Source organism: Malus domestica, chromosome 13, assembly GCF_042453785.1.
Source record: "Malus domestica chromosome 13, GDT2T_hap1".
NCBI classification, from domain to species: Eukaryota; Viridiplantae; Streptophyta; class Magnoliopsida; order Rosales; family Rosaceae; genus Malus; species Malus domestica.
This window is the reverse complement of record NC_091673.1, coordinates 14542850-14612779: the sequence shown is the minus strand read 5'-3', so window position 1 is coordinate 14612779 and position 69930 is coordinate 14542850. Positions and strand designations below refer to the sequence as shown.

Genomic DNA, 69930 nt, shown 5'->3' with positions numbered 1-69930 from the left:
ACTTAGGAGTTAAATAAGGAGGAAAATTACAAAAGCAAAATATGACGTTCACTCTTTCCTCTCCATTTCCACAGATTAAACGTGCTCCCCAAGCTCATTTTCCGCCATCCTTGTTTATAAATCCATCCCCTCATCCTTTTCTACGGCTTCAATTCTATCATCTACTTCTGCAATACAATCATATTTGATCGAAAATCGAGACCGGGAGAGGAGGAGAATCGGAATTGAGGGCCACGAGTGTTTCCGCCATCTAGAGGAGCTAATCTCGCCTAATCTTCTACGTTTGAAAAACTAGAGAGAGAGAGGGAGAGAGAGAGAGAGAGAGCAACATGGTTGAGCATAATAACTCAGGAGAAGGTGAAGGAAGCATTCATTTGCAGATTGACGAGCTTCTTCATCCCCGCCTCAACGAAACAAGCAGCACCACGATCAACACAGTGTTCGAGCCTCAGAACAGCATTGAGAAGACAGACAGCAGCGCTACAGCTTCCGTTGGTCCTCCAACTGCACAGCCAGTCCCAGCACCAGAGAAAAAGCTGACCCTTTTCGCGCTCCGTCTAGCAGTGCTCGAAAAGACAGCAACCGGCCTAGGAACCCTCGGTTTCATCTGGGCAACGGTGGTTCTGCTAGGCGGTTTCGCCATTGTATTAGACAAGACCGACTTCTGGTTCATCACGATCATTTTGCTGATAGAAGGGACAAGAATTTTCAGCAGGAGCCATGAGCTGGAGTGGCAGCACCAGGCCACGTGGTCCATAACCGATGCTGGTATCAACAGCTTTCGTGAACTGCGAATCAGCTCAAGTGCCGTGATCCACAGCATCAGAGCATTTTTCAGGCCTGTGCAGAAACTTGCAGTCAGGAAACAAAGTCAACGCAGCAGAGACATTACGAGGACTAATGGAAGTTCAGAGTCGTCGCGAAACTCTGATCTTCAGAGGAAGATAGTCCGGACTTGGACTAGCTCGGAAGTCCCTCTCCTGCCTTACGCGCAATGGATTTTTCGCGCAAAGCATATAAGTAAGCTGCTCTACTGGCTCCAGCTCCTGTCCGCCTCATCATGCGTGGCTCTTTCGCTGGTGAAGCTCGTGAAGCACAACTATGGAGAGGTCGCAAAGGGGGACACTGACAAGAGGAACAGGCAGTCTGCTCTTATTATATTTTATTCGTTAGCATTGGCAGAAGCTCTGTTGTTTCTTATGGAGAAAGCTTACGGTGAGATTATGATAAGCTATTGTAAATTGTTGGAGGAGGTGAACGAGGAGTGTGATTTGGGGCCTTCGGGGTTGGTTTCGGTTAGGAGGTTTTTTTATGATGCGTATTCGAGGTGTGTTGATGGAAGCATTTTTGATGGCTTGAAGATGGATATGGTTACTTTTGGAATAGACTTGTTGGGTTCGAATTCCCCTGATGAGAAGCTCATTGGAGCGAGAATTCTTCGACAGTTTTCAATGAACCATCGGTATTCAGATGATACATTGCAGAAGATCGGTCTAAATATTGCTGTGATTGAAAGATTGGTTGAGATTTTGAATTGGACAGATCAAGAGGAGGAGGAGATCAGAAGGTCAGCAGCACAGATTTTGTCAAAACTCGCTGGCAAAAATCAGAACTCCATTCGGGTAGCTGGAGTTCCCGGCGCAATGGAATCAATCTCATCTCTGCTCCAAACCTGCAGGAGCTCAAGTGGTGCAGCTGACGAGATCAGTGAAAACAGGATCATTTCTGACCACCCAAACTACGGATTCTTGACATTCAACCATTTGGGATTACTTATTTTGAAGAAACTTGCGCGTGTTCACGACAACTGTGGGAAGATTGGAAACACAAGAGGCCTCCTGCCCAAGATCATAGACTTTACGCATGCTGACGAGAGGCTTCTAAAAGAAGTGACTGATATGCCACACGATCAAATACTGACGCTGAAACGATCACTCCAGTTGGTGAAGAGGCTTGCAAGCACAACCGGAAACACAGGAAAGAACCTAAGGAGAAATCTTTCGGAGATAGTTTTCACAATCAGCAATATTAGAGATATTTTGAGATATGGAGAGAAGCATCCAATGCTGCAACAATTGGGAATTGAAATCTTAACGAGTTTGGCGCTGGAAGCAGATGCAACTGAGAGAGTAGGTGGAACAGGTGGAGTTCTTAAGGAGTTGTTCAGCATTTTCTTCAACAAGGGAATGCTGGAGAATAATAAACAGGTGAGGACCAAAGCTGGAGAAGCGCTGGCTATGCTGGTGTTGGAGAGCAAGAATAATTGTCTGCGGATATTAAAATTGGGAGTACTGGAAAACCTCGTTGAAGCTCTTGAGGTTCAATTGCTTCGTGTAAATGCTGCTAGGATTCTTAGGAATCTGTGCACCTACAACGGCTCAAACTGTTTCCACCAGCTGAAGGGAATTACAAATGCAGCACCTACAGTAAGTTCTTCCTTGCCACATTACCTACCTCTACTTTTATTCGGCATTAACATATGTTAAGTACGAGTAATGTTTTCTTGCCAAAGAATCTGATATATATATGTTTGACAAATCAACTATAACATGTGACTAGAGTCGCTGTAGGTTTTTTTTCTGCACTAGAGACTCATTTCTTATGCATTTGGCTTCGATTGCAGGTGCTTCGAGCAATCACTTCAGACGAACACAAACTGCAGGAAGCAATGGTAGGACTAGCAGCACCGGTTCTTACATTCTTGTCTCCCGAAGAATCAAACCTCATGTTTAAGAAAGCCGGAATCACTGAGGGAGAAGTGGCAAATGAAATAGTCCAGATTCTGAAGAAGTACAGGCATCCACCGATCAAAGTTCCAAGAATAAGGAGGTTTTCCATAGAGCTGGCAATTTGTATGATGAGAGACAAACCGGAAAACGTCCGAGTTTTCAGGGATTTGGGGATGGAAAAGGAGCTGGATTTTGTGCTAGAGACAACCGCAGAACTCGAAAGCTTCAACATTTTCTCTGGTACCGTAGGAATAAGCCGGCACAGCACGACGATCCATTCGCTGGTAGAGACTGCCTTGGGGTTGCTAGCTGAAGGGTCAAATGATGCAGCATAATGCAGTATTCATCAAATTCATTACTTATGTTTGCCCTTAAATTCATCAAATTCACTTAAACACATATTTGAACTCCGTTAATTTTTTGGAGAAAGTTCTTGTACTGTAAATTAAACCGTAAACACGATACACAAATTATCACCATTCAAATTTCTACTTAACCGGAGGAAGTTGTTGCCTTTTGTCACGACATTATCAATAGCATTCACCCTTACACCTGAAGTCCTGAGTCCGTTCACCAACCATAACTTGTTCAAAATTATACGTGGTACATGTGAAAGGAAGATATTGACCGATAATTTGCACATCAGAACACCGAGAAAAACAAAACAATATATTCATTTGTGTTGTGGACACTGAATAAGAACCCAGAACCAGAAGAAACCTTTTTTTTTATGTTACAACTAAAATCAATACAATTTTCACAGCAATCTTTCTTTTCTTTTCCGTTTTCCGGTTCGGGTTTTCCTTTTCCAGACGAGCATTTTACAAATCATGAACCCTGATATTTTAGTTACAAACAAATGCAATCATATTGTCTACGGACAAAACGAAAAAAAATAAGGAAAAGAGTCATCTATCGACTGTGGTTGTTTCTAAAGAAGTTAAAATCCCAACGCCGTATCAAACCATCCATGACATTGCTTGCAGGATTTTTTACCACCGTTACTGTGGCTGTCGTTTTGGCTGACAAGTCACCATCTGATGTTCTTTGGATGCTTTCTGATGTATCGCTTTGGCTAGATGCCCCAGCGCTCCCATCCATTATGGATAGAGGCGTTTGTGATGCAGGTTCTGTTGTTGGAACCCTTGTAGGAGTTTGATCTTCAGGTCTCGAATCGTGGGATTTACTTACTGAAGTAGAAATAGATTCTGTTTTCGAGGATCCCAAGTGCCCAACTGAAGTGGAAGTAGATTCTGTCTCCAACAGCTCTCGCTTCTCTGCAGTAGATGCATCATCAGGCTGGTCATCTTTTTGCGACAAATTTAAAGAATCAGGGGTATCCCAGGGCGGTTGTTCATCTGCCTGAGGGCCTCTCATTTCTAAGTCTTTTAGTGATAACATCACTGCTTCCATTAACATCTGGTAATTTGGACGAGTTAAACGTTAATTCAAATTCAGCAGTCATTCAAAAAGGTCCTGAATCCAGAACTCATCTAGATCAACTATATAACTCACCCTTTCTTCCTCATCGACATCACTTGGAAAACCTTCCAGGTCATCAAGCTGGTATTCTACATACTGATCATCGTCCATCGTGGTTGGAACATGGGGCCCACAAGGACTGCCATTAGCAAATTCAAAGCTAATCATATCAGAAGATGATGGGCCATTATCAGTTTGTCCATCCTGCACCACCATATATAATCAAGACATTTAACTCTGTTATGTTTATAGTTAACAGATAGAACCAGACATGATGACTTCGAACTACTCTGGCACCAATGCACCATAAAATTTGTGAGCCACAACATGTACCAATCTGTCACAAGTATCAGCTACAGCGGCACAAAGGTTTTTTTTTATTAATTTGAGTGATTATTTCAGAATACTGATCAAGTGACCAGGCATATGTCATGTTACTGCATCATGTTAATTACGAGGAAGAAAATTTGGGATTTGGAAGCAGTTTCATAAGAGAAAATGCAAAATACCTTGGATTCGGATTGGCCATCGGTAGATGAAATGCCAGAAGGAACCTGAGGAAAAATCATAGAAGATAAAAAGAAAAAAAATATAGTTAATCCACCTGCAGAACAGTAAACATCATTCAAAATGCTTTATTCTGGATCGTTTTTCATTTGTGCAAACAAATTAAGAATGAACTAATTACTAACCTCCATCCGACTCATGGGTCTTCTTGAACGGAGTTGTCTAATGGCATCCTGTTGGCCGCTGCTAGGTGGTGCTTCTGCAGGTAAAAGTAATCAATAGGAGATTAGCCAAATAAAGAGCCTGTGCACTTGAGAAGTTAAAGAGAAAATAAGGCACTTTAATCACCTGTAGCAGCAGTTGAACATCCGTGATCATAATCAGCTGTGTGCACACTTCTCCAACTACCCTGCAGGTACAGCAGTCAACATTTGAGAAGGGCTGTGAACGCTAAATCTAGCAATTCTTATACAATAGAAACTTACAGCCAAATGAATCACAGTTTTTTTTACCTTACCAAAGGTCTCGTGTAAAGTGTCAAAAAATGTTTCCACAACCTCATCCTCCGGGGGTTGCAAAACATTGTGGAAAAAGATGTTTATAGAATCAAAGTAGAATTGAGGTCGTGGAGAATTGTGATCTCCCTCAAATTTGATGATGTTTTTGTCTCCCTGCAAAGTTCTCATTTACATAAGGATATTTGGAAGACAGAATGATGAAAACCAAGGGAGAGTAGAAGCAGGAGGCATCTCCTTTTATTATTGGGGAGGAGAATCTAACTTGGGAGCTCTTCTACAATTGGATATGAAATACCACTAGACTAAGTGCTAGCTGGTTTGTGTAATGATACCAAACTCATTAGACGTCACAGAAAATTGAGAGTTCTAATTTGTTTCAACTCCATGTAAACACTGTGTGAGACACTACACGCACCCAAACATTGTACGAGACACAGATTCACCCATAAGATGCATGCCAGAATGTATATCATGCCAAAATTATAGTAATCACATTATGGATATTTACCATATACGCCTCAAATATACGATCTGAATGATGGGGTTGTATGAAATCATCATCAATGGCATGCCCAAACAAAGCTGGAACAAAGCAAGAGCTTGCCACCTAATAAAAAAATATAGTCAACCAGAAATTAAGAGAATGAAATATCGTGACAAAGAACATAAATTTGTGTTTTCTATTCCAATGTGTTTTGTCCTAGATTCAAAAACATTCATAGATAAGGTACCTTAATGGTGTTCAGGTTCATTATGTCAAATTTTGCCTTTTTCTGGATAGCTCTCCGCATGTATTGGATTGCAAACTTCACCTAAGTAAGCAAAAAAAAAGGTCAAGGTCAGAGGTTATAACAGTCATGACTCAGTATGCGGCTACAACTGATAAACAACAAAACTTCATTGCCCAATATAGGCGAGAACTGATAGCGACCATCAGAAAGGCTTTAATTAAAAGCAATCTATTCCCCAATATGCACCAAAATTCAGTTGCAACATCCCAGACAATTAGACATAGGATCTACTTACAGTGAACTTAGGCAAACGAATTTTGTAAGTGTCCACCAATTCCATCATCAAATCAACCAAATCAGAGAATGGACTGTCAAGAACCATTCCTGCTATTGAAGGATCCTCAGCTCCATACAAAAGACTGCCAAATATGTATATGGTTAAAAGCAGATACGCTAACCCTCAAGTAATAACAAAGATCCAAGTATTGATGCAGAGCGTACATCTGGTTTCATATGGTTCATTTACTAAAATATCTTATCACCACCTTGCACACCATAATCTCTTCACTTGTTGTTTAACCTAATGGACTCTTCAATTGTTGTTATTATGGTCGTCAATGTTACCCGTATTTTATTATACAATCAGTTGAGGAGGACAATGGCCACATGCAAACACTTAGGGGAATATTACATATAATACAAGCAAAAGTACAGATTGATTAGATAGTTTCAAAACCACAGGTGCCATGTGAGGCTTTGCAGCCATCAAGTTACGAGCTCATGAAATGGTCATAACTCTAGCCACCATACCAAGAACCAGAAGAAATGATGAACTAATTACTGGCCATAAAAATCTTCCAGAAACATCGATACGCCTTTTTTGTGTTTCAAAATTTATTCAACCTTCAATACAATTAACTGAAAGATCTCCTACATCTACATTCATATATGCACGTTTACAATTAAGCAATAAGTGAATGAGCAAAACCTAGTAACAGCACCCATTGAACGGCCCCACAAACCAATCAAAGATACATTTCCATCTGCTCGCAAATAATCAACCACAGTCTTCAGGTCGTCCTTCTGAAAAATAGTTAGAAAGTCAGGTGCCAATTCCCTTGATTCAGAATGGTAACTACATGCATAAATAAGGAGAAACACAGAAAATTTCATAAAGAAGTTAGCATTCATCTTCACAAAGACGGTTTTGACAAACCAAGAAAACGTATGGAGCACCCTCAACGATATATTAACTACAATTTTGGATACTCAATGGACCAATTCTTAAATTAGTCTCTCTTCTATGTGGGCTCATTATTACACCTTCCATTTCAACTTACAAATTCTTTAAGTCAACAGTAGTCGTCATACAATATAGAAATAACGTGGAAGAAACCCATTCCACGTTGTTGTGCTCCGGTCGTTATGATGAATCTGTTACAAATAGTTATTGAGTACTTACTTCATTCCACCCTAAAGTCACATGATCTCCTCCGGAGATTCCGGACCCGGAGAAATCAAGAGTGAAAACTGTAATATTTGATGGAAGCAAAATAATGGCTGCTTCACTGGCATCAGCCCTGCACCCACTGTCAACACAATATGCTGCAGTCAGTCACGTTATATTCTATGGAGGAAAAATAAAAAGGCATAAAATATCATTTAGATCTGAGGGACATAACAAGCATACACATGAGTGATGACATAGCTATGAAGTATGCTTCACACGTGTGATATGTGCAAATAATATCAGTAGGGTTGCTGAGGACCATTGAATCCCAGAGCCCATGTAAAGACAACTAGGTTTTCTCTTTTGTACGTAAACCTCAAGAGAATAACATAATTTTGTATTATATTCTTCTACAGTGAATCATTACTGGTATAAGATTGTGACTGGATGTACTCTTCCAGGCTATATTAATATGAAATTCTAAATCAAAGTGACCATTACGGATAAACATCGCTTGCATATCCTAGGGTTAAAAAGAATGTGAAACCAGAGGTAACTATGACCTTCAGTATTTGTCGAGCAACCTCATTTTCTTGGTGAAGATTAAGGGCATTTAGAATTGTTTCGTTACTAGTTACTACATGAAATCCATATTTTAGCAGTAAAATCACAATCTTCCAAGTTCTGAAATGTCAGAAAGGCTGTAAACACTGGATGAAACGCCCATGAAATAAACAATGAAACTCAAACTAAGCATAAATTTTCATACCTGTTTCCATGACAGTATATTACACAAGGCAAAGGCTTTTCTTCTGGACTAACAATGGGCGTGTAATGGCTACACTTCAGGACATCTCCCCGACTATTTTTCAACTGCAGGATTTTCAAACACCATTATATCAAAAGGTGACAAGTGACAACCACAGGAATTCTCAAGTCATAAGCAGGCAGAAAGTGAATATCATTCAGAAAATAATGTGCAAGATAAAAAAATTCTGAGACAAACAATCACAAGGGTTGCATATCCAAAAGGTTTTTACGCCCTCCAACAGGACGAACACTTGTAAGTTCAGAAACTGAAATAAAATACTTAATCTACCTTCCGTGGACATACAGAATATGGAAAGCTTACCTCCACATCTTTTCTTTGGTACCATTTCCCTTTCAGTATGAACTCTTGATCCAACAAATCATTTTGTGGGTCGTACTCAGCCCTGAAACCAAACACCCGTAAACTCATATATTCTTCAAACAGTTACAAATCATTTCGGTTTCTAATTCTGAAAGGCAAAGAAATCACTCAAAGTATCATGTTCAACAAATAAACTTCACAAAATCTTAAATTAACACCAGAACAAATATGGGACAGAGAAATACCGAAATTACACAAAATGATCTTGCTTTCCAACATACGAGGAAGGAGAAGAAAAACAGAAACAAGGTTCAACTCCACCTCTACCATAAAAAAATACGCTAATCAAATCAAATTTCAAATCATATGCTTTCATACTCTATTTCTTTCTACTAAAAAAGAGGAAATAGTAGAAAATTATGAATTCTAAATAAACAAATAGTTGAATTGGGCTAATTCAGCAAAAGGGTTTCTTTTTCCTTGAGAACCCAAACAGGAAAGCAACTAAAGATTCAAACTTTCATCTCCAAATCCATCTTTCTCAGCAACCAAACACAGTAAAAACAAAAACCCATCACAAAATCTAATCCCAAAATCCAAAAAATACAAAATCTAAGAGCTACAGAGTAAACTGAGGGCTAAAGGGTAATTGTTCACCTGGGAGGCCGAATAATAAAGTTGACTAGCTGTTCCATGGTTTCAAAAAACGATCTCCCTCTCCGAGCTGTTAGCTGTTCTTCCACAGATTTTACTTCTTTCAGCAAAAAATACAATAAATATTACAAAAAAAACAAATTAAATTACAAAAAATAATACCTGAAGAAACAAAAATTGAACTTGATGGGTGATCAGGAGTTGCAGAGACCAATAAGAAAACAAGAAGAAGAAAGGACCCGCCCGGTGCTGTTGGGGTGGAAATATGAGAAGAATTTTGTGTTTGCTTCCTTGCAAACAAGAAGAACAAAAAATACGTATTTATTTAAGTATTAATTATTATTATTTAATTAATTTGATTGCTGTTGTTCTTTCCTTCCGAGTCCCGACGCATGTCTCTCTCTTTGCCTCTCTGGCTCTTCTTCTTTTCTTTTCTCTAACCTCCCTCGCTCCTCGCACGTGTTACGCATACGTCTCCATTTCAGAGCTGGAACCGGGTAAAAGGGTCGGGTTTTCAGTGCAAATGTATTTTATATTCAATAAAAATGTATTGAAATATATGCGATGAATTATTAATAGAAACTAATTAACTGTATTTATTTTAATACAAATGAGAGATAGTGGTTTCCTACTTATAATATTATTTTGTTTATTTTTTTATTAACACTCCACTTATTGTTGAATACACTCCACACAAAAGTTTATTGCTAAGTGGCTTATATACCTAATATAAAATGACTATTTAGGCCTAAAAAATTTCTAAATACACCCCAAGTTAATTTAGACTTGTATTCTAAGATTGCTTTTCTTCAAGCTCTCAAAGTCACTCACGTCCTTCATTATAAAACAAGATCCTATCTACTAAAAGCACAATACATGGAAAAATATTATTTTTCATCCTCGTTCTGCAGATCTTTAATTTGCTTGATTCTATGATGAGATAAATTTTAGAATTGGAAAAAGGAAAAGGAAACTGGTCAGTTTAAAGCCAGCAATACTTTTTTTTTACTTTGCAGGTGCAACCTAGAAGAACAACTGATATAATAAAATGCAATGTGTTCACAAATTTGGCTTTGACCATGATAGAACGCCAAATAGTTGTGCATGTGAATTCATATATATTCGGACTGAGAAGGAACGATACAATCTTATATGCAATCCAATTATCAAATAATAGATCGGCAGAAGGTATGGGCTATTTAACCCCACCGGATGACAATGTTATAAATTGAATAGAGAATAGGGAAAAAATTTGTTTCATACTTGACTCCAGTTCCTTTGCTTGTTCATCGCCTTATTCGTTCTTCGTATTGATGTGGGGTTTAAGTAGAGCGTATGGGGTGTACATATAGAATATGGGGTGTGAGGATAGTATTGGAAAACATGTGGGGCGCATTAAGATAAATTTTGATTTAAAAAGTATATGTGGAATGTATTAAGTATGTGGGGTGTAGTTAACAAAACGTAGGATGTGAATAAAACAACCATTTTACTTTTATTTTTATTTTTAATCTGATTTTGTTGATATAAATTCCAATACTATTTCTCTTTTGAAAATAAATTTTTAGAGGATAGTTAATTGTTCAGTTGTTTGTGCGGAACACTCTTTTTTTCCTTCGATCAAATTAAAATTCCTAACAAAATTTTTATTGAGAACTATTAAGAACCATATCCTCATCATTTATACGGTATCTCTCCATTCAAAGAATATCGTATCATTTCTAAAAAACCACAAATGCAAATGGATTATAGCTTACGTAGGGTATTAAATTAGGACAGCTTCTGACTTTTTTAATCAAAGATTGAGTAGATAAAGTAAAATAGGTAATGATAACGACCAATTACCAATGTTGGTAATTCATGATGTGAAGTAGCACCCACCTTACCAAATGGTCTCCCACTTTGTGTCACGGGATCATCCATTTGCCTTCAAGTAATAAGCAAATCAATCACTCTAGTAACCACCTTGATCACTTCGAGAAATGATAAGACCAGTGGTCCAAAAACTACCAAAAAAAAAAAAAAAAAATGTTAAGAGTAGCTAGTCATTTAAAGGGTCGAATAAAATATGTTAAGAATAGTCGTTTACTCGTACATAAAAGACTAACTCAAGCATAACGATTATTCTCATGTCCAACTCCGACAACAAGAAAAATTTGTCACACAAATAATTGGGACTCGTTTCGAAATACTTCTAAAATGACTGGAATCGTTTTTTGTGAAAATATTTTTTAAACTAATCTTTAGTAAAATTCAAGTGTATTATAGAAAAACACTTTAAATATTTGATACTTCTTCCAAAAAGCACTTAAAGTGTTTTTGGAATCAAAAATCAATTTCACTAAAAACCCTTTCAGCTATTTTAAAAGCACATTCAAACGAGCCTTTAGTTTGTAGAAGATACAAATAGAAAGAAAAAATTAATTGTTATAAAGGAATAATTAACAATTGGAGATTTTGTGTAATCATGTTTAAGGTAAGTGATGTCATGCACATAAACACAAGTATTGTTATTTTCTAGCCCATCATCTGACCTAGTTTGTTGGATTCGTAATCGGATCCTCGCCGGATCCTCTTTGTGAAGATTTCGGGAATCCATGAATTATATCCGTTTATCGTACATCGTGCTATCATAAATTATTTTACATATTTTTATTTAAAATTAAATACAAACAATATCTGATAAAAACATTATGTACGATGAACAGACACGGTTTACATATTCCTAAAATCCTCACCAAAAAGATTTGAAGAGAAATTAGATTCTACAACTTTAGTTTGGATTTTGCAGATGAATAATTTGGATACAAAATATATATTTTAGAGGTGAAGTCACTTGCCAAATAATGTATTGGCCACCAAAAATAGGATACAATTTAAGGCCAAAACCAACAAAGGTAACGGTCCAATTGCATCCTTTAATTTTAGCTTTAACAAATTATATAAGGGTGGGGTACTTTACTCCATATTGTTTTGTTTTTTCTTCTTAAATAATAGTAGGGTAAATTACATAGTAACCTCTCAGGTTTGAGGTCTATTACAACCCCATACAACATCTTTAAAACATTTCACTTTCATACCTCACGTACTGTTTTATTTCAAAATAATACATCCGTTACATTTTCCATCCATTGATCTATTAAGCGCTGACATGGCTGCCAAATGTGTGCCACGTGGCAAAAAAAATATTTAAAAAAAAACCTGAATCTTCTAAATTAAAAAAAAAAAACCAAAAACAAAAGCTGAAACCCAGAAAAAAATAAAATAAAAAATAAAACCCTTTAGTTCGTCTTTCCCCCTCCTCCTCCCTTTTCTTCTCCCCCATATTCATCTTCTTCCCCCAACCCCCCACCTGCAACCCAAAAAAAAAAAAAAACTCAGATCCCTTTTACGCTAGGTTCGTGAGGTGAAGATGGGAGGAATGGGTGTTGGATTTAAGGAGTGGGGTGTGTAGAGGAGGGAAGAGGGTGGTGCGGAGGGAGAGATGTGGTTTTCTGAGTGTGTGTGGGGGGCGGGGGAATAATTGGCGAGGTCAGTCACGGGAGGAGGGGGAGGGTAGGGGTCAGTCGAGGGAGGAGGAGGAGAGGGGAGATGAGGGTGGGGGGAATAATCAACAAGGAGGTGGGGTGGTTTTTTTCTTCATGGGTTTGGGGGGTTGTGTGTCACATCCCGGCCCGGGGTCCACCACATCCCGGGCCCGCTCCACCACCGTAGCGCGATATTGTCCGCTTTGGGCCCCGACCACGCCCTCACGATTTTGTTTCTGGGAACTCATACGAGAACTTCCCAGTAGGTCACCCATCATGGGATTGCTCTAGCGCGCTACTCGCTTAACTTCGGAGTTCCAATGGAATTCGAAGCCAGTGAGCTCCCAAAATGCCTTGTGCTAAGTAGGTATGAGAATATACATTTAAGGATCACTCCCCTGGGCGGTGTGGGATGTTACATTGTGGGCATTTGTTTCAGCTTTTGTTTTTTTTTTTTGTTTTTTTTTTTTTAAGAAAATTCAGTTTAAAAAAAATTTTAAAAATTATTTTTTTGCCACGCAGCACACATTTGGCAGCCATGTGGCACAAACGTGGCAGCCACGTCAGTACTTAACGGATCAATGGATGGAAAATGTAACGGAGATATTATTTTGAAATAAAACAGTACGTGAGGTATCAAAGTGAAATGTTTTAAAGATGTTGTATGGGGTTGTAATAGACCTCAAACCTGAGGGGTTACTATATAATTTACCCATAATAGTAATGATAATGTCATCCCACTTCATTGTGGCCCATTGGAAACTAGACCCTACAAGAAAAAAGAAGAAAGTCCAATTTCAAAATATTCACTAGGTTTTCTTCGTTGCAAGACATGATAGTCGCGGAATATGAGTAACCAGTCAACTAATCACTCATATCGTGCAACCATCCTGTGTTGGAAAATGACTTCTCATCGCAGAAAAGATATTACATGAACTCTCTTAATAAGTTATTTAGTGCAAGAATATGAACATGAGTTTTCGGTGAACTTGCATTAGCTATTTGGACCAATTAGTCTAAGAAAGCCTTATAGGAAGATGAATATGAGTTCTTGTTGATAGAGGAGTCTATCATAGTGGTGAACTGATATAGATTAGGAGACATAAGTTGTTTCCTACAGGGATTTTAATAGGGAATCCTTATTGGATTAGGAGAGATATATGTCTATATATATGTTGTAATCTTTGCTCTCACAGATACACGCTCGATTAAGAACCAAGTCCTATTCTTAGTTAAAGCATTAAGTAATCTGACAGAGAGGAGAAGAATTGCAGTGCACTGAGCTTGGACAGCAGCAGCCATGGCGTTTTCCAATGGAGGTACATCAGGTTAGTGTGATTGCAATAGTTTACATGCAATAGGTTTTGTGCTTTCTTGATTGTGATTACTGCAACTTAATCTTGTTCTTGGCTATATAAATCTTAAATGTAGAACATAGAAGAATGAAGTACATAGAAAAAAAATGAAGCTAAGATAGGTGAAAAACGAGAGAGAGAGGTTCATTTAATTAGAAGTAAAGGTTACATCGATCTCACATTGGATCCGACTAGTAAGTCACTTTGGACTCGTTTTGAGAATAACTTATCTGTGCTTAAAATGTCATTGTGACGGTATCTCAAATCAGTATCAAACTATCATGTGACAAAGTTAGACACATTAAAACACCATCACAGTAACGTCTCAGATGTAAGTTTCTTTCCATTCAACCAACATATTAAAGTAACCTATTTCCTAAACCAAAATGGGCGCGCACATGTACTACATTATTATCACATTGGCGTCCAAATTTTTTAAACTGTTTTGTACCTTAAAAAGCTGAGAGCTTTGTTGGAGATTCAGAAGTGCAGATGCTAGCAAGACTAATAAGAGACTCTCCCACACTACCACACAAAGCTTGGCTGGAAAGCATGTGAAAAACTCAGCCAACAGATAGCAGCAGATATGATCTCATTCGATCGAAGGAATCGCATTTGAAATGTGCATCTCAAATCTCTATATAAAGACACACCATGGTCCCAAAAGTGTAATTTTCATAATGTCTTTTTCTCCAACAAACATTACCAAGCATTTGTTGGATTATTCGAAATGAAGAAAAAGAGGGCTTACTCCTTATTATATATCAACGGAATTGATTTCGTCGTGTTTTGCTGGTTCCTCCACGCAAATCATACTTCCAAACTTCTTTAGGCACCCATGCAATTGGTTCTTCCTTTTGAAATTGGGTTGAATCCAATCAGCGTGTTTTGCTGAAATCTCCATTGTATATCGCCGCGGCGGCAGAGGGATGTGGTGGTTTTGTTGCGGTTTGTTGGGTTGCAACTTGATAGAAAGTTGGGGAATGGGAGAGGTCGGAGAAGCAAATTGTTTTTTTTTCCTGCAAAACCGAGAGAAACCAAACAAAGAAAGATTTAGAAGGATGGATTTGTACCTTTAAATGCTTTGTTGCTTTCCTTTGTCGTGTATTCTCTTCTCTATTTGCCTTTGTCTTGTTGAATTTCCGCAGCAGTTCACTTCTTTGATTTCTCTCCAACTTTCTCAAGATCTCTGCCGTTTGTTCTTCTCTGTTGTCTCTCAATTTCTGCAGTGTACCTCCTCCTATTTTTTTATTCTTTTCTCCTTTCTTACTGCAGCTGATGCCTATTTATAGACATCCTAGGAGGGCTGTAAAGTTTTTTTACGTGGGGAGATGGAGGCCATCTCTTCCGCCACTTTCTCTTAACCTCTCCCACTAATTGTGCACTTTCTCTTAACCTATCCCACTAAATGTGCAATCTTCCACGTCTTGCATAAAAAAAATAGGAAGCCCTTGTTCCACGTTACTTTCCCTTTTTTGTAGGAAGAAATACATATTTTCTTTTTTCCTTTTTTTCTATTTTTTATTTTCAGTTCCCGTTTCTTCTCCTTGTAGACATGGATTTCCAAGTCTAAGCAGGACTTCACGTGGGTGGCAGCATTCCTATTTTCTTTTGAGAAGTTTGTTTGCTACAAAACTCTTTTTTTTATATAGGGGTTTATCTCATACTAGGTGACTAACAGAGAAGGCAATTCAAATTCCCCCATTTTGGTAGTTTTAGATAAATAACATTCTTCAAAACCTTTTTTTGAATTTCTTTTGATCAGTTCTTCCGCACAAGCTTCTCCCGCACCATTGTTTTACTATTTGTTATTTTCTTTGAAAAGAAGAACAGAACGGTCAGTAAGGCTTCATTCAATTTTTTCCGTTTTGTTTGGATTTGAATGAATATTCCACAAGTTCATTTTTTTTATTCTTGATTTGTTGCAAGTGTCTTTTGGTGGTGACTCTTTGCTTTGGAAGCTTGCCTGATGTCTTCGTACAAAACGGTAAGATATTTTTATCTCTTTGGTTTTGATGTGCAGCTTTACTTCCATTCATCTTCAGTTTTTTTGTTGTTCAACAAATATATTACTTTACAATGCAATATATAACCTTGACCAAGCATTAAAACTAGGGAACTTTAACGAAAAGCACCTGGTACTGTTCACTTTAACGAAAAGCACCTGGTACTGTTCACTTTAACGAAAAGCACCTGGTACTGTTCACTTTAACGAAAAACCACATTTTTACACTAAAAAGTCAATCCTGGTACTATTCACTTTACCCTTTATTTTGTCATTATCATTAAAACTCAAAGTTTTCAAGCCTTTTTCATTAGTTTTCCTTTAAAACTATACTTTATTTCCTTGCCTTACATATGCCTATCATAAATATTCACATAATCCAAAGCCATTCTCTTGGAGCCTCTAAGACCATCTCCAACGTTGGGCTAAAAGCCAAATTTTTTAGCTCGGACAATTTAGCTTTTAGCTCAGAAATAGTTTTTCTATTCCAACCCTTCTGGTCTAAAATTTTAGCCCGGGATTATTAAAGAATGAACTTAGGCTAATTTTTTTCTTAAATTTACTTTTAAAAAAAATTATGTAGACTATCGTAAATTAATTATACGAACATTTTAATCTAAAAATATTTAAATTCCGATAAATATTGAAAAATTACTACATCCATATATGAAACTCATGAAACACTATGGAAGAATATGAAAATCATGATATAGATGTATAAACACAAAATTTGGAAATGGTAGAAAGAAAAATTGGAATAATTGTAGGAGAAAAGTGAATTTTGTATGGATGTTTGAACAAATACATAGGTATTTATAGAGTTTTTTGGTAAATTTTGAGTTAAATAATTTTTTTTAATTATTTTAGTCTTTGGATTTAAATTTGAGCCGTTAGATCTTTTTTTTTTTACCATTAGATTTGATTATATTCGATCTCAGCCGTTGGATTCAATAAATATATAAATATAAAAACAAAAAAAATATAAATTTGAATCTAGGCCATTGGATCAACCAACGGCCTATTGATCGCGATCGTCGGATCAAAGTAGCCATTGGGACGCCTGGGAAAGGTGGCCGACAGGCCCACGTGGGTGGGGCCTTGTCTGTCTAAAGGGTAGAGCGTCGCGCGCGTCAGGCGAGTGGGTGGGGGGGGGATTGGTGCACAGACGCCGAGTTTCACTCATTTCGGTGAGGCCCACATCGAATCATGGGCTAAATTTTGGGGGGAATTTGGCTTGGGTTTGGCTTTTAGCCCAAAGATTTGGCTTGGGTTGGGTTAGGTTAGGTTTGGGAGGGGGGGATAAGGGGGAATTTGACATTTAGCCCATGGTTAAAAATGGTCTAAAGGGACAAGAAACTATTTTCCTCCACACATCCGCAACCCTATCGGCTAAGGAAAGAAAGGCCAACAAATCTTTTTGCCCATCACCCACTTTTGTTGACCCGCATTTTATATTTCAGGGAATGAATGAAAATGGAAAAATTTGTATCCAGCAAGCTGTTGACAAGGACGGAAAAGAGTTTGCCACGGGTCTAGAGTATAAGAGTTCTTCTCCATTGGCTTCACTTAACTACAATCTATCTTTTGGTGATCCTCCCACTTGGTTTCTCCCTTCTAAAGTGAACTCTGGTCATCTTGACTTTACTTCAGAAGATGGTGCTATCAAAGTTGCTCGGAATCAAGGCGACTTATTTCAGGCCTATATTCTGATGAAAGTGAACAATGAGGCTAATGGAGACACCAAGTTTAAGGTTGACCATGATTTTTTTCCGCTTCTACACAAAATGATTCGGGAGAAGACATAATGGGGTTCCGATGTCAAAGTCACAGGTTGTGCTACTTTTCAGGTTGGTGTGCTAGAGTGGACAGAGGCTACCCTATGAACTTATGCAAGTATGCTGCGTCAAGCAGATATTTATGGCGTTATGGCAGTGTCTTGTTATCCTTATGGATACTCATCCAATGTATGGAAAGCTTTTTGTGAGTTATAAGGTCCTTTAACCATCACCTTCCATCAGGGAAATTGAGAGATGAGTATTTCATTATATGATTTGAAGGTTATAGGTGGTTCACCAATTCTTGGTGCTCCTTACAAAGAGTTTATTCCTTCAAATCATGACTTGTGCAAGAAAGAGTGTACCCGTCTACTTTTTTCGAACTCTTGAGAGTTCATTTCCCAAATGTGCAAGTTTTATGGGTAGAAACAAAAATTTTGGGATCAATGGTTGGCTCATTTTTATCGAGGAAAAATAATTTATGTGGGTTATGGTGAGGAAAATCAACGGATGTTCCCGAATGAGCAAAAGATTTTTAAGGTCCAAGAAATCCCACTGGAAGTCACGAAACAAGGGGCCTTGGCTGCATTTTTAAAATTCTGGCTTTGTAGATTTGTTTTGCCATTAAAGGGTAGTAGAATGAGGCCCGAGACTTTCCCCATGGCTTGTTTGATGGCACAAGGCTCTAAAGTCTCTCTTGCGCCCACTGTTCTTGGCTATATTTATCATGGCCTTGGGAATATTGCTTCTTGTCCGAGGGGGCCTGGATCAACATATACTTCCATGCCGGTTCACTATATTGTTGGTTGGTTAGGGGAGCATTTTCCATATTTATACCGACCTCGTCCTGACAGTGATTTTCCTAAGGGTTATCCTCCCTTAGCGAGATATGCGTGTATTGAACCCAGGAAGGTTAGTATATCTTATGCAAGGTTTATTTTCCGTAGTGAAAAATCAGTTATTTATCGCCCAACTGCTTTTGTGGAAGAGAAAGGTTGTTCTTTGATGGATAATGAAGACTTATCTGATGACCATTTTGAATTGTTGGTCTATGTTCGCACTGCAAAGGTTCTTGTCAAAATTGGTGAACACCTTTGGATAGAACCATATTTTCCTAATAGGTTTGCTCGTCAATTTGGCTTCGATCAAGGGGTTCCAGCGAACAAATTAGCATTTGGTGTTTCTAGTAGACAAAATTGTAGTGTTGAGGATATGTTCGAAGCGCAGGTTGTGCTTCTTAGGAGGAACACTGAATCTCTTTTTTATGTTCCACGCTCAACTCATCAAGGAACCTGTACATATTGGTATTGCAATTGCAAGTGGTGGAGGACCTCTTGTGCAACATATCTTGGGACTTCTTTGACCAATATTTACGCTATCTTCAATAAATGTCCTTTTAATAAAAAGACAATTTTTATTGTGTCAGTCTTGAGAGACATATCCCCAGGTCTGAGAAAAGAAGTTTTGCTTTCTGAAGTGGGAATTGAGAAGTCTCCTAGCTTGCGACCAGTTGGTGAGAGTCTTAGATTGTGACAAACTGGTCAGAGTTCTGGTCTTTCTAAAAACAAGAATGCAATAGCTGACAAGAAGTGCAAGGTTATCATCTTTTTCACCAAAGTCTTCTTTAGGGAGTAGCCATGATGAGAATTTTAAGCGTGCTCATTATGAGAAACTTGATGATCTTAGTGGTGTGGATATTGAAACTGTAGTTGTTGCTGATGCAGGTAATTTACTTCAGAAGTGATGTCTAAAAATTCGATTACACCATCTTTGCATGCAAAGGTGATGAACCAACCTTACGGGGAGAATTCAGTTGCTTATGTGTCAGATGAAGTTGTCCCATCATCTTAGGCAATGATATATTATTAGTGAAGTAAAGAATATTTTTGTCAAACTTTCCTCTTGCAACTCACCTACAGAAATTCTTGGCTGTCGTGATGAAGTGAATCTGGTGTTTGATGTTTTGCATCCCATTATTAACCTTTTGGAATCTGGTCGAATAGAGCTTGAGTGGTTTGTTTGAAGGGATCAAGCCAAATGTAGTTCATTCCTTGATTTTGGGAAAATAGTTTTTACGACTGTATCTAGTAATAAAACTAGACTACCTACGTACCCTGTAAAGGGATCAAGTTGAACGTAGTTCATCCCTTGATTTTTGGGAATTATTTTTTTTTACTTTTTTTGTTATTATTATTATTTTATGACTACACCAATTTTTGATGATAGGCTGCCTACGTACCCTTTTTGAATGATCAAGTTATACGTAGTCGAGCCAAGTTACAAATTTCTCTTTCATAATACAAGGTTAGATTTTCATTTTTCACGACGTGTTGACCATTCATTTGCTTGATGATTAATTGTGAATCACCATAAGCTTGAAGGTAATCAATATGCAGTTCGAGTGCAATTTCAAGTCCGATGATGAGTGCCTCGTATGCTGCCACATTGTTTGAACATAACTCCATGAGTGAAAATGAATACGGGATTAGGCCCCCACATGGTGGGATGGACACAATACCTGCCCTTGTGCCTTTTTTCCTTGCCGCTCCATCGAAGTAAAGTTGCCATTGAGAAATGTATGTTGAGAATACTTCTTCATCTGACAAATTGCTCGGTAACTCCATGTTGTTGGGAATAGGATGAGCTGCTAAGAAATCAGCTAGTGCTTATCCCTTTATAGCTTTTTGATAGACATACTTGATTTCAAATTCCAATAGTAGCAAAAACCATTTTGCAAGACGACCGGATGGCATTGGTTTTGACATCAAGTATATGAGCAGGTCCGCTTTAGATATCAAAGTAATATTGTGTGACAGTAAGAGGTGGTTTGGGAGTAAGGTGCTTAAAAAAAAACACCCATGAAAAAAAGCTGTGAGAGTTTTAGGTGTTTGGTAAACTAAAAAAAAAAGGCTTATTTTGGAAGCTGCTGTGAGAATAAGTTGAAATTAAAGGAAAAAGCTGAAGCTGCTATTTGCAGCTTCAGAAAACTGGCTTTTTTTCAAAGCACACAAAGCTACAGTGCTCCTTTAATGAAAAGACCCACTATCAGACTACCTTTTTTTCCAAAAGCACTTTTACAAAAAAGTTTACCAAACACTCTGCTGATTTATTTCACAACCGCTTATTCTCATAACACAGCCGGTTATTCTCAAAGCAGTTTTTTTTCAAAGCACAGCAATACCAAACCAGCCCTAAGTAATGTCGTAGCTTTTGTAAGCGAAGACTAAAGCCAAACAAATCTTCTTGATAGGGGTGTAATTTTGCCTTGCCCCTACAAGCATTCGATTTAAATAGTAGAGCGCATTTTCTTTTCCTTCTTCATTGTTTTGTGCAAGATTGCCCCCAATGAGCGTTCAAGTGTTGCGATATACAAAATTAAGGGTTTCCTTTTAATTGGAGCCATCAACACTGGGGGTTTCAAAAGATACTCTTTAATGCTGCTGAGAACGTTTTAACACGTGTTATCCCACACGAAAGGCACGCCCTTTTTCATCATCCTCGTGAATGGTTGACATCTCTTAGATAAGTTTGAGATGAATCTCCTAATGTATGCCAATCTTCCTTGCAGTCCTCGTAGCTCTCGCAGGTTTCAAGGATGAGACATTTCCACGATTGCCTTGATTTTTGAAGGGTCAACTTCGATTCCTCTGTACCTTACCACAAAGCCAAGAAATTTTCCAGATGTCACTCCAAATGCGCATTTCAAAGGATTCATCTTTAATTGATGTTTTCAGAGTCTGTTAAAGACTTTCTTTAAGTCGTTCAAATGACGTTCCCTTTTTCTTGTTTTGATGATGAGATCGTCCATATGGCATTCGATGGTGCTATGTAACATATCGCTGAAAATGACGATCATGGCTCTTTGGTATGTGGCTCCTGCATTTTTTAGTCCAAACGGCATTACAATGTAGTAATAGACTCATTTCGGAGTGTGGAATGTCGTAAGTTCTTTGTCTTCAGGTGCCATTTTAATTTGATTATACCCTGAGAATCCATCCATGAAAGATAGAGCCCCAAAACCGGTTGTGGCGTCTACCAATAATTCAGTAATTGGAAGTGGGAACTCGTCTTTTGGACATGTGTCATTAAGATATTTGAAATCTATGCAGACACGAATTTGTCCATTTTTCTTTTTTACCAGTACAATACTGAGGAGCCATGTAGGGTACTGAACTTTTCTGATAAACCTAACATTTATCAGTTTGTCAATTTCAGCCTTAATTTGTACTTCAAGCTCAGGTTGAAAATGTCGTGGTGCTTATTTAACATAACGTCTTTCTTTTGATATAGCCAATCTATGAACTGCCACCTTAGTGTCTAGACCAGGCATATCTTGATAACCCCATGCAAACATATCTCGGTAATCTTGGAGAAGACATCTGTAATCTTCTAATTCTTCCGGTGTTAGTAAGGAACTTACAAATATAGGATTGGGCTCGTCATTTGTTCCGAGATTGATTTCTCGAAGTTTAACCATAGTGGCTTGCCCCCCATTTTCTATTTGAGGTGGTGTCGGTTGAGCGTTGTCAATAAACTTGACTGATTTGTCACCATTCCCCTCTTTTTCATCTTCAATGGTGACACAATTTACTTTAGCAACGTTATGAACTTCTTTTTCTGTGCTTGATTCCTCATCCATTCCATAAGCTTCACTTTCTAGAAGTGGCGATGCTTTGTTGATGGCTCTGAAGCTTGCGCAAGTATGACTTTGCCCATATTTCTTTTTGACAGGAAATAGGTGGGGAATTGTCTAACAGGTGCAACTGGCTCATTATGAGCTTCCTTGCTTCTTTCTTTAATACCAACCATGCTAACTTGAACAACGTCTTGTACTTCTTCTTGTGCGTCATCATTTTTGTCTCTGTTTATCGTCACCTTTTGGCTTTTGACTCTCCACTTTTTGCTTTTATGAGATTTTAGATTGAGAGTTAGTGATTTTACCAAGTCGTTAGAAGACAGAAACTCAAGGTGGCTTGTTATTTGACTCTTCTCTAGTCAACATTGCTTTCTCGAGATCAGTAAAGCCTTCCAACTCATGATTCTTGGTTTCTGAGACAAATGTTTTGAGCATGCCATTTTCTTGGTGCACCGTGACATTGATAGCACTCTTTTTAGCTCAATGCCTCTTCACTTTTATCTTGAATGGAACTTTTGATGAGGACTCATTTCCGTTGAACGAAACAATGCGACCATGTCGACCATTATTCATTTGCAAATTTGTTGAGACTATCAAATTGCCTCCAAGAATTGATTGGTTGATTCTGCGCAGAAGCTTCGTGTAGCTGGTCATGAGCTCTTCAAATGCATTTTGGATTTGCTCCATTGCCTTATTTTCAAGTTCTCTTTGATCTTTTAATGAGCAGTTGAGAACTACTTTTCTGGATTTTGGAGTTTTAGAACCGTAATTTTGACTAGCCTCGACGACTTTGCCTTCTCCACAGTTGGTGATTGTGATTCCTTCTGCACCACTACATCTTTTGTTGGTTATGAAAAAGTGACTTTTGACTGTTTATAGAATTTTGCATCTGCATAATTCACTTCTTCACCCCTAAATAGGTTGATGTCCACTAGAACTTTCTTGACTTCGCCATTCACCAAAAACTTGAAGCATTGATGGAGTGTAGAATGAACGACACCATATGTATGAAGCCATGGACGTCCTAATAAAACACGGTAAGATGTGTCAGCATCGATTACATGGAAAAAGGCGTCGGAGTACAACTCTCATATCTCTATTTGTAACGTTATCGTTCCCATTACTTTTTGTCCCACTTGATTGAAGCCTTGAGTAGTTAGCATTGACGGTGTCAGTTGACGAACATTCATCCCCAAAGCTCGAAGTGTTCGAAGAGGAAGCAGGTTTACTGCTGATCCACAATCAAGCAAGATTCGATTTATTGATGTATCTCCTACCAGTCCACTGACGTACAAGAGCCGATTATGATACTCGTATCCAAGTATAAGGTCAATTTCGTCAAATGTGATACTTGCGAGGCAGCAAGCGCAATACTTTGGCGACGTTGTATCCACTTCTACAAATTTGAAGCTTGTTTCAAATACTTTAGGACTTGTCAAAGAAGCGATGAATGCTTCTCTAAGCTCCTTTGACATTTTCAGAGCATCGTACACACTGAGAAGAGATGGGATGAGCTTAAAATGGTCGACGATGTTGTATTTGCCATCTTAGGACTGTAGTACATCTTTTGCATGTCTCTTAAAGGTACTTGATTTTGTGGTTGAGACTGAAATTTCTACCGCAAGCTCTACAGTGGTAGTGACTGGAACCTTTCTTGCACTTGGATTGTCAAAATGATTGACTGAATCAACTGCTTCTTTACATCCTTTTTCATTCTCATACGGGATCTTTTGACCAGAGCCTAAAGTTATTTCATCTACCTCATCATCGTTATGGATTTCACATGAGGTTGCACGACACTTTCCAATTTCTTCTTCGGTTATCTTACTCTTGAAAAGTTTTGGAGGGAGGTAGTCTTTGAGGGTTATTAGTGCTCTGAAAGGCTGCTTGTACTCATCATCTTGAAAGACTCTAATACTTCTTTGAGTACTTTTCTTCTTATTCTTTCTATCCTTTGAGAGTGGTCAACTCCATAATTTTTCTTTTGATCATTTTATGGAAGAAAGACGTTTAGCGGTCTTTTTCACCTTCTTTTCTCTAACAGTTTGCCACTCGTCTTCGGATTCGAGTGATGACTCCGACGAATCCTCCCAAACATCAAAACTTGGTGCTGTCATGAGCTCGTACAAAGTTAGAATTTTTGGATTTCTGAAACGAGGCATGCCAGGATAAGCATGGACAATTGTGGTTTCATTATCGACATGGAATCCTACAGGGATTGACCCTTTTGGTAATGGAGAAGAGGGTGTTGATTTTCCTTCGATCATGTTGGACATTGCCGTTTGATGTTTCAAGGATGAATCCACCTCGATCTTGTGCTTGTTGATCTTCTCTTAAATTATATCCTTAAGGATATAACAATCCTCTATCGTATGGTTGATGAGTTGATGACACCGACAATACTTTGCATCATCAGTCTTATTTACTTCAGCGGGACACTTTGGTTCAGGAAGCATGATCATCTTTGGTGCAAGGAGTTAATCGAAGATGGTTCCAACATTTTCATCATCGAAACTATATTTAACTTATTTTCTTTCCTTAAGCGAAAACCTCCTCATCCCTTTGGTTTCTTCTTTTCTTTTTGCATTGTCATTTTTCTTGTCTACTTTGACAAATGTCACCATAGAATCTCCCTTCTTCGGCGTTCTTTTGTTATCTCCTTTCTTGGTGTCAGACTTCTTTTCTAAGTCTTGGATCATCTTTCCAATCACATTTTTCTGGGACATTTGCTTCTCCACATTACTTGCCTTATATACCAACCCGTCAAATGTTCGAGGCTCTGCAATTCCTACAAATGTTGCAATCTCGGGGATAAGATTGTTATAACATATTTGCACTACAGAAAATTCAGAAATCTTTTCCATGCATTGTAGGTTAAGACTCCTCCATCTTGTGATGAATTCGATCGCGCTTTCTCCAAGCCTTTGTTTCGTTTGAGCCAAATTCATTAACGTGGCCTTTTTCTTTGAATTGACGAATTGAGCTAGAAAAGCTCTTTGCATATCATCCCACGTTAGAATAGATCATGGCTCTACCTGAGTGTACCATGTGAAAGCAAACACTTTGAGTGACTGAACAAACTGTTGAACCAATAAAGGATTTGACTGTGATGTTTCCCTATAAGCTGAGTAAAAATGAGCTAAGTGTTCTTAGGGAGAACCATTCAAACCATCAAATTTATCAAGGCTTGGTTTTTGATACCCTCGGGGAAATGGCACTGTGTCATAGTGAGCTGGATAAGGCTTCTGGTATCCGAGAATTGGTGTCGTTAAAGACATTTGAAATTCTGATCTTTTTAGTGAAAATTGCATTGATATCTTGATGCGTGAGCTGGCTACGAAACTTTCTCATTCTGTTTCTTTTCTTGCTCTATGTCCAACATTATTTATGCTAGCTTGCAGGGTTAACTGAGCTGCTAAAGTCACAATTTTCGCTTCCTTATCAGCCACCAAAGATGCCATTTCTGCTTCTTTTTCTGCTAGTTTCCATTACATTTCTAGCAGTTGTTCTTCAGTGTTTGATGCACCAGTCATCAGAACTTGCATGTTCTTAGATTCGATGCTTTCATTTATTTCCAACCTTTGGAATCGAGTCATTACTCTAGGAATCTCTTCTTGGGAAAAAGATTTGTTTCCTCCAGAAGTGTCTCCAATGGAAGATGAACTCTCAGGAGAGTGGACTGTCAATGCTCGGGCCCTTGTACGCATAATAGGCCCCTCGAATTGAATGTTGTCATCTTCCTCGACAAGTTCATAGGCCTTGGCCTTTTGTTGAACATTTTCGGACACTATTGGTAGGATTTCTCCATCTTCCTCAACAAAGGTCATCATGACCAACTCCGTTGTATGTAAAGTGATTGGGATTGTTTCGATCATAATTTGAGTGATGACAGGAACCTTGATAGGCGGTGATGATGTCACTTTGACAATCTTGCGTTGAGGCACCATGGTGTCCTTAGATGAAACAGCTCTAAGAAGCTCCCTTGAGACAATTTCGATGTCTTTGAGTAAATGCTCCCTAGCGATCTTCTTCCTAAGAGCTCATGTCGATCTTTTCCTTGCATTCATTAGGGCGTTCTTGGATGGGCATTTCTTCGGCCCATCTTTGATGACTTTGACAGCCACCTTGCATGTCTTTGTCGCTACCTTCGTCTTCACCATGCTACAGTTAGTTGGTGCTTGATTGATGGTGAAGATGATTCGGCGACTAGCACGCCTTCCACATCCAAGTTTGGATTCAACAGCAGGGAGTTCGTGGAAGTAAACAGTAACTTGTGGCGCCATGCTTCCTGTTTACAAAAAACAAAAACATAGCACATTAATTATCTTCGAATTTAGAGATGAAACGGAAAATGGGTCCTACTGGGCGTGCCAAAAATCATGTTGAGCAAAAATTGTACACAATATGTAAACAAATATTTCACTCGACACAATTTCACTCTCGTTCATTTTTTTGAAGAGGGTTTTATTAATTTGAGTTCAACCTATTCTAGGCTATGCGCCTATTAATGGGAAAGGAATACCCTTTGATTCTAATATGAATAAATCATAAATTGGGGATTTAGGTGTTTATTTGATTTTGCAACTACACCTAGGTTTAGCCCTAGATTGCCTACGTACCATCATTGAAGGATCAAGTCACTCGTAGTTCATGATGTATTTGTTGGGGCTTTATGCCTTGTGCAGTTTTAGCTCGTGATGGCGAGGACTTTGAACAATTGAAGCTTTTGATGCCGTGTGCAGTTTTAGCTCTTGCGGGTAAGGACTTTAAGCCATTGGAGCATTTGATGCCTAGTGCAGTTTTAGCTCGTGTGGGCAAGGACTTTGAGCCATTAGAGCAATACGTGGCTTTGTGCCATTTAAGTCTTGTTACAGCTTCATGCCCTTTGATACTTGGTACGGCTTCGTGCCATTGAGATTTGATACAACTTCGTGCCCTTTGAAACTTGTCATGGCTTCATGCCAGTTGAATTTGGAGTGGCTTTGTTGTTGGAAATGTGCCCTAAAGCCAATCATGTGATGATACTTTACGGACATTTCACATGTTAAACTAATCTAGTTTTACATATAAAGGGCATACATTATTGTTTGAGCCGTCTCATATAAATGTTATATGCTTAAACAATAAAGTCCAAGGAATTTGTGATTGGGAGAATGTAATCTAATGAAGTTAGATTCTTGAGACCATTCTTTCGTAGACACATCCTAAACGTTCCTGATCATAGGATTGCCAATTGGGCATTGACAGTCCGTCAAGATCGGTACGTACTATGTCTTCTCTCAGGGAAAGTGATTAGTCTCTAGTCATTGGTGTGTGTGACATCAAGACAAGTACGGTAGGTGCTCAATAGAGAATGAGTTCACTGAACGCGATCAACGAAGAGTTCTCATATTCCATGTCACATGAGAACTCATGGTTGGGATAATGCAAAGTAGTCCTTTGACCTGAGGCATCATAGTTGTCTTGTGGTTAAGACCTTGATCTTTGATTATGTCAAAGTCATCCCACCAGGAGGGTGTCCACGGCATCGTTGGGGTCAAGCCGCTTAGCTATGGAGACAAGTGAATGCGCAACAAGGGATCTCTAACCTTCAAACCGTTTGAAGGAGAATACTCTCTGATATGATTTGAATCTCTGGCCAGAGTATGAATGAGATTTGGGAATGCGTTCCTAATCACATTCAAGGTAATCATATAAGCACAAGACACACATTGGATAGTAGACATGAGAAAATAAACTATCAAACCAAACAATGTGGTCAAGAGTATTAGATTAGAGAAAGACCGTATTGCATTTGTAATCCCAGACTGAATAGGTTCTCCACCTCTTCTGATTAGCTTGGGTAACCATGACATACGGCTAGGTGTCACTCATGGTTTGTGGAAGCCCTAAACGTGTGTAATCACTAAAGGGAGAATTGAAAATAGTTTCAATTCACAATCGATGTAAAATGGTTTTAATCGCCCACTACCTCGCTAAAAGGAACCTAATGGATCGTACACCGTGTAAGGTAGAGATGGACGAAATAAATGAAATGAGTAAGATTAATTGAATGGTTTAATTATTTATGGCAAGGATTAATTAATATGTTAATTAATCAAACGAATAAGTTCGTTAAAGACTTCGGGATAGTTTTGGACCTTAAGGCCCAATGGGCTTCGAACGTCAAGCCCATTAACTTAAGTTGTATGACAATTTAATGAATAAAGATTCATTAAAGCCCAAAAGCCCATAAATCCCTATATGGCCGGCCATGAAGATGAATTAGGGTTGTTTGGTTATTTAGGTCACTTAAAGAAGTGACTATATAAATGACTTTATAACTAAATATTCATTAAGTGAAATAAGGGTTTATTTTTGGGGAAAATGGGTGAGAATTGTCTCTCCATTTTCTCTCTAAAGAGGCCAACACCTTGGAGGTGATTAGCTAGTCATCTAATCCTCCAAGGTCACTCATTCATCATCCAATCTCTCCTTGGTGTAGAGACTTAGAGGTTCTCAATTTTGGGAACTTGGAGAACCTATTCTTCCATCCAAATCCATGGATCTAAGAAGCAAGGAATGAAGGCCCTATCTCTTTGGGTGATTAGCCTTTGCTTATGCAAAGAGGAATCTACAAAGGTAAATTTCAACTCACTTTGTTTTTGAGTTGATTATTGGTTCACCAATCTACTAGGCTTTGAATTTCATGGTCATGTTTTGTTTTTGAGTACATGTAAGCATGATTCCGCCTTTAATTGTTAATTGCATGCTATATGATGTTGCTCAAATGAACATGTTTTCCCAAAAGATTTCCTTCAAGTGGTATCAGAGCCTAGGTCTAGTAGTTGGTGAATCCTTTTGTGTTTTGTAGTTCATAAGTTTGTGATTTAAAAGTTGTAATTGTTACAAGCTTTATTCTTGCTTCTTTGAAAGTAAATTTTGTTGGAAAATTTGCTATCTCAAATGTTGTAGATGTTGTTCATATGAGCATGAATATTGGAGCTAAAATTTGGTGCCATGCTTTTGGGAAAATTCGGCCAAATCCAAAGGGTGGATTTTTGGATTCTTGTTTGACTTGTTAAAAGTGTTTTAATGTGTTCTTTGGAACCCCTAAGTACCCTAGTTTGGTTAGATGTTATTTCCCTTAAGTAAGAATGGTTTTGGAATGTTTTTGGGTGGAAAAAGTTCATGGAAAAATTTGGGTTTTTCATGGATGTTCTTCATTGTTCTTGATGTTCTTGCCAAGAACAAAAAGGTTTGGTGTATTGATTCAAAGTTTTGAATTATTTCATAAAGTTTATGTGATATGTTTTTAAATGATTTATTATGTATTTAAAGTGTTAGATATTTGTACAAATGATGATTGAAATAATTGTGATTGAATTATTTCATAAACTTATCTTACATACACTTGCATGATTGATTTTGACAAAACTCACAAATCAACACACACTCCCACCTTATCTTCCCCTAAAACCGGCCACTCCCTCAAAGGGAGTACTTTTGGGGCTTTTATGCAATTACATAAAGTTTTGATACTTTTGTGTATTTGCACTTTGGCCCAAAAGTTTACGTTTTTACGTTTAGGTCCAAAAACGCTAAAGGACAAATTGTTTTGTTCCTTTAATGAAGTTTTTGCATTGATTAAAGTTTGGGTTCTAGTTGTATTTACATGAAGTTGTGACTTTTGTGTATTATACAAAGTGACCCCAAAAGTTTTTTGTATTTGCAATATGGCCCAAAAGTTGAGGTTAATTGCAAGATGGCCCAAATAGGATGAGAACAAAATTGTTTTGTCTCTTTAAATGAGAATTGGATTTTCATTTTGTTTAGCTCCATTTAAATCAATCTTATGGATACAAAAACCAAATGAAAATGTTGCATTCAATTAATTAGTTAAAGTGTTAATTAATTAAAGGGTGATTATGAACCTAAGCCTAATATAATTGAGCTATGTGAAAGGCGTTTCAAATTTGTTTGAACCATGGGAATGTGTAGATTAAATTTTGGTTGTAATTTGATTTGATCAAATGTTGTAAAAGGGCTTAAGCTCTTCTTTACTTTAAAGTAATTTGTTATATGCAAATGTTGTAATGAGCATAAGCTCACCTTTACTTTGAAGTACTTCTTTCTTGCTTTATACGATATGCATGAAAATGAAGTAGTTGGGTCCAACGCCCATAAGACAACACGCCTTAATGTGATTAAACGCGTAACTAAAATCAATCTTCATTCCTAGACCGAGGTTCAACACAAGGCTCATGTTGAATCTAAACAAAGGTTCATAATCATCCTTAGGCCCTAAGGCAACTATGTAGTCCATCAAATGAATGCAAAGTTTATGTTAGTAGTATCATATACTCTTGCTTTAAAAATCGTTTTAAAAGCATAGTGGGAGTATTATGTACAACTAAAACAAAGGGATGGACCAATAGTTGTTATAGGACCAAAATAGTTTTAATAGAGATTAAAATGTATGTTTATATGTGATGAGACCTAAAACCCTCAACCAAACCAATATTAAGTTGATAAGCGAGAGATGTTTAGAATATCTCTTCGTGGCCTTCCACCGTGGTGGGATCCAATCGTTTATGACTTGTACACCGGCTTCACCCTATCATGGGGGAGTACAAAGTGCATGCTTATACTCAGGAGGAATCCATATACATATGATGAGGTGAGTGTAGGCAACGAGGATAGCTATACATCGTATCATCGTGAGGCTATTCTTGAACCCCTTCACACACTAAGCATGGTGGGAAGAACTTAACTAAGTGAAATGGAGCCAACATCATATCATTGTGAGGTGACATTCTCTAGAGGCCAAATAAGATGGGTACTTGCATTAGTTGCAAATGAGTAAGCGTACTCTCTCATTATTATTGTTGCTAGCCATACATCGTATCATCGTGAGGTGGGCTTGGTAATAGTGAGCCTCCCATAACCTACTAGGAGTTTCATCCAAAACTCTCGAATTCCTATGAGGGATATGGAATTTGCCAAAAATAGTGGGTGGTGCTATTTGATTTAAAGACCCAAATCAAATGGCTTAAAATCAATCAATTTATATTCGTTATGTATTTGATTACCAATATATTTGCAAACGCTATCCAACACTTGACAAAACCGAACGTTTAGTTTACGGACTTGGTACTACAAAACCATAGATTGTCTTTAATGGCTTGTAAAAGTACCAAAGTAGTCTCATCCTCACAATCTTCCTATTGATAATGTATCATTAGAAGAATATGTTAGAAAAGGTCTATCATAAAGAGGACAACACTTTTAATGTCATAATTCTTCAATTACAAATTGTTGTATGAAGAAATAGGAGTTGCTTTGAACAACCCTTAGTCAATGCAAACACTTAGTGCTTGTTTCTTTGTTACATGAACAAGGAACTTGAGAAGAAAGCACAAAGGCATGGACACTTTATGTGCCATGATTCTTCACTTACAATTTGTTGTGTGAAGAAATAAGAGTTGCCTTGTACAACTCTTTAAAGTTTGTAATTATGTTTAGAACATAATGGTTGGTTGACAAAAATAGTCCATTAACATGGATTTATAATGATTTTGAATCATTAAGTGTTGAAGTGATAAAACCACTTAATGAGACGGAAACTAGGCAAGGACTTCACCTTTGTTTCCCTATACTAATCGTTCACTAAGTTTATTGTAAACTGTGTAGTGAACAATAACCGCACTCTCTCCAAAATGTTTGATGTGTATAACACAATTGAAAAAGGTTTCAAGAGAGATAGTGGGAGTTTAGGGACCATGACTATTGTAGTCAAAAGGAGAAGTCAGATAAAGAAGATTAATAACTCCAAGGGAACAAACTTTCTTTATGAAAGGATGGATATTGGAAGGAGTATTTGCAAGAAATGTCTTGCAAGTGTCAAGAACACACCTTTCGAAGGTGTTGTAAATTGTTCTTGAATAGTTCAAAACAGTTGGTTCTTCTACTTGAATGCTTGATTCCGTATTAGTAACTATGTTTTACAAATCGTTGTAAAAGTGTGACTAATAAGAAGTAGAAGATAAATGAGAGAAGAGAAAGTACTTCACATTCGAAGCGTGAATCAAATGTAGATCTCTGCGAAAGCAGATGGTACTTACTTCCTCATATGAACTACCAAAGAAATTGGAAAAACATAGATTGTCTTTATATTCCAATTTTAAGGAACTAAATTCCGTCACTATGTGAAATGGATAAATGTTTTGTTTGACAAAACAATGTTCTTTATTAATCAATGATTGGATTATGGTAATCTAATTAATTATCTCTATAGTAGAGATAATATGGTGGTGTTAACTGTTTAGAAAATAATGATGCTTAAAACCCAAAAGGTTGCAAGATAGTGACTAATCCCAACTAAAGTTGTGATACCTCTAAAACATAAATTACGAGTTGGTCATAAATGGACGCTTTGGATCGTTAGATCCGGATCCAATATCTTCTTGTTAAAATTGTATGGAGGCGAAATGTTCGAATCTTTATTCTTTTGGAAAGAAGAAAGAATCACAAAGTTGTTGAGGTTAATTCACTTAGATGTTAGTGGCACTTGTCCACAAACATAATACTACTCATGTTGGATAACATTCACCGAAGATCACTCTCGGTTGGACTATAGTTTATTTTGAATAAACACAAGTCCGAATACTTTGCAAAATGTTTCAAAGAATTCAAGTAATGTAAGTTGATGAGTAAGACATCTAAAGTATTTACCTCCTTAGATTTGATCCAAGGAAAGGTAACACTTTAGATAAGTTTCCTTGAAAGATATCAAGGAAAATAGCATCATAAGATAATGTATTTCTCCATTAGGAGAAGAACGAACTCGAATAAGATTTAGTTCGTTAGATATTATCAATTACCCATATATAGGATATATACTTCTAAAACAATATGATTGTCAATGAGAAGATCTTCCAATATTTTCATGACTCCATAAGATGTAGTTGGAAAGAAAGACAAATCTTAAGCATGTTAAAGATTTGGGGTTGTGTGCTAATAAGCAATATTTGTTAGATAACAATCTTGTAGGATATCCTTAAAATAACTTTTGGATATCGCTTCTATAAACCAACTAACAAATGTTGTTTTGTTGGGTAGTTCATTGTAATTCTACAATGTGATTTGCCTAAAAGCAAATGAACGAGAGATAGAACTCGAAGAATGGGTTCTTTGAGAGACAAGATAGTAATCAACAAATATAACAACCTAGTTCCTATACCACAAGCTCCAAGGTAGTCGATAAGGATTTATAAACCGTCTCAGTTGAATGGTTTTGAACTTTATGACTATGTCATAGAGTTACACCTCTTAATTCGAAAGAAGTAAGAATGAAAATCCTTATGACTACATTGAGTGCATATACGATATATACTCAAGGAAATGGTAAAGTACCATTTGACTCGAAATAATGAAACCTTCATAGCTAATTGGTAGCTTAAGGTGACTACAATCAAAGAGAATGGTTGACTTTAAAGGAACCATTTTTGACGTAGTCTTAGTTTCAATTAATTCGAAGATTGCTAGCTACAACTAAATGGTGATTCAATGTTTTGACATAATATGGGTTTCCGAAACCATTATTAAGATAGTCTTGATAATATATGTCTAAAACTATGAATCACAAGACATGTAAGTTGTAGAGATCCATCCATCATGGATCTTAGCAAGTTAGTGGGAGCTATTTGCATTTTATGAGAAAAAGGATCAAATCGTTTGATTTCTCATAAAGATGTAAATGAATCTTTTGTTTACTAGGTTTACAAAAGATTAGTGGGAGTTAATCATGTTCCTAAAAATTTAAATATATATGATATATTAATTTTGGAAATGAAAAGAAAGCTTCTTCGTTAAAGTTATGACTTTAAGCATTCTATAAACGATAGAATGTATATGGGAGACATAGTCTATATACATGGGATGGAAATCTATAATGATATATTTCATGATATAATTGGATTATATCAATCCCTAATAATAGACAATGGATGCTAGAAAGTTTCTCATATGATGATAAACTTCAATAGAAGGACGATTCTAGTGAGACTAGCAAGTTGCCATTCTCAAAGGGAATGTACTCTTTGACTCCCAAAGAAATAATGCGTAAATAGAATCCTTTATGCATACGCAGAAAGGTGATTTATGTATTTCATATTGTATGAAAAACATTGATATGAGTTGTACCTAGAACGGTACAAGACGATATCAGTGCAAGCCCAGGATCAGAACCATGGCAACTGTCAAGTGAGTCCTTAAGTATTTAAGAAATACTTAAGGATAAATTCCTCAAAGATCGAGGAAGAATCAAAGTAACGTAATGGAAACGTAAATGTATTAGATTATGAATCTAATTCATCATTGGATGTTTCTTCATTATGAATGAAGAGATAAACAGATATCTCTTTATTATGACTAAAGAGATATTTGGATGGAAACATTAAAGTAATGACTTTAGTGTGTTCCATTATGAATGCAAGATATATTGCCATATAGAAGTTTACAACAATGTTGTTTGGATGGGAAAGTTCATTTATGAACTCTCTATTCGGTTCCAACCAGAAAGTGTATGACACTAATGGGGCGATAGCTCAAGCCTGGGAATCAAGGTCTCATCAAGATCCGAACACAAATGAGAGACTGAACCACATGATTGAGAATCATGTATAATGGTGACGTCGTTATTCTCAAGGTTGCTTCTATGGATAACACATATAGATATCCACTGTCTAGGCCTACTATTCAGCCATTTATGAAATGACTACATAAGAGGTATCATCAAGATGACCAAGCTGATTGGCTCTAGTGCAAGTGGGAGATTGTTGGAAATGTGCCCTAAAGCCAATCATGTGATGATACTTTACGGACATTTCACATGTTAAACTAATCTAGTTTTACATATAAAGGGCATACATTATTGTTTGAGCCGTCTCATATAAATGTTATATGCTTAAACAATAAAGTCCAAGGAATTTGTGATTGGGAGAATGTAATCTAATGAAGTTAGATTCTTGAGACCATTCTTTCGTAGACACATCCTAAACGTTCCTGATCATAGGATTGCCAATTGGGCATTGACAGTCCGTCAAGATCGGTACGTACTATGTCTTCTCTCAGGGAGAGTGATTAGTCTCTAGTCATTGGTGTGTGTGACATCAAGACAAGTACGGTAGGTGCTCAATAGAGAATGAGTTCACTGAACGCGATCAACGAAGAGTTCTCATATTCCATGTCACATGAGAACTCATGGTTGGGATAATGCAAAGTAGTCCTTTGACCTGAGGCATCATAGTTGTCTTGTGGTTAAGACCTTGATCTTTGATTATGTCAAAGTCATCCCACCAGGAGGGTGTCCACGGCATCGTTGGGGTCAAGCCGCTTAGCTATGGAGACAAGTGAATGCGCAACAAGGGATCTCTAACCTTCAAACCGTTTGAAGGAGAATACTCTCTGATATGATTTGAATCTCTGGCCAGAGTATGAATGAGATTTGGGAATGCGTTCCTAATCACATTCAAGGTAATCATATAAGCACAAGACACACATTGGATAGTAGACATGAGAAAATAAACTATCAAACCAAACAATGTGGTCAAGAGTATTAGATTAGAGAAAGACCGTATTGCATTTGTAATCCCAGACTGAATAGGTTCTCCACCTCTTCTGATTAGCTTGGGTAACCATGACATACGGCTAGGTGTCACTCATGGTTTGTGGAAGCCCTAAACGTGTGTAATCACTAAAGGGAGAATTGAAAATAGTTTCAATTCACAATCGATGTAAAATGGTTTTAATCGCCCACTACCTCGCTAAAAGGAACCTAATGGATCGTACACCGTGTAAGGTAGAGATGGACGAAATAAATGAAATGAGTAAGATTAATTGAATGGTTTAATTATTTATGGCAAGGATTAATTAATATGTTAATTAATCAAACGAATAAGTTCGTTAAAGACTTCGGGATAGTTTTGGACCTTAAGGCCCAATGGGCTTCGAACGTCAAGCCCATTAACTTAAGTTGTATGACAATTTAATGAATAAAGATTCATTAAAGCCCAAAAGCCCATAAATCCCTATATGGCCGGCCATGAAGATGAATTAGGGTTGTTTGGTTATTTAGGTCACTTAAAGAAGTGACTATATAAATGACTTTATAACTAAATATTCATTAAGTGAAATAAGGGTTTATTTTTGGGGAAAATGGGTGAGAATTGTCTCTCCATTTTCTCTCTAAAGAGGCCAACACCTTGGAGGTGATTAGCTAGTCATCTAATCCTCCAAGGTCACTCATTCATCATCCAATCTCTCCTTGGTGTAGAGACTTAGAGGTTCTCAATTTTGGGAACTTGGAGAACCTATTCTTCCATCCAAATCCATGGATCTAAGAAGCAAGGAATGAAGGCCCTATCTCTTTGGGTGATTAGCCTTTGCTTATGCAAAGAGGAATCTACAAAGGTAAATTTCAACTCACTTTGTTTTTGAGTTGATTATTGGTTCACCAATCTACTAGGCTTTGAATTTCATGGTCATGTTTTGTTTTTGAGTACATGTAAGCATGATTCCGCCTTTAATTGTTAATTGCATGCTATATGATGTTGCTCAAATGAACATGTTTTCCCAAAAGATTTCCTTCATTTGTGCCATTTGAATTTGGAGTGGCTTTGTGCCTTATGAGAAAACTTTATGGTTGGATGACTATTGAAAAGCTTTCGTGGTTTTGTACCACTTCATTTGTCAAATGAAATTAACGGGTATATTTGTAATAAAACCCACTAATATTTAGTTTTGGCATTTGACTTTGGCTTGGTACTATTTCTTGCTCCATGTTTAATTTTAACTTGATGGAGGTCATACTTGTGATAAACTCACATGAGAGGTATTTTATTTTTCCTCTTCCTTTGCAGCTTCCTTCTCCAATAGGTTTCGTAGGAATTCAATCCTATTTGAAATTTGTCTTTGAAAGCAAGAAAGCTGGTCCCTTTTTTTTGGTGAAAAAGACTTTTTTTACTTGTCTTTCCTTTTGAGTTTTAAACTTTTTCCCTTCCTTTGCTTTTGGCTTGTAGCTTTTGTCTCCATGCTTTTGATTAAACTTTCAACCAACATTTAACGGTGAGCTGCTCATTTGAAAATCACCATGTGCTAAGCTTTTTTTTTATATTTTAAAACAAGCTCTCTTTTGTCTATGAACTAATTCAATCATGCCCATGAATTAATTCAAGCTACAACTTCCTGTTTGGATTTGTTCTCGTAGGATCAAACTAGTCTTTAATTAGAGTCATGACAAACGTCACCTCTTCACCTTTTTATTTGCTAGTTGGAAATCATTTCTTCCAATTCCTAATTTAGACAGAATTTGAAAGAAACTTTGTTCAGCAACAAGCAAAGCCCATTCTTCTTTGGCTGGGCTTTTTTTGGGTTTTTGTCGCAAGGAAGAACACCAAGGGCTTTTGAGGATAACCATGATCAATAGGTTAAACCGAGATTTTGATGTTTATCTAGGTTTTGATGTCAACGGCGGTGAATGGAGTTCTTGGGTACTCTTGTTCTCTTCACATTTAGACAGAAGGAAAACTTCTTGCTATTGCCATTTTTGGACTGCTTCGTTTATAACGACCGGGTCTTTAAATGGCTTCCATGCTGGGTCAGTAATGGCTTGGCAAGACAGCAGAGAGCACCTTTTGCAGGATTGATTTTGGATTCGAGTTTCATCCGAGTGATCTAGATCACTCTTAGCAATTCAAGAAGGCATCATGGCAGGGAGTTTTTGGTCGTGAAACATGGACAACAGCGGCACCGACAGGAGACTTTGGTTTGAACGGGAACCCTTTTGTAATTTCTGAAAGTAATTTTCTTCTTTGTCGACATCCCGAACCACGGACGCTCGTTCTCCTACTTCACTAACCAATAGTCTTCTTCTCTGCGGAACAAAGGAACCAGTTTAGGTGGACTTTGCTTCTTTTTCTTTATCGTCAGCAACCCCTATTCTTCTTAACTCCAAGACAACGGCTGCGACAGGGTTTTTTTCTTTGCTGGAAGCATCCTTCTTTTTGGTGTGACTTCTTTCTCCAACTTTGTGCCAAATTCTTCGAGTCTTATTCCTCTTAATTCGAAGTTTCCCAATGAGCTCCTAAAACAGAGCAGCAGTAACTGCCAAATTCTTCGAAATAAGCTCCTAAAACGAAGCAGCAGCAACCACCAAATTCTTTGAAATGAACTCCTAAAATGGAGCAGCAACAACCATTTCAACTTCAGCAGCCACTGCGGTTGTTATTCTCACGGCGGAGGACTTCGTTCATGACCATCTTCTTTTACGCCGTCGGTGAGAAAATGGAGCATGCTGCGACGCTAGGCTGGAGGACAGAGAGGCTGCTGTGGCCGTCGGTGTTGTTGAAGTGGTGGTGTTCGGTGGCATCGCATCGGCAAGTTGGGCAGAGATTCTCGGTGGCGTTCTCGTACATCTATGGCTTGTCTCATTCGGAAACCACCCTTGCGTCGTTGATGAATTTCAGAATCATTGTTGGGCACGGTGGGTAGGCATTGTTCCTCCATGCAAATCATACTTCCAAACTTCTTTGGGCACCCATGCAACTGGTTCTTCCTTTTGAAATTGGGTTGAATCCAACCATTGTGTTTTGTTGAAATTTCCATTGTATATCGCCGCCGCGGCGGCAGAGGGATGTGGTGGTTTTGTTGCAGTTTGTTGGGCTGCAACTTGATAGAAAGTTGGGGAATGGGAGAGGTCGGAGAAGCAAATTGTTTCTTTTTTTTCTTGCAAAACTGAGAGAAACCAAAGAAAGAAAGATTTAGAAGGATGGATTTGTACCTTTAAATGCTTTGTTGCTTTCCTTTGTCGTGTATTCTCTTCTCTGTTTGCCTTTGTCTCGTTGAATTTCCGTAGTAGTTCACTTCTTTGATTTCTCTCCAACTTTCTCAAGATCTCTGCCGTCTGTTCTTCTCCGTTGTCTCTCAATTTTTGCAGAATACCTCCTCCTATTTTTTTTTTCTTTTCTCTTTTCTTACTGTAGCTGATGCCTATTTATAGACATCCTAGGAGAGCTCTAGAGTTTTTTTTTACGTGGGGAGATGGAGGCCATGTCTTCCGCCACTTTCTCTTAACCTCTCCCACTAACTGTGCAATCTTCCACGTCTTGCAGAAAAAAATAGGAAGCCCTTGTTCCACGTAACTTTCCCCTTTTTGTAGGAAGAAATACATATTTTCTTTTTGTTTCCTTTTTTTTATTCTTTATTTTCGGTTCTCGTTTCTTCTCCTTGTTGACTTGGATTTCCAAGTCTAAGCAGGACTTCACGTGGGCGGAAGCATTCCTATTTTCTTTTGAGAAGTTTGTTTGCCGCAAAACTCTTTTTTTATTTAGGGGTTTATCTCATGCTAGGCGACTAACAAAGAAAGCAATTCAAATTCCCCCATTTTGGTAGTTTTAGATAAATAACATTCTTCCAAACCTTTTTTTGAATTTCTTTTGATCAGTTCTTCCACACAAGCTTCTCCCGCACCATTGTTTTACTATTCGTTATTTTCTTTGAAAAGAAGAACAGAACGGTCAGTAAGGCTTCATTCATTTTTTTCCGTTTTGTTTGGATTTGATTAATATTCCGCAACTTCATTTTTTTATTCATGATTTGTTGCAGGTGTCTTTTGGTGGTGACTCTTTGCTTTGGAAGCTTGCCTGATGTCTTCGTACACAACGGTAGGATTTTTTTTATCTCTTTGGTTTTGATGTGCAGCTTTACTTCCATTCATCTTCAGTTATTTTGTTGTTCAACAAATATATTACTTTACAATGCAATATATAACCTTGACCAAGCATTAAAACTATACTTTATTTCCTTTCCTTACATATGCCTATCAAATGAATTAAAGAAGATTAAATGGTAGAATTAATAAGGGGTGTGGGAGAAGGGTAAAAATGAGTGTGTAGATAGTACTACTTCTACTTAAAGTTGACTTTTTTTATATACAACAATGTTCACGAATAGTATTTTTGAAACGCTGTTGTGCAATACCAGCTAGTGGTAATTTTGTTTTGAATGTTGGAAGATGTCACAAGTTCGAGGGCAAGACACTAGCGCTAACTTGTAAAGCTCACAAGATGTTAACCATGTTAAAACAATTGTGGTAATGCTAAGAAACTAACGCTTAAACATAGATTTGGGAATAGCAAGAAAGAATAGGTAATGCATATTCATACAAAAAAACAAAACAAAAGGAGAGATTAGGCGGTCCATTCGATGAATTTCATAGTTAAATTGTATAATAACAAGAAAACACTTGGTCAGCTCATGTTATATAATGGAAGGAATGCAATTTCATTAGTTATACAGTAATTTGAAGTGGGAATGCTGAGTATTCTTACTCTCACATGAAGGTTTATCATCAAACTGTTGTATTTTGATCTTAATTTCGTAAGTTTGATGGATCTGATGTTAAGACGCCATGATCCGTTTACTTACAAGTCCTTGATGATGGTTTATACTGTTTTTCAGTGAGGAGTAGGCCGAAATGGCGCAGATTTTGGCACCCACTTCACAATGGCAGATGAAGATTACAAAGAGCTCAACCACTGCCAGTCCTATGACAGCAAAGATGTGGGGTATCTTAAATCAGTAACAAAATATCATGTGACAAAGTTAGATACATTAAAACACCATCACAGTAACGTCTCAGATGTAAGTTTCTTTCCATTCAACCAACAGATTAAAGTAACCTATTTCCTAAACCAAAATGGGCGCGCACATGTACTACATTATTATCACACTGGCGTCAACATTTTATAAACTGTTTTGTACCTTAAAAAGCTGAGAGATTTGTTGGAGATTCAGAAGTGCAGATGCTAGCAAGACTAATAAGAGACTCTCCCACACTGCCACACAAAGCTTGGCTGGAAAGCATGTGAAAAACTCAGCCACCAGATAGCAGCAGATATGATCTCATTCGATCGAAGGAATCGCATTTGAAATGTGCATCTCAAATCTCTATATAAAGACACACCATGGTCCCAAAAGTGTAATTTTCATAATGTCTTTTTCTCCAACAAACATTACCAAGCATTTGTTGGATTATTCGAAATGAAGAAAAAGAGGGCTTACTCCTTATTATATATCAACGGAACTGATTTCATCGCACCCTTTGATTTTTGTTTGCATGCTTGTTTGATGTCGTCGATTGATTTTCTTTACTTTACTAAATTAAAAGTTCAATAAGAGGTCGCACTTGGTGCGATGGCAAGTGCCTTCGCCCATGAGCTGTAGGTCTCGGGTTCGAGACTTGGGAGCAGCCTCTCCATAAATGGGGGTAAGGCTAGCCGACATTCACCTCTCCCAGACCCTGCGTAAAGCGGGAGCCTTGTGCACTGGGTACGACCTTTACTAAATTAAAAGTTCAGAAACAAGCATGGAGTGTACGTGTGAAGAAAAAAAGCGTGTTAAAATCAGTTCCATGTATCAAATATTATACAACTCAATTATTAGTCCATCCAATGAATTGTATGATTAAATATGAGTTTAGCATAAGTCATCGAAGTTTATACATCTTTTCAAGCTTTTACTTTGAAGTTTGAGTTGTATCTCTAGTGAACATGATTACGTTGATCACCCCTTGTATATGATAATGATATATTTCCTTGGAATCAAGAAGCTAATCCTTTTTTCTTTTTTTTTATACTACAAACCATATGATATTTATAATGATACCTATACGACTAGGTGACATGCATACAATAAAGCTGCGTTATTATTATGGAATCAACCACAACTAGGTAGGTAGGTATTAATCTGACCGCCAATATATATATTCTTCGTATCCGCTTCACGTTAGCAAGGTTAGACATATCTCTTTAGTGGTTAGTCAAAATACAAGATGGTTGACTATTTTTATCATTAAATTGAAGTTCCTTTTCGATACGAACCCTAGAAGAAATTTGTTCATTACAATTGATATTCCATCAGGAGTTATATAAATCAGGAGTTGGAACCGCTAACGCTTAGACTGCAGCGTTGCCGACTTAGTTGTTTGCTTCGTTTCTTGTAATTGAACATGAAATCTCTTCTAATCAAACGAAACAAGCAAGTGATTGAATAATAAACAATGAAATTCAATCCCCCATTGACTTTCTTGTTATGGGGAAGTAAATATATTACTTTACAATGCAATATATAACCTTGACCAAGCATTAAAATCATACTTTATTTCCTTTCCTTACATATGCCTATCATAAATATTCACATAATCCAAAGCCTTTCTCTTGGATCCTCTCTTGGAGCCTCTAAAGGGACCAGAAACTATTTTCCTCCACACATCCACACCCCTATCTGCTAAGGAAAGGCCAACAAAATCTTTTGCCCATCACCCACTATTTTATACATAAAACTCCCCCACCAAAAATACATCTCCTCTCCTCTCTCTCTTAAGCTCGTTCCAGCACAACCCAGTTCCTAGCCAAGTTGCAGCAGTCTTCAGGTAAATCAATGGGGGACTGGAAAGTAATGTACTTTTTTTTTTTATTAATGGCTGATGGGGTAGTCAAGCATTCGGTCAAAACTAACAGTATCTGATACTACATTTTATCATTTCTTGCCTTGTATTTGTAACTCTGCTGCAAAAAGTCTGCCAAATGGTAGAGTTTTGACTACATTTGTTTTCTCTGTTTCTTTTTCTTCTTCATTTTTTTTTTTTTTTTTGTGAGATTTATTATTACCTTGTTTATTAATTGGGGCTCTGTTACGTCATTTGGTATATGCTTTACAATGTCAAAGTTGTCAGCTGTCAAATGTGCGTTTACTATTTTTTGTAATTCCTTTCCACTTGTCCAATACGCTAGTTTTATCCACGTACCATTTTTTATCTCTCGAACATTCACGTAATTTTCAAATATCAAATTGAATGAATTGAATAAGATTAAATGGCAGAATTAATAAGAAGTGTGTGGGGGTAAAAATGAGTGTGTAGATAACACTACTCGTCCAACAATACTTAAAGTTGACTTTTTTATACAACAATTTTCACGAATAGTAATTTCGAAACGCTGTTGTGCACTACCAACTAGTGGTAATTTTGTTCTAAGAAACTAGCGCTAACTTGTAAAGCTCACAAAATGTTAACCATGTTAAAACAATTGTGGTAATGCTAAGAAACTAACGCTTAAACATAGATTTGGGAATAGCAAGAAAGAATAGATAATGCATATTCATACAAAAAAAAACAAAACAAAAGGAGAGATTAGGCGGTCAATTCGATGAATTTCATAGTTAAATTGTATAATAACAAGAAAACACTTGGTCATCTCATGTTATATAATGGAAGGAATGCAATTTCATTAGTTATACAGTAATTTGAAGTGGCAATGCTGAGTATTCTTACTCTCACATGAAGATTTATCATCAAACTGTTGTATTTTGATCTTAATTTCGTAAGTTCGATGGATCTTGATGTTAAGACGCCATGATCCGTTTACTTACAAGTCCTTGATGATGGTTTATACTGTTTTTCAGTGAGGAGTAGGCCGAAATGGCGCAGATTTTGGCACCCAATTCACAATGGCAGATGAAGATTACAAGGAGCTCAACCACTGCCAGTCCTATGACAGCAAAGATGTGGGGTTCTCTTGTGTTGAAACAGAACAAGAAAGGACCAGCTAGGAGCTCTACTAAATTTAGAGTGCTCGCCACCAAGGCCGAAGGTTATACAATCAACAGGCTAGAGGGTTTACTGAACCTGGACCTTACTCCATTCACTGACAGGATTATTGCCGAGTACATTTGGTATGCCTCATCTTGTCCCATCTGATATTTGTAACGCATGTTAGCACTCGCAAACTAACTGCACCTGAAAGAAATTCGGCAGTCGGTTGTTTAGTCTTTGACATCATGGTAGATTGCTTCCAAAAAATGTTATGATGTTTTATCATTTTGAAACAGGATCGGAGGGTCAGGGGTTGATGTCCGCAGCAAGTCAAGGGTATGATAAATGTCCATGGACTTTAAATTTTAACTTTGAAAGATTGAGGTTTGATTATTCTCATGCGTATATTTGTTTACAAATGTTTCAGACAATATCAAAACCTGTTGAAGATCCGTCTGAGCTTCCAAAGTGGAACTATGATGGATCAAGTACCGGACAAGCACCCGGTGAAGACAGTGAAGTAATCTTATAGTAAGATCTTCAGAACAAAACCACATTTATGGTTGTATCTCTTCATTGTTACAGCATGAAATTTATATAACTTCTATCTTCCAGCCCTCAAGCGATATTTAAGGACCCTTTCCGTGGTGGCAACAATATTTTGGTAGGTATCACATATAAATGTTAGTACTGTGATGTCCAGTGAATCTAAGCATATAAAAAAAACTTAATTGACATAATTCTATGAATTCACAAAGGTAATTTGTGATGCTTACACACCGCAAGGCGAGCCTATCCCAACTAACAAGCGCGCCAGGGCTGCTGAGATTTTCAAGAACAAGAAGGTTATAGACGAAGTCCCATGGTAATTTCTCCCTTGATAACTTAAGTCTTAGTTTTAAATTGTGTGTGTGTGCCTGCCTGTCTCGTAGGTGTTTAGGACTGGAATTATAGTTTTCATCCCTTTGTGTTAATACATAGTGATTAACAACGTAGTCATGGTTATGTACATTAATGTGTCAAGTATGTGTTTATTTGGATTCGAGAATCTACTAATCTTGACCATTATTTTCAGGTATGGGATTGAACAAGAGTACACATTACTCCAAACCGATGTGAAATGGCCTTTGGGTTGGCCAGTTGGAGGCTACCCTGGTCCTCAGGTTGTTATTCTGTTTGCAAGTATCTGTCAGTTCAGCCTCAATAATTTTATTTCTAGTATTTAAACGTCTGTCTTATAAAATCTTTCGCAATCAATAAGTTCCGGGTAATGATGCATCTATTTATCGCAGGGTCCTTACTACTGTGGAGCTGGTGCAGACAAGTCATTCGGCCGTGACATCTCAGATGCTCACTACAAGGCTTGCCTCTATGCTGGAATTAACATCAGCGGCACCAACGGGGAGGTTATGCCTGGCCAGGTTTTCCTTTCTCCCTTCTCTATCTTGTCCTGCTTCTGAATTCAAGTACTGTAGCTATACCTTTTTTCATCCATCAGTAATAATCATCAGTATTATCATGCAGTGGGAGTATCAAGTTGGTCCGAGTGTGGGAATTGAAGCTGGAGATCATATCTGGGCTTCAAGATATATTCTTGAGGTAACTCATCCTAATCATAACTTGGTGGCAGTTATGCAACTGAATGGTATCATTCAACTAGTTTTGGTGTGTCGATGCGTCCTATGATTCACTAAAAATTGTTTATTTTTTCCCTACCCTGGCAGAGAATCACTGAACAAGCTGGTGTTGTTCTCACACTTGATCCAAAACCAATAGAGGTAATATAGATTTTACCATATACCCATAATTTCAGTATTTGTACACAATGAATGAACTTATCCCCTATTTTGCATCGACAGGGTGACTGGAACGGTGCAGGATGCCACACCAATTACAGGTAATTAGCCAATACAGCATTGACGAAATGGACAATATTTACGTATAATTGGATAGTATAGGTCGTACCCAGTGCACAAGGCTCCCCCTTTACGCAGGGTCTGGGAGAGGTGAATGTCGGCTAGCCTTACCCCGATTTATGGAGAGGCTGCTCCCAAGTCTTGAAGCCGAGACCTACCGCTCATGGGCGAAGGCACTTGCCATCGCACCAAGTGCGACCTCTGTATAATTGGATAGTATGCTTAGGAAAAATAATATATTGAATAATCATTGCTTTCACAGTACAAAGAGCATGAGGGAAGAAGGAGGCTTTGAAGTTATTAAGAAGGCCATTTTGAATCTTTCCCTTCGCCACGGTGAGCACATTAGTGCTTACGGAGAAGGAAATGAGAGAAGGTTGACAGGAAAGCATGAAACAGCCAGCATTAACACATTTTCATGGGTATGCCCTTAACAATTGCTAGCTGTTTCTCTTGAACTTTAAACTATGGAACCAGAAAGTTTCAGATTATAAAATTTGTAACTAAATACTCCATTAACTTGAACTCGTAGGGAGTGGCTAATCGTGGTTGCTCAATCCGTGTTGGTCGTGAAACTGAGAAGCAAGGAAAAGGTACTACCCCTAGTTTCAGTATTTACCATCTTAAGCTGTGGTTAAATGTGTAAATATATTTGTGTTGTCTTTTAAGCTTCATCGGCATGCTCCCAGCATTCCTTTCTGTTATGTCACTTTTATAAACGACCTGCACCACTGAACCTTTCGATGTTGCTGACTCTTGTGTTAGGTTATCTGGAGGACCGTCGTCCAGCTTCAAACATGGACCCTTACATTGTGACCTCACTGCTGGCAGAAACTACATTGTTGTGGGAGCCAACCCTTGAGGCTGAAGCTCTTGCAGCTCAAAAGCTTGCATTGAAAGTCTGAAACCAATTCGCCGAAGATAATCCACTGGGGCCTAAAACGCAGCTAATTGGGACAAAGTAGCCAAGTGTGGGCAGCATATTCCTTGACCTTTTAAATCCTTTTGAGAAGTTCCTTTGTAAATAAAGGTCCCATTGTCAGTGATTGTTCATGTCATGCTCAACTTTGTAGAATGTTTTCTTGTATCGAAGAAATCGTGTAGATCGGAGAGCCTTAATTGAATCATTTGACAGTTTATTGGATATTTTACGCAGCATATGAACTCTGGTTTTTGCTTAAGAAATAAAGTTCATAACTGATTCGAACTGTTCATTTTTTAAGTCCTCGTTCGAAGATCTTCCCTGCAAATTCACCAAAATCTGAAAACACTATGTTCATCCATTTATATAGTCACACAGACAGCTAAACGTTGTCATCAAATTCTGGTAGAAGTGAGTGAGATTTCAATGAGGATCCGAATAACGAACGATTCAGATTATGGGATAAATTCTGTAAAGGTTCCAGACGCGTAAATAGTGACACATGAATTGGTTAGCACTCGAGCTCTACTGTGTACAATAATACGCATGTCTTTTGCCAGAAAAGAAGCATTAAACAGAGAGAAGTATAACTTTATTCTTTTATTTTGTGTGCTTAGCAGGGATCCTTTATTCCATCAAAGTCTAAAGAGCTGCCGTGCAGAAGTGATTATAATTTGTTTATTTCCGTATGTTAATTCTCATATCTCATTTGATTTATTTAATCTAATTTAAAAGCGAAAACTAAACAGCAATGTGTAGTAGAAAGAAAGGGAGTGTGCAGAATTCAAATAAAGGATTCTTTGGCCCTTCCATGAGGCAAACCCAATGAAGGAAAAGAATGTAAGCCATTTCTTTGAATTAAAGACACATATTAAAATTCAGAATATATAGTTCTGTAAGCTGAGCTCTATAAGGGTGACAACATTTAGTTCTTCTCCTTCCATCTCTGAAAAAACTTCAAAGGCCATGGCTAATGGAGGGCCAAAATCTGCAGCATCAATTCTCCTAATTGTTAATCTTGTTCTGTATTTCATTGTGATTGTCATCGCTTCTTGGGCTGTCAACCATGGAATCCAAAGGTCTGGCGAAACCGGTAATTATCGATTTGCACAGTCTTTCAATTACGAGAAATCTTCTGGCATGACCATCACATCACATGTGATTGAATTGTGGCAATCACACTGAACAATTTCTCGTCAATTACAACTTAATTGTGGTTACTAACAACATGTAACGTGCATGCATGCAGCATCTGTGTTGTCGATTCCTGCTCGGATATTTCCAATATATTTTCCATTTGGGAATACGGCTACTGGGTTCTTTGTGATCTTCTCCCTCATTGCTGGAGTTGTTGGATTTGGGACCTCACTCACTGGACTCCACAACGTTTTCCAATGGGACGGCCCCAGCTTGCACACAGCTGCTGCTGCTTCTCTTGCTACTTGGTCACTCACCCTTCTTGCCATGGGGTGAATACTTCTGCTTCTTTTTGTTCTTCAGTAAATTAGGAAAAAACAAACACCCCGACAACGATAAGTTTTGTATAAAAACACTTCAAGAGCCCGATTGGAGTGGCGAAAATCATTTTCTATCTACTTGTTATGCTCTAATTGATTCTTAGTTGTGAAATTCTTTTAGTGTTACAAAATTGGGTTTTGATTTAAAGTACGGAGTTAGAAGCTTATTCTTAAAGTGTGATGTTATCAAATAAGTAATTGTGAATTTTTTTTGGTACACTTTATCTGTTTGCTCTCCAATTCATTTATGTATTTCTACTCCACTTTTTCTGTTTCAGATTGGCATGTAAAGAGATTGATCTTGGTTGGACAGATTCCAACTTGGTAAGTTGCTGCTCTTATATATATATGTTTTTTTTTGAAACAGAAAACCAATATAAGCATAATTACCGTACTTGGCGAGGAAAATTTCCCTCTCACCGGTTGTGTATACAATTACATGTAATAACTCTTTCATACGTGACTAGTCGTGTGACAAGAGAGACCGATACAATCCGTTTCACTTCACCTAAGATTTCCTTGTACTAAGCACTGTGGCACACTACAATTAGTACTAGCAGCCTTTTTGCATAGATGCATACACATTGTCCTTTCACACATAACCCTCACCTACTAGTCGTCACATGATTAATAGCTATAAGAAAGAAGTTGTGTAACATCCCACATCGTCCAGAGGAGTGGATCCTGTAAGCTTTATATGTATATTCATATCTCTACCTAGCACGAGACCTTTTCGGAGCTCACTGGCTTCAGGTTCCATTGGAACTCCAAAGTTAAGTGAGTAGCGTGCGAGAGCAATCCCATGATGGGTGACCCATTGAGAAGTTCTCGTGTGAGTTCCTAGAAACAAAACCGTGAAGGCGTAGTCGGGATCCAAAGCGGACAATATCATGCTACGGTGATGGAGCGGGCCCAGGATGTGGTAGACCTCGGGTTGGGATGTGACAATTTGGTATCAAACCCTAACCCTGGCCGTGGTGTGCCGACGAGGTCGTCGGGCCCCCTTAGGAGGGTGGATTGTAACATTCTACATCACTCAGGGAAGTGGATCTTGTATGCCTTATATGTATATTCATATCTCTACCTGACACAAGGCATTTTCGGAGCTCATTGACTTCGGGTTCCATCAGAACTCCGAAGTTAAGCGAGTAGCACGCGAGGTCAATCCCATGATGGGTGACCCACTGGGAATTTCTCGTGTGAATTCCTAGAAACAAAACCGTGAGGGCATAATCGGGGCCCAAAACGGACAATATCGTGGTACGGTGATGGAGCGGGCATGAGATGTGATAGACCCCGAGTAAGGATGTGACAAATTGTATACACAATACATTCATCACATGCAAGAATTTACCGACAGCTCGTATAGTTAGGGAAAGAGCAAGTAGTAATAGTTTTGAAAGTTTTATTGCAGAAACAGAAGAAGCTTAACTAATTACATGACTAATCACGGTGTTATGTGTTGTATTAACAGCGTACTTTGGAGACAATAATAATACTTGTAACTGCAACGCAGTTGTTTTTGACGTGTGTCATCCATGCTGGGGTTGAAGATGTTATTGCTTAAGAAAGGAGCCGCACTGGAAGCGTTTAATCACCCTAATTAGTGTTATATTTCACACTAATACACTGCTTGAATGTTGATTATTCATGTATTAATTGTTGTTAAATATCAACTAGTCTTGAGAAATAAGCATCTTGCATCTCAACTCACGTGCAACTAGAATACAAAAGTGCAATTAAACTACCAATTACCAGTTAATGGATTAGATTTCAATCCAGATCAATTCAATCCGATATTATTGGTAAGAAATGGGTTGAGCTATCCTTTGTACTATCTTATGATATTTTCAATAAACATCTAATATTTTAGAAAAATATGTGTATATAAAGAATAATGTTGTCACTTCTCTGTTTAATGTATATATTTTATGTGCACTCAGAAAACAAAACAGATTACGTGTTATATTTGATGTTTGAAATATTGATTTAGTGGAAATATCGACATCGATATTGATATCGGTTGCCTTCAACGAAAATTATGGAAGTTTGCAATGAAAAGGGTATATACTACATTCAGATTAGTCAAAATTAAAGAAAAATTTCTAAAAAAATAATTAAAAATTAGAAATCTGCAATGGATTATGGCAAAATTTCTGTAGTAAATTGATAAATATGGCCGTTATTAATTGATTTTCTTATATCTTGCCGATGTAAGGTGAAGTTTGCATTTTACCATCCATTTTCATATCGCTCCTTAATTTTGCAAATATTTCAATGGAAATATCAACAATTTCGTAGCTATACATGTAATGTACCGGTTTGTATTTGGGATTAGGCCTGGCAATTCCTGACACAACCTGATAACCCGACACGACACGACACGAAATTAACAGGTGTTCGGGTCGACACGATAACAAATCGGGTCATTATCGGGTAACCCGATAAGCACCTGTTAAGATAACTGGTTGGTTCGAGTATACACGTGGGTAACACGATACACGATAAGAAGAATATTAATTTAATAATTTTATAACCTTAAAAATACTATAATTATATATATATATATATATTAAATTAACTATAATAATTATAATAATTATATATACTATAATAATTATACCCCCAAAATATTAACTATAAGAATTATATATATAATTTTAAATTAAATTTTATACCCCTAAAAACTATAATAATTATACGTACATAATAAATAGATTTAAATCTACTTAATAAATATATATATATATATATATACCATATGAAACTAATTTCAACGATCCAACTGTCAAACTTGTTTGTATATGCTTCGAGATTGCATCATTAAAAAATCGCAAAAAACAAACATTCAAATATCAAGTAACCGAACAAAACTTTTCAACGGCTATAAAACGAAAAATCACGATTTAACTGTTATTTTAACTCTGATTTTTATGATTTTTTACAGCTACACTCCTTAACCCTATATGAATACAATGAATGAATTTGATCTTCAATTTAAAATATTTATACTAGTGGATATCTTATGTTATACTTAATGAAAGTATGAATATACTCTTAAATGTTAGTGAATCTATTGTTTTGATGGAATACACATTCTACGAAACAAGTTTCAACGATCCAACCATCAAACATGTTTGTATATACTTCAAGATCACATATGCCAAAAATTGCAAAAAAAACAAACATTTAGAGATTAAGTAACCAAACAAAACTTTTCGACGGTTATAAAACGAAAAATCACGATTCAACGGTTATTTTAACTCCGATTTTGATGATTTTTTACACCTATACTCCTTGACCCTATATGAATACAATGAATGCATTCGATCTTCAATTTAAAATATTTACACTAGTGGATACCACAAATTCTTATGTTATACTTAATGAAAGTATGAATAAACTCTTAAATGTTAGTGAATCTATTGTTTTGATGGGATACGCTTTCTACAAAACTAGTTTCGACGATTAACCGTCAAACATGTTTGAATATACTTTGAGAACGCATACACCAAAAATTGCAAAAAACAAACATTCAGAGATCAAGTAACGGGACAAAACCTTTCGACGGTTATAAAAAGAAAAATCACGATTTAACGGTTAGTTTAACTCCGATTTTGATGATTTTTTACAGCTACACTCCTTGACCCTATATGAATACAATAAATGAATTCAATCTTCAATTTAAAATATTTACACTAGTGGATACCACTAGTGTTTCTTATGTTATACTTAATGAAAGTATGAATAAACTCTTAAATGTTAGTGAATCTATTGTTTTGATGGGATACGCATTCTACGAAACTAGTTTCAACGATCCAACCGTCAAACATGTTTGTATATACTTCGAGATCGCATACGCCAAAAATTGCAAAAAACAAACATTTAGAGATCAAGTAACGGAACAAAACTTTTCGACGGTTATAAAAAGAAAAATCACGATTTAACGGTTATTTTAACTCCGATTTTGATGATTCTTTACAACTACACTCCTTGACCCTACATGAATACAATGAATGAATTTGATCTTCAATTTGAAATATTTACACTAGTGGATACCACAAAATCTTATGTTATACTTAATGAAAGTATAAATAAACTCGGAAGTGTTAGTGAATCTATTGTTTTGATAGGATACGCATTCTACGAAACTAGTTTCAATGATCCAACCGTCAAACATGTTTGTATATACTTCGAGATCGTATACGCCAAAAATTGCAAAAACAAACATTCAGAGATTAAGTAACCAAACAAAACTTTTCGACGGTTATAAAACGAAAAATCACGATTTAACGGTTATTTTAACTCCGATTTTGATGATTTTTTACAGCTACACTCCTTGACCCTATATGAATACAATAAATGAATTCAATCTTCAATTTAAAATATTTATACTAGTGGATACCACTAGTGTTTCTTATGTTATACTTAATGAAAGTATGAATAAACTCTTAAATGTTAGTGAATCTATTGTTTTGATGGGATACGCATTCTACAAAACTAGTTTCGACGATCCAACCGTCAAACATGTTTGTATATACTTCGAGATCGCATACACCAAAAATTGCAAAAAACAAACATTCAGAGATCAAGTAACAAGACAAAACCTTTCGACGATTATAAAAAGAAAAATCACGATTTAACGGTTATTTTAACTCCGATTTTGATGATTATTTACAGCTACACTCCTTGATCCTATATGAATATAATGAATGAATTCGATCTTCAATTTAAAATATTTACACTAGTGGATACCACAAAATCTTATGTTATACTTATACTTAATGAAAGTATGAATAAACTCTTAAGTGTTAGTGAATCTATTGTTTTGATGAGATACGCATTCTTCGAAAATAGTTTCAACAATCCAACCATCAAACATGTTTGTATATACTTCGAGATCGCATACGCCAAAAATTGCAAAAAACAAACATTCAGAGATCAAGTAACGGGACAAAACCTTTCGACGGTTATAAAAAGAAAAATCATGATTTAACAGTTATTTAACTCCGATTTTGATAATTATTTACAGCTACACTCCTTGACCCTATATGAATACAATGAATGAATTCGATCTTCAATTTAAAATATTTACACTAGTGGATACCATAAAATCTTATGTTATACTTATACTTAATGAAAGTATAAATAAACTCTTAAAAGTGTTAGTGAATCTATTGTTTTGATGAGATACGCATTCTTCGAAACTAGTTTCAACGATTCAATCGTCAAACATATTTGTATATACTTCGAGATCGCATACGCCAAAAATTGCAAAAAACAAACATTCAAAGATCAAGTAACGGGACAAAATTTTTTGACGGTTATAAAAAGAAAAATAATGATTTAACGGTTATTTTAACTCCGATTTTGATGATTTTTTACAGCTACACTCTTTGACCCTATATGAATACAATGAATGAATTCGATCTTCAATTTAAAAAATTACACTAATGGATACCACAAAATCTTATGTTATGCTTAATGAGTATGAATAAACTATAATAATTATATACATTAATTTAACAATTTTATACTTCTAAAAACTAAAATAATTATAATATATATATATATATATTAAATTATGTGTTTTAATGTTTTGAAGTAATATTTATGTGGCAAAGTGTGGTATGTGCAAATTTAAGGAATATTTTTTTTTTCTTAACGGGTCATAACGGGTCGGGTTACTTTACCCGTTGGGTAAAATGACTCGACTTGTTAAGAACCTGTTAAGATAACAGACGACCCGTTAAGATAACAGATATTACACGAAAATAACATGAACACGACAGACACGACCCGTTTGCCAGACCTATTTGGGATAGACCGAAAAATATCTTCATTTAATGGTTATATTAACCTCCCTATGCTGCAAAATTTTCTCATAAGCTGAGATAAACCGTAAATTCCCGCCACTTTGGAAATTAACCAACTGTACAGAAACATCCCTAAAAAATCCTCCCTATCTCTCCCACACTCAGCTTCACCCATGAGCTTCGCTTACCGTGCCGTCACAACGGTAACATTCCCCTCTTTCCCGCTGAACCCTAATCCCAAAACCCTAATTGCCCCAAATTTCACTCACCCGAGCTCACTGAACAAAACCCTTATACAAGCAAAGCCGAGATTAAGCCTCCAAATTCGAGCTGCGGCGAGCGATAGCAGCCAAAGCCCGTGGTGGGTGAACGTTTTGCCGACCAAAGCTTTCGGAGCCGAGAAATTCCTCAGGCTGATTTCAGGCGCGACTGCTAGCCCCATCTGCCAGTACGTCTCGGAACCCACCACGTTCCTTCATTCTGTGGACCCCAGAATCAAATTGGTATGCTTAATTTTGATGGGTATTTGTTGGTTTTTTATGATAAATGGTGGGTTTGGTCTAATTTGGTACCGTATATTTAGCTGAAAAGGATGAATTGGTGTATGGGTTTTGGATTTTGATGGCATTTAAAGTTCAAGTTTTTATTTTTGATTTTAGGTATTTCAGTTTGTTTCGTATTGAGTTTCTAGTGTTATGTGTTTGATATGTATAAGTTGCGGAACAATTTGATAAGACTGATAAAAAATGTTCCCTTTTCTTCTTCTTCCTGATTTTAATTGTGTTACAACATAGAACTTTAATATGAAAGAATGTTGTTGTTCACTTGTCTTTTCTTTTTTCTGTACCAGAGAGAGGGTTAGGGAACATTAAATGGTTGTTTCCGTGTCCAAGTTTCGACTTGGCCTGTCAACATGCGAGGTTTAGGAAGAACCGATTTGTGTAGTGTAAGAAATTGCAACGGCAATGTCCTTTAAAATTGTAGATGACAGGAGTTGAACTCCATGCATATGATACACCTGAGATCTCCAACTATTATTGAAAGGCGGCGACTCTCAAACCTTAAGAGATGACATTTCTATTGAAATGATATACTAGCTAAGTCAAGTAGAAACATCATATGGAATGAGAATTTTTTAGATCAACCAAAATTTTGAGCACAATCAAATGGTTTCAAAACCGGAGGCTGTTTATGTTGTTAAATGCACTTAACAATCAGATGGTAATGATATCCTTCTGCATCCTGGGCTTCTGTCTTTTGTTAAATGCATACTTGTAAATAACACCTCACTGTTGGTAAAGTTTACATGATAAATTTTTTTTGGGAAAGGGCATATGGGGTTATGTAACTTCTGTTTTATTACCTTTTCTCATCTTGATCATGCAGGTTTGGCTTTTGGCTCTAGTTGTTTTACCAGCAAGGTCACATATAATACTGCGCTTTGGATTAGTAGTATACTTGGGCGTTTTGTCAATATGGATTCTTCCGAGACACACATGGATGGTACATGACCAAGCACCTTCCTATGAGTCAGGAGCTAGTTTTAATTGTACCAACTTCTTAGTCTTTAGTATTTTATTAACAAGGCCTTAGTGATGCATCCAGTATTTTGTTATTCCTTCTTCCTTTGTTGAGAATTGATAATCAATATACTAATGCAGGATATTTTCTTGGTTACAGGATCAACTGGGAAGAGTGTCCTTGATTTCTGGAATTTTATTCATTATGCTGGGGCTGGGTTCAGATGGTGTACCACCGCTTGTTCAGTTGAGAACCCCACCTCCTGGAATGATGGGATTATCAAATCTTCCTGCATCCCTGGAAGGTTACTCATATTTAATTATGAAGCTAGGTCCAATACAGTTTACAAGGAAGGGGTTGTCTGTAGCGAGCACAGCTGCTTGCTTAACCTTTACTGTAAGTTGTTCCTATCTCTGCTCAGTGCACCTTTTGCCTCTTATTAAATAACGATATGTTTGGGTGCCCATTGATATAATCACATTATAAGGGTGTGTTTGTATATGTAGGGACACGAATTTTGAGATTAAAGTGATGTAACCATACAATTGATGAAGAAGCTTTTATTTATACTGATAATTAGGGTTTGTATTTTTGTGAAAGGTCTTTCAAAGTGCGAGCCTTTGCCTTACAACCACAACCCCTGAAGAACTTGCATTTGCTTTGCGGTGGTTTATGCTCCCTTTGACACATCTTGGTGTGCCAGTGGCTGAAATTATTCTTACCCTCATGCTTTCATTGAGGTTCATCAATCTGGTTTTTGATGAGGTAAGGGGATTGGTCAATAAGATTTGTGTTCAGTGATTCCAAAATTTTCAGATGATTTTCATGACAGAGGATTAGTGATTTAGCTCTAAAATCTACTCAAACTGATATCCACTCCTTTGGAATATACTTCTCATGTGTTTGTAGGTTCGGAATGTTGCATTGGGGATTGTATCTCGTAGGATAAACTGGGAACAGCTGACAATGGTGGAAACAATCGATCGTAAGCATACATCCAACATATGAATTTTTGTGTTGTTATTGTTGGTCTTCTCGTCCTTAGCTACAAATGAATCTGAGTTGTAGGGTCCTCAAAGCAGGAAGAGTTTCTGCTATCTAAATTTATCATATTTGTGTGTTGTTCACACTGTATAACGCTTATAGCGCCCCCCCCCCCTCCTTTTGTTTATGGATATTGTCTAGTTTGGTCTAGTAAATATATTTTCAGCTTGACTGAGTAATCTTATCAATCTGATACCTTCATCTTTTATGAATTCTGTGCTATGTTAAAGATGTTTCGTTGCCTACATGTAGAACTACCTCATGCTCTTATCACTTTAGTGTAACTGTCAGCTTAGATGATGAGGGACAAACTGATATTAAACATTTATCTATTTGAACACCGTCTTATCACCTTTTTCTTGGATTGTCATTGGCGACTTTCCTTATATGATTTGGTTCTTACTTTTCAGTTTTATTTGCCTACTTCCGTCGGATCTTCACAAATATTTTTAGCCATGCAGAGCAGATTTCACAGGTTTGTGCATTAACTCACAGAAGTAAGAGAGAGAAAAAGTAATTCTGGTATTGCATTTTTCACCAATGTTATGGCTTTTACAGGCAATGATTGTCAGAGGTTTTAGAGGGGACAGCAATGCTCATAAGATTTACTTGTTATCAGATCCATCCATCGGGACTGCAGATATCATTTCCCTGTTATGCCTGGTTGGTGTAATAGGTGCTTCTGTATGGTTTGGCTACTTTCTAGTCTGATCTGCTTTGAAACTTTTCATCGGTAATCCCCCCCTTTATTTCTCCGCCTATTGGACAGGTAGTTTTAGCTTTGCCCTTGTGTCTCTGATTCGATCGATTTGTCCTACAGGGGAAAAATATTGTTGATGACATAGTACCATATACCGACACACATATGAGCCAGCTGTAATTTTGGTAGAACTGTATTATCAGTAGATAAGAGTTCTGCAGTCTATGGAAGAAAATTCATCAACGTTCCTACAAAGAAGCGGTGAAGGTCCTTCCTGGTTCCTGGAATGGTGATCAAGAATTTACACAGAGTGCTTAAAGGATCGGAGACACCTCGAGGGTTCTGGCCGTCCCAACCAAACGAAGATCAACATCGAACTAAGAGTGTGTTGTATGGTTGAAACTTAAAACTTTGGGATTGGCTTACCGACAATGTTTCCTGGTAAAGCCTTCTTATGCATTGAACCTTTTGGTTGTACATGGTTAAAGAAAACAATGCACAATCTCAGTAATTTGTGCTGCTGAGGATAGTTGTTTGATTTGAAAGTAATTATTATCAGATACTGATTAAAAGCGATTAGTGAATAATCAGAAATACTTAAGATAAAACGCAATTTTGAGTCATCGATCGCACGACGGCATGTCCCCGATGATAGTCAAGGTGACAAACAATTGAACTAAGAATTATTCGATAACCAAAAGTTTTGTAAAAAGGATCATGAGTACATTCACAACTTTTACTAACTTGCGCGTGGAAGTTAAAAATTAAAATGTATAAAACGTCTCTTACCAAACTCTAAATCTACAAACTCCTTAGTCGTCGGCTCCCTACTCTGACTTGGGACCGGTGGCAACCCCTCTCTCAACTTTCTAATCTTTCTCCTTTATCTTCTCATGAATTATTGCTTATCTATTTCTCGTCTTAGTATTTCTGTCAACAAGTGCCTCCTTAGTGAGGTGTGTGACTCTTTCTCCGTAAGTAAATTAATTTTGTGTTGGTATGTCATTAACTCCTTTGGATCTACTTTGTTAGAATCATTATCTTCGTTGACAGTGTTCGCACAAAATTCGTGCTAGTAGGAGACTAGTTGGTTTGTTGCTAGTTACTTTTCGGACTCGGCGTTGCTCGTTATCAAAGAGTGTCCTCTTGTTCATTATATTCAAGGCTTTGTGCATAGAAGTTTTTATCAAAAATGACATTTCTCTAGTTGTGGAGTGCCATTTCAATCATCTGAGTTTGGATGTGAATGATTTCGCCCTCAAACTCACGAGAGCACACTGGTAATTAGTTTTGCCAAGTTGGCCTTTTATTTTATATTAAAGTTTTGTTAGATTGAGGACCTCTTAAATGTTATCTCGAATGTACTCTATGGTATTTGTGTCAGTTCTTAAGTTTATAATAGTGTTAATAAATAGAATATAGTAAGACAATTATATTCGCACGCGTCTTAGAAAAACATTTTGACGTATGCATGTCAATAATTAGGTATTTAAGCCCAAAATATTATGATTCCTATATAAACGCATATGATCGTACTTTTTATTATATTTTCATATTTTGTCATAGGAAAATCTCAGATTAGTTGCAATCCATACGGCTCGAACTTGGCGCACGTTAGTGAAAGTTGTGGTTGTTCTCGCTATCATCACCACGGTGGCTGCCAGAGGCAGAGATGACTGTGAAGGCAGCGGAGGTGAAGATACCAGCGGTGGAGGAGATGGCAGTACTGGCGGAGGAAGTACTGGTGTTGGTGTGCCTAGCACTGGTGCAGGAGTGGGTCGTTTGGTACGTAATAATGCCACGATACCTGCGTATGGTATTGTCTGGTGCATAGCGTTTCATTACTTGCTGAATGCGTTGTGGCGGTGCTAATCATACTGCGGCGGAGATGGACATGTTCATGTGTTGTTTCAAAGACGGCTTCTTTAATTCCAACTGTTACAATTTATATTATCTTAGCAAATGTAGAAATTAATAATACGTAGTCTTATGTTCGTGACACGGCAATTAGAGGTTAAATACTGATGAACGATCACCCTTGAATATAATTCTGAAACGCCAACCGTCCTTTTGATAGATAATAGAATGAAAATTGTATAACTAAAAATACAACCTGAAAAATTGTTTACAGTTGCACAAACCCTAACAGTAAAAGAAAATAAAACCGGAAAGTATAAAAATAATTCAAATATGTTTTGACCCGCTAAACAACCTCATACGCCCGAAATTTATCATCGATTGTTGCCAAGCAACAAGTTTGATTCGTCTCTTCCTTTTCAGAAAGGTTTCGAGTAAAAAAAATTAAAAAAAAAACTTTTTATGATTCAACAATCAAAGGAATCCATAACATAAAGAGTGCACAAGTTCGTTCATTGTATCACTGAGTATTAGTCATTTACTAAGTTTTAGTTGAATTGATAAACTGACGTTGTGATACTTTTTAGATAGTTCTTGATACTTTTGTTCTTTCAAATTGGTCCCTGTTGAGTGTTGAGTGTTGTGTGTTGCAAGTTTTTTCTTTCCTTGCATCCAGTTTTTGCTATTGCTCCCTGGAATTTGACTACAATATCACTTTGTTCATGAAACTTAAAATTTGGCACTTAATCTTTTGAAACTTGATTTTTATTTCACTTTTGCCTAGATTTTTATTTAGGCTTTTTTCTCTTTTAATGTTTTATTGATTAATAAATTATTAATGGTTGGTTTTGACCATAATATCCTCTCTCTTGTTTCCACACTCCACATGAGCAATTTTTTTGCCATGTCAGCAAAAGCCACGAAATAGATGAAATCTAGGCATTGTGGAACAAAAATCAACCGGTATAAATTCACTCTCTTAAGCCCTGTTTGACACGACGTATATAGTACTAGATAAGATTATTAATACAGAATTGGATGTTTAAAACTCTCTCGTATTAAATTAAACCGGACTAATTTAATTCGATTCATTTTTTTTTTCTTGCCAAAAGATCCGATCCACTTATTTTATATGGTGTTTGGCGCTCTCTCGTACCCCCATTGACCCTTGGCAGTCCATTACCATTTTACTAAGCACAATATCTCGATTTTAAAACTAATTAAAAATAAAAATTAGGCAGCTGATTAGTGGAGGAAGATATTTTTATTTTTTCTTTTATTTTAATATTATTAATTAATTTGGAGAGCAAAATCCTCGGAGGAAAAAAGTCAAACTTTAAAGTTATAGTTGCGACGACGAATCAAACTGGCGCTTTTATATATTGGAAGGCAAACATACACACACATACCTTCAATCTTCTCACTCTCTCCACTGCGATCCCCACTCCACTCTCCTTTACAGTTTTATTTGATCGATTTTTCCAGAAAAACCCTAGAAATTCACTTCAAAAGGTTGGATTTTTATATTTATTTTTCAAGATATTCGGTTAAATAATTCTCCTTTTGTAGTGTTTGCAGGCCTCTATTTTTGCCTTGAGCTTCAGTTCAATTGGTGTATGAATTTCGTTAATTTATTTGGGTTTTTTTTTAGGGTTTTGGTGGTTGGATAAAACCCAGAATTGGGGAACAGAGCAGTGAGCCAAAGGTACCAATTTTTGTGTTTTTCACTTTCATGCATGACTTATATATTTTTTTTTATGATTTTTTTTTGTGTGTTGTTATTAATTGAGATTTTGTATTTAAGTAGTGAAATTTGGTCTTATTATTTGTTCTTGAATACTTTTTAGGGTTTCTGAAACGTTGATTTGATTTGAGTGTGGTGAATTTACTGTTTGTGGGGGTATATGTAAGTATAATAGACAAGGGGGGGGGGGTGTTTGTGTGAAGTCAGAACCAAGAGCATGTTTTCTGGGGTTGGGGTTGGTGTTGCTGTAGAATCTGACTTTGGTGAGGTAGTGACCGGAGAATTGAGACTTCGAGTTGACTCGGGTCTTTTTCACTCGGGAAGAAGGTTATTCAACTCGTTAGAAGGTTTCTACCTTTTGTTTTGTATTGTTTTTGGTTCTTCTGTTGGGGGAAGGGGGAGAGTACATACGCTTTTGGGTATGAACGGGTGGATGCGATTTTCATCGCCTGGGGTTGGTCTTAACTTTTGAGTGAAAGGCTAACAAACCATGCCAAGTGCAGTTTATGGTTGTCCAATTTTTGGAGGCAAGTTATTGATCAGCTCACTTGCCTATTTGAATGAGATAAAAGGTGCAGTGGTAGTTATGATAAGTCTGATATCTAATGAGATAAAAGAAGAATATCAATCTGGAAGTCTCCAAAGAATTGCAGTGGAAGGAGCTGATGAGAAGGATGATGTAACCGGAGCGTGGGAGGGAGAGATTCTCCCTTGCTACCGAATATAGATTTAACTGGTGTCATGGGTTCAATACCTACATGATTTAAAAAGTAAACTAGTTGTTTAATATCGAATTGGTGACAAAAGAATATAGCGATCAATATTGTTTGTTAGGTGTGATTATTATTATTATTTTTTTAAAAAGAGAACAAATGGTGGCAAAACACGGTTATTCATTCTTTGCGGGCCCGGAGAGGCTATAGCGATCATTATTGTTTGTTAGGTGTGATTTGATGCCAAGAAGATGGCAAGATGATGTGTCATGGAGGTCTCTTAAGGGACATGCTCTGTTTTTATCATTTCTTTTATTTTACAGATAGAGATTAGAACTTATATTAGTACTAATTTATTAAAGGTCGTACCCAGTGCACAAGGCTCCCGCTTTACGCAGGGTCTGGGAGAGGTGAATGTCGGCTAGCCTTACCCCCATATATTAGTACTAATTTATTAAATCACAAAATTAATTTGTGGCATGCATCATTGAAGGACAGAGACAGTAACAGTTGTATCCATAGGTGAGGAGAGTTGGGATCATATTGGCAACTTGTACATGGACTTGTTGGTCTAATCATGTGAAAGTTTTCAGGTCGTTTGCAGTGAAGGATGAGATATTCTGCTTGTTTGAGAGAGCACTTGACAACTTGGAAAGTTTGAGGCAGCAATATGGACTAGCCAAGTCTGCAAATGAGGTGATTTTGGTGATCGAGGCTTACAAGGCCCTGTGCGGTCGCGCGCCTTACCCCCCCAAACCATGTTATTGGCCACCTCAGTGGAAATTTTGCTTTCATAGTATTTGACAAGTCCACCTCAATGGTGTTCGTGGCGTCTGTAAGTCATCCTTCCGCACCAACCAAACAATGATCTGCCTTGGTAAAGCTAATGGATTTGATTCGCATCTAACAACAATTGGGTTTGGTTGTAATTGTGACAGGACCAATTTGGCAAGATTCCGCTCTCGTGGGGAATTACTGCTGATGGATATGTGGCCTTTGCCGATGATGCAGAACTGCTTAAGGGTGCTTGTGGCAAGTCACTTGCTTCATTCCCACAAGGTGTGTAAAAGTTTTAGTGGATGCATCAGGATCCAAGGGGCACCTAAGTCTTTGAGTTTTCAGTCCACCAGTAATTTGACAAATTACAGCATGATGTATGAGGAGTAGTTGAAAAAGAAAATGACCGTTCTTTGTTAACAATGGTGTTATTGATTTGTACAGGATGTTTCTACTCCATGACGGTTGGGGGACTGAGAAGCTATGAGAATCCTAAAAATAAGATCACTGCTGTGCCTGCTACTGATGAAGAGATATCGGGTGCAACATTTAAGGTAAATAAAAAAGTGCCTGCTTTTCCTTTTAGTAAGAGAACTGACTAAATTTTCAAGAACACCTGTTGATGTTATGTAGCGTCTGGGTTCCAGCCTGATTATTCCTTCTGTAAGGTCATTATAGTGGATAGGCATAATTTCTATTTTGATTGACTTACGTCGCTGATGATAAATAGGCTGAGTGAAGAGTTAGATTATACGATGCAAGAACTATATTCATTATTTCATATTCAAACAGTATTGCAGTAGCATCTCAACACGAAGAGCCTTAGTTGGATACGTTTCACATCATCTGCTTAGTCTTTGCAGCGAGTTAGCTGATGATGTATAACAGTATAAGTGTTCCTGATTAAGGCTCTTGGAATTGAAATGCTAAAGCTTCCTCTTTGACGACACTATAGTCCGAGCAAAAAGAGAAAGTGTATGTTTTGAAGATGAAGATTGTCCATTGATTTGAGAATCATTTACAAGATCTCATGAAGCCAATGACTAGAGCTAGGTATTCGTGATTGCAAACCCCCTCGTCCATCCCTATAGTTGTACCATTTATTGACAGGGACTAGGACTAGGACTAGGACCAGATGATGACAATTCACACCAACTTTAATAATGTTGAATTTCGACCGCATATTCGTCTACTTGACGGGGTGAAATTTCAGGTTGAAGGGCCAGCAGTTTTTGCAGCCACAAAGTAGGAGCTTTTTCCTGATAGAGTGCTGTGTCGTCGTTCTCTTCAAAAGCTAAACTTCTATCCGTTTCGGTGGGGGAAGGTTTTTACATGGCGCTGGATGCAAGACACATCAGGAGTACTTGAACAAGTGAGTGAATGTTGATAAGAGTGTGTGTGTCTCCTGTAGTTTCTGGTCGTTGTATTCCAAGCTTATACTACCAGTGTACAGCTATGCTTTTGTTTAATTAATAATAATGTTGTACGGCTATGCTTTTGTTTTATACATTTCCATAATTCTCCCTCCTCCATATATGGTTCTTCATTCCTCTTTTCCGGCATATACTTGTTAGATGATGGATGAGCGGAAGAAGGTTAATTTGTAGAGCTCCTAGCTAGACTTCACTTTCTAATATGATCTATTGACTTGTTTCTTTCATAATACAACACCCAACTGAAACATTGTGTGACTCAAAACTTTTTTTGCAAACAAAAAATGGTCCAGATCACAAGAGCACCCTTCTTTGGTTTAATGGGAGAAAACTAGAGCATTAGAAAAATAAATAGGATGTTTGTAAGAGGAATGATGATTGATAGGCATAAATAATTGTACGAAACGAGTTCACTGTCATAGTGGTTTCATGGACTATTAATAAAAGAGGATGTGAAGCAAACTTATGAATGACCTTGTATTAATAAACTGAGCCCGTTTTCTGAAACCCTCTTTCTAAATCGACAAAAAGAATATACAACTTATGTGTTTACCCTGCACTACATTTGAAAATGTGGTGCTCTTTCTCATCCTCACAGAGAAGCTCTCTCTCTCCCTCTTCAACATCTCAGAGAAATATAATAATCAGTGTGGACGTAGTTCAAACATTGGGGTGAACCACGATACATCTTGTGTTATTTACTTACTTGCAGATTCACGGTCGGATTTACGTTGTTCCAAGACCCCTCCGATTTTGTGCATCAACAACATTGATTGTATTTGACACACTTCCTTGTTTGAGACCGATGCATATTGTACACTTACATTATCGAGAGGAAAACTAATTAGTATTAGTATGTAGAAAATGTGCAAACAAAATTTTTAAAACTCTTGTATGCTAACTTTTCTTGGTCAATCGAAATATTCGGTACAAATTGGACTGCGCCCTTTTTCCTCCCATTTATCGACAAATCATTGTACATGCACTGTAGATTTACGAGTGGCCATGAAGTACGTATAGTTTGACTCACCGCGCGGAAGGACATATGGCGACTACTTTGGTTACCATTGCTGCATTTAGCTGTCAGCCTTGAGCTGCTCTCTTTCTCATTTTCCTAGAGAAATTATGAACAAACAATCTGTCTTCCATTTATAAATTTGAATTGTAGTTTCTCTACCGGACTTGGATTCTCTGCCCTTCCATTTAGGTGCCCTTCCCGTGTCCTCCTGTTTTGTGTGGTCACGGTTAAGCCACGTCAATATTTTATATTATTTTTTTTATAAAAATAATAAAACAAAAAGAAATAATAATATAAAATGTTGACGTGGCTTAACCGTGACCACAAAAACAGGAGGGCACAGAAATTGGAGGGCAGAGAATCCAAGTCCTTCTCTACCCTCACCAAAAGATTCACACTTCAACACTCGTCAAAAAAGTCTCTAATGGCTCCCCCACCGCAAAAGAAATAGCTTCAAAGCTCCTCCCTTTGATCAGAATATACAGAGACAGCACGGTGGAATGCGTCATGGACTCTCCCTACGTGCCCCCATCTCCTTGTGACCCAAAAACCAACGTCTCCTCCAAGGGCATTACCATCCACAAAACCCTAGCATCTCCGCTCGCCTTTACCTCCCTCTTCAAAACCAAAATTACCAACCCCCCGAAAACCCTATCCCAGTTCTTGTGTGCACGTTCAAACATACATTCTTATCAAATGTTTATTCTTGGTTTTAACATCTGGTATCAGAGCCCCATCACGATGCCTGATCGAAGTTTGAAAAGACCGTAGCTAGAACAACGACATGGCAACGGAGAGTAGTTTCGTGCAACCTGCGATACCAATGTTTGATGGACACTATGATCATTGGAGTATGCTCATGGAGAATTTCCTGCGTTCCAAGCAGTATTGGAGCCTGGTGGAGACTGGGATCCCTGCAGCAGTAGAAGGAGTGGATCCCACTGATGCACAGAAGAAGACGATCGAAGATCAAAAGTTGTTGAAGGCAAAGAACTATTTGTTTCAAGCTATTGATTGCTCCATCCTAAAGACGATTCTGAAGAAAGAAACTACGAATGACATTTGGGATTCATTGAAGCAGAAGTATCAGGGAACTGCACGAGTTAAGTGTGCACAGTTGCAAGCTCTTCGCAAAGAGTTTGAAGTGCTTCATATGAAGGTAGGCGAATCTGTGAACGATTATTTCGCACAGACCCTCACCATAGCCAACAAGATGAGGGTTCATGGAGAAATAATGGGGGATGTGGGGGTTATTGAGAAAATTCTGAGATCTATGACTCCAAAATATGACTATGTTGTATGCTATATTGAAGAGTTTAACAATCTGGATGCCCTGTCCATTGATGAGATGCAAAGTAGCTTGTTGGTTCATGAACAATGGATGAGTGGGCACACTGTGGATGAACAAGCACTGAAGGTTACCTATGACCATCAATCAGGGGGAAGCGGATGAGGACATGGTGCATTTCAAGGACGAGGTCGAGGAAGGGGTAGGTATGGCCTTGATAGGTCTACCATTGAATGCTACAAGTGTCACAAACTTGGTCATTTTCAGTGGGAGTGTACCAAGAAAGACAAAGATGGAAAGGTCAATTACGCAGATGCAAGTGAAGAAATGCTATTGATGGCTTATGTGGATGTCCAGGAAACTGGCAGCGATGAACTTTGGTTTATTGACTCAGGTTGCAGCAACCATATGAGTGGGAAAAATGAGCTATTCTCAGAGTTTGATGGAAGCTTTAGAGAATACGTGAAGATGGGAAACAACTCAAGCCTTGATGTGCTGGGGAAAGTGAATATTCGAATGTTGGGTTAATGGCCTCTTGCAAGTGATTACATGAGTATTCTATGTGCCGGAATTGAAGAACAATTTACTTAGCATTGGTCAATTGCAAAAGAAGGGCCTTACCATCCTCATGCAGCGTGAAAATGCAAGATTTATCATCCTGAGATGGGTTTAATCATGGAAACTAAAATGTCTTCCAACATAATGTTTATCATTTTTGCTCGCTCATTGCAAAAATAGCAACAATGTTTCAACTCAGCCATTGAAGAACAATCACAACTTTGGCACCGTAGGTATGGTCACTTAAGTTGGAATGGTCTCAAGATCCTTCAACAGAAGAAGATGGTGCAAGGATTACCATAGTTCAAGGCCTCTACGAAAGTGTGTGAGAGCTGTTTGGTGGGAAAACAACAAAGAGATCCATTCCTAAAAGCAAGCATGTGGTGAGTTTCTCAGATTCTTCAACTGGTACATGCTGATATATGTGGCCCAATTAACCCTACTTCAAACAGCAAGAAAAGGTATCTCATTACCTTTATTAATGAATTTAGCCGAAAGACATGGGTGTATTTTTTTCGTTGAAAAATCAGAAGCCCTTATTACTTTCAAAAGTTACAAGGCTAAAATTGAAAAAGAAACTGGAGCATGCGTAAGGAGGCTTCGAACTAATCGAGGGGGCGAATTCACATCACGTGAGTTCACAAACTTTTATGATGACAATGGGATTCAAAGGCAGTTAACTGCTGCGTACACTCCCCAACAGAATTAGGTTGCAAAAATGATAAACATTCTGTTGGTTCGAAGTATGCTTTCAGAGAAGAAGGTTCCAAAGACATTCTGGCCAGAAGTAGTGAACTGGACAATTCATGTTCTAAACAGGAGCTCGACATTTGCAGTGAAGAATATGACTCCAAAAGAAGCTTGGAGTGGATCTAAACCATCAGTGAACCACTTCAGGGTTTTTGGATATATCTCTCATGTTCATGTTCCTGATAACAAAATAGTTAAGCTTGATGACAAGAGCTCAAAGTGCATCTTGCTTGGAGTAAGTGAGGAGTCAAAGGCTTATCGACTATTTGATCCAGTTTCTTAAAAAATAGTCGTGAGCCGAGATGTAATTTTCGAAGAAGACAAAGGCTGGGGATGGGACACTGATCATCATAAGGCAGCTATGAAAGATCTTGAATGGCCAATGGAAGAAGGGGAAGACATTGAAGAAAATGGATAGGAAACTAAAGAGACACTGGAAGATGGAGATTCTGACCAGATTGATAGCTCAGATAACTCATCTAATAAGCTAACAAATGAAGGTTCTAGCTCCCCTAGTGAAGGACAAATCAGAAGACAACCCATATGGATGAGGGATTATGAGAGCGAGCAAGGTCTTTCTGAGGAAGAAGACATGGCTTATCTGGCCATATTTGTTGACAATGATCCCATTTCATAAGAAGAAGCCGAGAAACATGCAAAATGGAGAGAAGCAATTAACTTAGAGATTGAAGCCATAGAGAAAAATGACACATGGATGCTAATAGACCTGCTACATGGGGGAAAATGATCGGTGTAAAATGGATTTACAGAACGAAGATCAATGAGAAAGGTGAAATGGATAAATACAAAGCTCGCTTGGTTGCAAAAAGATACAGTCAAACTCATGGAGTCGACTATGCTGAGGTGTTTGCACCAATTGCTCACATAGACACCGTTCGACTTATGATCTCACTTGCACCACAAGAAAACTAGTCCATTTACCAGTTAGATGTCAAATCAGCCTTCTTACATGGAGAACTTAGTGAAGAAGTTTTTGTTGCACAACCTCCTGGCTATGTACAAAAGGGACACGAGCAGAAGGTATACAAGCTTAAAAAGGCTCTATATGGCCTTAAACAAGCTCCCCAAGCTTGGTACAATCATATCGAGTCCTACTTTATCAAGGAAGGATTTACAAAGTGTCCCTATGAACACACTTTGTTCATCAAAGCAACGGATGAAGGTAAAATGTTGATTGTTTATCTCTATGTTGATGACCTTATATTTACTGGAAAAGTTAATGTTCAAAGAGTTTAAGCAGTTTATGATGGTTGAGTTTGATATAACTGATCTTAGGAAGATGAGTTATTTCCTTGGTATTGAAGTGCTACAGAGGCCGGATGGTATATTTATTGGTCAACAGAAATATGCTCAGGAGGTGTTAGAGAGGTTCAACATGGATCAGTGCAACCCAGTCCATAATCCTATTGTTCCTGGTTTCAAGCTTATCAAAGATTAAGATAAGGTACAGGTTGATGACACTCTCTATAAACAAATCATAGGAAGTCTAATGTACTTGACTGCCACACGTCCTGACATGATGTTTATAGTGAGTTTGATTAGTAGATATATAGAGCGTCCCACTGAAATTCATCTACGAGCAGCTAAAAGGGCGTTGAGCTACTTGAAGGGCATAGTCAATCTTGGGATGTTTTACAGGAATGGAGGAAATAAGGAGCTTATTGGGTATACAGATAGTGACTATACCGGTGATCAGGATGATAGGAAGAGTACTTCAGGGTATGTTTTTATGCTAAGCTCATGGGCAATGTCATGGTCTTCAAAGAAACAATCAATGGTCACCTTGTCTACCGCCGAAGTTGAATTCATTGATGCAGCATCGAGTGCTTGTCAAGCAATATGGTTAAGAAGAATTCTACAGCAGCTTGGTTATGAACTTATGATCAATGTAAGGTCACAACAGTATATTGTGACAATAGCTCAGCAATTAAGCTTTTAAGGAATCCTGTGATGCATGGCCGCAGCAAACATATAGATGTACGTTTTCACTTTCTTCGTCAGCTCACCAAAGATGAAGTTGTGCAGTTGGTTCAGTACCATACTCAAGAGTAGGTTGCAGATATAATGACAAAACCTCTGAAGCTTAATGTGTTCTTGAAGCTACGTGACTTGTTGGGTATTGTTTACATCCAAGTAAAAACTGATTGCTAATAGGAATCAATTTAATGGTGGATGTTGAAGTTTTAGGGTTACCTAGCTGTTA

The 69930-nt window shown here is 37.5% G+C and overlaps 7 protein-coding genes, 3 long non-coding RNA genes and 1 pseudogene across 12 annotated transcripts in view; 8 read left to right on the top strand and 3 right to left on the bottom strand.

Moving 5' to 3' along the window:
- Positions 1–3208, top strand: part of LOC103453052 (uncharacterized) — a 3222-nt gene extending 14 nt beyond the window's left edge. The window contains exons 1-2 of the mRNA XM_008392585.4: positions 1–2426; positions 2624–3208. The exon at positions 1–2426 is cut by the window's left edge and continues 14 nt beyond it. Of these exons, the coding sequence (XP_008390807.3) occupies positions 330–2426; positions 2624–3064 (2538 nt within the window). The 5' untranslated portion in view covers positions 1–329 and the 3' untranslated portion in view covers positions 3065–3208. The remainder of the gene's footprint in view (positions 2427–2623) is intronic.
- Positions 3209–3378: 170 nt separating this feature from the next.
- On the bottom strand, positions 3379–9713 carry LOC103453051 (uncharacterized). Its single transcript, XM_008392584.4, has 15 exons — positions 9366–9713; positions 9207–9280; positions 8550–8631; positions 8187–8290; positions 7430–7556; positions 6956–7050; positions 6263–6386; positions 5968–6048; positions 5745–5843; positions 5231–5389; positions 5067–5127; positions 4904–4977; positions 4721–4765; positions 4245–4415; positions 3379–4148 (listed from the first exon to the last, which is right to left on the bottom strand). The coding sequence occupies exons 2-15, from the start codon at positions 9242–9244 to the stop codon at positions 3642–3644; spliced, it is 1767 nt and encodes a 588-aa protein (XP_008390806.3). The 5' UTR covers positions 9245–9280; positions 9366–9713; the 3' UTR covers positions 3379–3641.
- Positions 9714–14206: 4493 nt separating this feature from the next.
- On the bottom strand, positions 14207–15383 carry LOC114820619 (uncharacterized). The gene is made up of 2 exons (XR_003768046.2): positions 14837–15383; positions 14207–14628 (listed from the first exon to the last, which is right to left on the bottom strand). It is a non-coding gene; the product is annotated as an uncharacterized lncRNA (long non-coding RNA).
- Positions 15384–40622: 25239 nt separating this feature from the next.
- Positions 40623–41619, top strand: LOC139190382 (uncharacterized). Its single transcript, XR_011574592.1, has 2 exons — positions 40623–40918; positions 41000–41619. It is a non-coding gene; the product is annotated as an uncharacterized lncRNA (long non-coding RNA).
- On the bottom strand, positions 40729–41706 carry LOC114820697 (uncharacterized). Its single transcript, XR_003768150.2, has 2 exons — positions 41303–41706; positions 40729–41085 (listed from the first exon to the last, which is right to left on the bottom strand). It is a non-coding gene; the product is annotated as an uncharacterized lncRNA (long non-coding RNA).
- Positions 41707–42694: 988 nt separating this feature from the next.
- LOC103453050 (glutamine synthetase leaf isozyme, chloroplastic) lies at positions 42695–47262 on the top strand. Of its 2 annotated transcripts, none has more exons than XM_008392583.4 (14): positions 42695–42971; positions 44003–44272; positions 44429–44468; positions 44560–44663; positions 44748–44796; positions 44891–44997; positions 45208–45295; positions 45425–45553; positions 45657–45731; positions 45857–45910; positions 45992–46029; positions 46311–46470; positions 46581–46641; positions 46814–47262. In XM_008392583.4, exons 2-14 carry the CDS (start codon positions 44019–44021, stop codon positions 46951–46953), a joined length of 1299 nt encoding a protein of 432 aa, XP_008390805.1. In that variant the 5' UTR covers positions 42695–42971; positions 44003–44018; the 3' UTR covers positions 46954–47262. The 2 variants fall into 2 exon arrangements, with proteins under 2 accessions (XP_008390805.1, XP_028947560.1); XM_029091727.2 differs by lacking the exon at positions 42695–42971 and adding an exon at positions 43648–43920.
- Positions 47263–47862: 600 nt separating this feature from the next.
- On the top strand, positions 47863–50365 carry LOC103453049 (membrane protein PM19L). Its single transcript, XM_008392582.4, has 4 exons — positions 47863–48063; positions 48220–48439; positions 48766–48811; positions 49962–50365. The coding sequence occupies exons 1-4, from the start codon at positions 47937–47939 to the stop codon at positions 50052–50054; spliced, it is 486 nt and encodes a 161-aa protein (XP_008390804.1). The 5' UTR covers positions 47863–47936; the 3' UTR covers positions 50055–50365.
- Positions 50366–54369: 4004 nt separating this feature from the next.
- Positions 54370–58144, top strand: LOC103424032 (protein ABCI12, chloroplastic). 2 transcript variants are annotated; one of them, XM_008362095.4, is made up of 8 exons: positions 54370–54806; positions 55690–55806; positions 55984–56220; positions 56425–56589; positions 56734–56809; positions 57279–57343; positions 57427–57601; positions 57689–58144. In XM_008362095.4, exons 1-7 carry the CDS (start codon positions 54477–54479, stop codon positions 57577–57579), a joined length of 1143 nt encoding a protein of 380 aa, XP_008360317.1. In that variant the 5' UTR covers positions 54370–54476; the 3' UTR covers positions 57580–57601; positions 57689–58144. The 2 variants fall into 2 exon arrangements, with proteins under 2 accessions (XP_008360317.1, XP_017184679.1); XM_017329190.3 differs by lacking the exon at positions 55690–55806 and having other exon boundaries at positions 54377–54806.
- A 1096-nt stretch (positions 58145–59240) lies between these two features.
- On the top strand, positions 59241–64151 carry LOC103414657 (uncharacterized; annotated as a pseudogene).
- Positions 64152–65894: 1743 nt separating this feature from the next.
- Positions 65895–66926, top strand: LOC139190805 (uncharacterized). Its single transcript, XM_070811291.1, has 2 exons — positions 65895–66527; positions 66666–66926. The coding sequence occupies exons 1-2, from the start codon at positions 65895–65897 to the stop codon at positions 66924–66926; spliced, it is 894 nt and encodes a 297-aa protein (XP_070667392.1).
- A 2290-nt stretch (positions 66927–69216) lies between these two features.
- Positions 69217–69666, top strand: LOC139190804 (secreted RxLR effector protein 161-like). Its single transcript, XM_070811290.1, has one exon. The coding sequence runs from the start codon at positions 69217–69219 to the stop codon at positions 69664–69666; it is 450 nt and encodes a 149-aa protein (XP_070667391.1).
- The last annotated feature ends 264 nt before the right edge of the window (positions 69667–69930 follow it).

What these genes read in the sequence shown, in the direction of transcription:
- LOC103453051 (XM_008392584.4), bottom strand. Translation starts at nt 9,244, where the DNA reads ATGGAACAGCTAGTCAACTTTATTATTCGGCCTCCCAG. An exon ending in TTCGTTTGCCTAAGTTCACT is followed by an intron (nt 6,049 to 6,262) that starts GTAAGTAGATCC and finishes TTGCTTACTTAG; the next exon opens with GTGAAGTTTGCAATCCAATA. An exon ending in TACACGAGACCTTTGGTAAG is followed by an intron (nt 5,128 to 5,230) that starts GTAAAAAAAACT and finishes CTGTACCTGCAG; the next exon opens with GGTAGTTGGAGAAGTGTGCA.
- LOC103453050 (XM_008392583.4), top strand. Translation starts at nt 44,019, where the DNA reads ATGGCGCAGATTTTGGCACCCAATTCACAATGGCAGATGAAGATTACA. An exon ending in ATTATTGCCGAGTACATTTG is followed by an intron (nt 44,273 to 44,428) that starts GTATGCCTCATC and finishes ATTTTGAAACAG; the next exon opens with GATCGGAGGGTCAGGGGTTG. An exon ending in GTTATAGACGAAGTCCCATG is followed by an intron (nt 44,998 to 45,207) that starts GTAATTTCTCCC and finishes CATTATTTTCAG; the next exon opens with GTATGGGATTGAACAAGAGT.
- LOC103453049 (XM_008392582.4), top strand. Translation starts at nt 47,937, where the DNA reads ATGGCTAATGGAGGGCCAAAATCTGCAGCATCAATTCTCCTAATTGTT. An exon ending in CCAAAGGTCTGGCGAAACCG is followed by an intron (nt 48,064 to 48,219) that starts GTAATTATCGAT and finishes GCATGCATGCAG; the next exon opens with CATCTGTGTTGTCGATTCCT. An exon ending in GTTGGACAGATTCCAACTTG is followed by an intron (nt 48,812 to 49,961) that starts GTAAGTTGCTGC and finishes TTGTATTAACAG; the next exon opens with CGTACTTTGGAGACAATAAT.
- LOC103424032 (XM_008362095.4), top strand. Translation starts at nt 54,477, where the DNA reads ATGAGCTTCGCTTACCGTGCCGTCACAACGGTAACATTCCCCTCTTTC. An exon ending in CTGCTTGCTTAACCTTTACT is followed by an intron (nt 56,221 to 56,424) that starts GTAAGTTGTTCC and finishes TTTTTGTGAAAG; the next exon opens with GTCTTTCAAAGTGCGAGCCT. An exon ending in AATGGTGGAAACAATCGATC is followed by an intron (nt 56,810 to 57,278) that starts GTAAGCATACAT and finishes CTTACTTTTCAG; the next exon opens with TTTTATTTGCCTACTTCCGT.
- LOC139190805 (XM_070811291.1), top strand. Translation starts at nt 65,895, where the DNA reads ATGGCAACGGAGAGTAGTTTCGTGCAACCTGCGATACCAATGTTTGAT. An exon ending in TGGATGAACAAGCACTGAAG is followed by an intron (nt 66,528 to 66,665) that starts GTTACCTATGAC and finishes GGTCATTTTCAG; the next exon opens with TGGGAGTGTACCAAGAAAGA.
- LOC139190804 (XM_070811290.1), top strand. Translation starts at nt 69,217, where the DNA reads ATGTACTTGACTGCCACACGTCCTGACATGATGTTTATAGTGAGTTTG.